A 72,089-nucleotide genomic window follows, 5' to 3' on the forward strand; every position below is an offset into this window, starting at 1 on the left:
TATGCATACACACACACACACATTTTTTCTTGTTGCAAAGTCATTGTTTCCTTGAACCTAACAGCCATAAAAGCACACATGCCACAGATACACACAGTGATATTCTGGAGGTTTGAGGATGAGCAACCAACTCGATTTTTCAAGATATTTTCTTATTTTGAAGTGCCCTTTCTTGTCAATGCCATTCGTCTTTGCACAATCTCCCCCTTCAATCACTGGTGGAAAATACGAGCCCTTTGGGAACTTAAAACCCCTATTTGGAGGGCAGTTTTCTTTGTGTGCTTTGTCTTCTGACCATAGTCTCTGTTTATAACACTGTCAGTTGATAGCAATCAGTATTTCGGATAGAGTAACAGCATGGCAGAACCAATAATTTATTATTTTTTTTTTCTTTAGCCCTTGAATTGGAATTTCATGCTTTTAATTGTGTTTTCAGAGATAATTTGAGGTTTTGTGTTTTGGTGGTTTCGTTTGTTCCTTAAAAGAAGAGAGTGGATCTTTTAGAACAAGAGTTAACTTTTGTTTTCACAAAAGACTTAAATCTTATTTTATTGCTTTGTTTTTCCCCCAGGAGTCAGGTTAAAGGTTATCTCCCTAAAAACTTCGGACTGGCCATTTGGCTCTGTGCTACGTAAACAACTTTGTTCTGAGCTCTTAACCGATGTTTTGGTAAACCCAGCAGCAATTAGGGCTGTGGTGTTTTCATTTGCATAAAGTCAGAAGAAGTTAATGCATAATAGCATATTGCTAGAATCTGTGGAAAATCTGAGTTTTTATTTCTCTAGATGCACAATCTGCTTGTTGGGCCATTTAGCCGAAAAAAACATCAGCAGTGCTCAAAATAGAAATACACATATCTAATTATGTGCATAAACAATAAGCCAAGATGACAACATCTGGTTCTTCTGTGCAATCTTGAATACCTGGCTTTAGGCTTCCCAGCATGGGGGATTGTTTTGGTCAAGGGCACGGTGACACTTCCAGGGTTCAGATAACAGAAATGTGAAAGGTGGTTCCAATAGGCCTGTTTGCTCCAGCCATCGAGGACTCCAGAGGCTGATTTTCTAGTTCACATGTTTTTCCCTATCTTTAGTACATTAGTCATTGCTTTCCTTTCTAAACCAACTTGGTATTGAGGGGGTAATGTAGTGACCCTTTCATATTATAATTCGTTGTTTTTTGGAGTTATGTTTCTTGTTAATGTTTTCCTCCTTCTAATTATTCCTTTGCAGGATCATGCATTAATAAGGCTGGACAGGAATTTGAGGGGCCACCGTGGGAAAACATGTGGTGAGCAGCTATCACGAGCTGGGCTCATTTACCTGCTCTCTGAGTGGACTCCTGGCCCTCATGTCTTTGGACTTGGACAATCTGTAGCTATGAAGAGACACAGCCACAGTCCAACCCATTCTTCAGTTATATTCAAGAGACCAGGCGAGGTGAACTTTCTATACCTTCTTTGCGGGTGCTGAGTGGGGGTGGAGCATGCAACAAAAACTAAAATCATCATAAGAAAAATAAAAACAAACTGTTCCTCTGAGAGAACAAATGCTTTTGTAATAGCAGACACACTTCTTTAGCTGCCGTATAAGACAAATGCCATTTTTCCTCTCCGTGGACAACTGACGCTTGTTTTCACATACATGTCCAGGTATGATGTCTCCTCAGTTACCCACATAGAATCTGCCACAGGGCTGTGTTCCCACACTCCAACACACACAGCCCAGTGTGCTCGGTATTAGAATTCTCTGAACTGTGGGCTAAGGACGCTGTTTGGAATGACCGGTGTTCTGCCCACTGCACGAGGCTGCTCGGAGACAGTGTGGGAGGTGACCGGAATACCAGACAGTGTGAAAGCCACTCACGTCGGGCCTCTGCCTGGTGAGCCAGAGGAAGCTGCCTAAGTGAGTGGGAAGAAATAATGAACTGCTTGCAGGAACGCATGTGAGAATCTACTGAATAAGACTTGGTGCTAATCAACACAAGGACCCTGGCACTGTTTTAAAACAGATGCTTCCAGACTCCTGGAGGCAGGAGGGAGGACAGAATGTCTTGTCAAATTTCTTTCGAGCCCTTCTGTTTTTTAAACAATGAAAAAAAAATGTAGGTAAAATAGCTTCCACCCATATGATACCACAGACATAGCAATGCTATATAAACTCCCTTCTACTATAAATTGTTTACAATTTTGACATCATTTTTTTCTAAATTATCCATAAAATGTCTATTTCTCGTAATTCAAGATTCAACTTTTCTAGAAGAATTTCTCCAACATTTCAAGTTGTCTTTGACCTCAATTTCCTATTCACGCTTTCATAAATATACTGTCATTTAAAGAAATGCCTTTTTTTCTTATCTCTGTCTATTCACTCTCAATCCTCCTAAATAAATACATTGTACTTATTTATTTTATTTTATTTTTTTTAGTTTTCTTTTAGTGCTGCTGAAATGGGTTAAATCTGGCTTCTCTTATTGCACTTTCGTTTTTAAATACGTTAGAGATCTGAGATCTGTGTTTCTATTTCTCTCTACAATTAGGTTGTGATAACCTTGAGCACAGATGCCTCAACGGACTTTGGTCCCCTGCATTTCTGTACCCAAAGGCTGCACGCAGCGCCTCTGTGCAATATCACGGCAGCGTATGTTGCAGACCAGATGAGGTCTCGGTTAATTAAATATTTTCATGTGCCTGACTCATCTTTTCAGTGAGATCATAAACTCTGCAAGAGCCGTGCGCTTGACTCCCTCTGGTACTTGACAAATGGTAGGTATTTAAATTAAACATGAATCAGTTGAAATAAGACAAGAGACAATCACAAGTGGGTGAGAATCTGTGTTGAACATACGCTACCTCCTGCTATTCCCACATATTAGTACCACGTACTACAGCTCGATGCTGTCTCCAGGCATTACCTGATTTATTTCTCCCATCCTATGATAAAGGTATAATGACTATTCCTCTTGAGAAGCAACAAAATTAAGGCCCAGTAAGGTAAGTAGTTTACCCAAGTTCATACTACTCAGAACTAATAGAACAGGTATCTCATCCAAGTTTTCTTTCTCTAAGATGAAGCCATTATCCAGTCAGGGGTCCCCAACCCTGGACTGGTAAGGGCCTGTTAGGAACAGGGCCGCCCAGCTGGAGGTGACTGGTGGGCAAGGGAGTGAAGCTTCATTGTATTTACAGCCACTCCCCATTGCTCACATTACGGCCTGAGCTCTGCCTTCCGTACGATCAGTGGCAGCATTAGATTCTCATAGGAACGTGAACCCTACTGAGAACTGCGCATGTGAGGGATCTAGGTTGTGTGCTCCTTAGGAGAACCTAATGACTGATGATCTGTCACCATCTCCTGTCACCCTCAGATGGGACCATCCAGTTGCAGGACAATAAGCTCAGGGCTCTCACTGATTCTACATTGTGGTGAGTTGTATAATTATTTAATTACATATTACAATTTAATAAAAATAGAAATAAAGTGTACAATAAATGTAATATGCTCCAATCATCCTGAAACCATCCCCACCCCTGGATGGAAAACTTGTCTTCCATGAAACCAGTCCCTGACGCCAAAACGTTTGGGGACAGCTATTCTAAGTAATTTATATTACTTGATAAGAAATTTTTATTTTTTCATTAAGTTAAAATCTACAGACAAAAATTCTTCCTCTTTAGGACATAGTTTTGTGAGTTTGGACAAATGCATGCAGTCATGTGATCATCAAAAAATGGACATAAACAGTAGTTTCTCAACAAATAAAATCCCCCATGAAGCTTTAAAGTCAACTCTTCCCTGGCAACCACTAGTCTTTTCTCTATACTTATGTTTTTGCATATTTCAAAACTGAATTATATAATATGTGGTCTTTTGAATCTGACATACTTCACTTAACAGTAATCACAGTAATCACTTCAAGATTCATCCATATTATGGCTTGTATCAATAGTTTATTTCTTTCCTTGCTGAATTCCATTGTATGGATGTATCACAGCTTATCTACTCACCAGCTGATACGTGACTGAGTTGTTACCAGTTTTTGTCAAGTCCGAATAAAGCCACTTTAAACATTAGCATACAGGTATTTGTGTAAACATAAGTTTTTATTTTAATTGGAATAATACCTAGGAGTAAGGTTTCTGGGTCATATGATAATTATATCTTTAGCTTTCTGAGAACTTTCCAATTATTTTCTGAAGTTGCTGTACCATTTTGCATTTTTACCAGAAATATATGTCTTCAATGTCTCCAAATCCTAACTGGTATTTGGTACTGTCATTTTTTTTAAGTTTATCCTTTTACTGATTAAAGAGGATAAACTAAAACTAAAATCGAATTAGATTAATTAGATAAGCTAATAAATCTAAAATTTTATAGTTTTAGATTTTCCATTTAAATCTATGATTCACTTTGGATTTTTTAAATTTAAAAATGCAATGCATCAATCAAAGCATTTTGTTGTTTTGCATATGAATTTTCAATTGTTCCAGCCTTGTTTGTTAAAAAGATTGTATTTTCTCCATTTAATAGTCTTACCTTTGTCAAAGTCAATTGACCATACATGATGAGTGTTTTTCTGTACAAGCTTTTTTTTTTTTCTTTTTGTAAAAGTTCCAGAAAACAAATAATTTAGGCTTTGTGGACCACATAATGTTTGTCGTAACTACTTAATTCTCTTTAGCACAACAGTAGCCATAGGCAGTACGTAATTAAATAAGTGCAGCTGTGTTGCTAGGCTGAAGTTGGCCCCAGGAGCTATGGTTTGCTGATCCCTGCTCTATTATATTCCATGTATTTATGTCCGCTCTTATGCCAATACCATGCTGCCTTGATTGACGTAGTTTTGTAATAAGTCTTGAGATTCGGTAGAACAAATCCTTTAATTTTGTTATAAATTTTTTTTGACTATTTGCCTTTCTACATAAATTTTACACACAGCTTGTTGATTTCTATAACAAATCATGCTGGGATTTTAATTGTAATTGTGTTGAATCTATAAATCAATGTAGAGGCAATTTATATCTCAGCAAGTTTGAACTCAAATTCTTTCAACGCTGAGCATGGAATACCTCTTTTTTAAATTTTTTTTTCCTCTTCATTGATTTCTTAGTGTTTTATGGTTTTCAGCACATATACTTTGAACATCTTAGATTTATACTTAATAGCTTTTTTGTAATTTAAAAATTTCCATTTTCGATTGATTTAGATTTGCATATTGACATATTCATGTGACCTGGTAAGTTTACACAGTAGTTCTCATAGTTGTTTATAGATTTTTAAAGAATGTTCTACATAATTATGTCATCTGAAAATTGTTTTAATTTTACTTATTTATTCTATATTCATTTTATTAGTTTTTTTATTACACTGGTTAAGACCTTCAATATGATATGAATGGGAGTAGTAAGACTGGACATTAAGACCTTCAATATGATATGAATGGGAGTAGTAAGACTGGACAGTTTTGTCTTCTTAGTCTTAAGGAGAAAGAATTCAGTCTTCCACCATTATGTATGATGTTAGCTCGAATTTTTCTGCAGATTCTTTTCTTTTTGAGGAAGTATTCTATTTCCAGATTGTTAAGAGTTTTTATCATGGAAGATGCTGTACTTTGTTAAATATTTTTCTGTATCTCTGTGGATGCTCACATTCATTATGTTGTATGTTGATAAGATGCATTAATTTTTAAATGTTGAACTAGTCTTTTACTCCCTGGATAAGCCCCCAGCTTGGAATAACGTATTATCCTTTTTCATGGTCCTGAGTTTGACAAACTAGGATTTTGTTGAGGATTTTTGTTGATTGTCTAAATCTCATTTCATTGGCCTAGTCAGATAGAAAGGTTTATTTCGCATCCTCCCTTGCTGTTATTTGGGACCGTGTGATTCATTCTGGCCAATTAGACAGAGGGATGAGTACTCTTTCAAAGTTGAAGCATGAGTGAGTTTTCTTTCTCTCTTCCATCTTCTGCCAGAGTGATTATGTTGATATCACGAAGCCTGAAGAGGGAAGCAGACTCAATTCTTGAGTCACGACTCAGAAGACAGCTTCTCTGGAGAATCCTCAAACCTGCAACACTGTTGGGGGTGAACGGATCAGAGATCTTGTTTATTAGGTCACTGAGATGTTGGAATTAATTTGTTAACATGGATTAAATTAGTTAAATTAATTAAATTATACTATTCTATTAAATATAGAAGATTTCAATACATTATGAAAAAAACTAAAAAAGCTTAAAGATGATTTATTACTTGAAGTTAAGTAACTCAGTTCAGGGCTACACATTTGTTATTCAGAATTGGGGCCAAATTCAAAGTAAAATTAAATGTTTTGAAAAAGAAATCCTAATGAATCACTACCTTCCAAGAATTAGTCAAGCATAAAAGTAACTACTCGGTCATTTTAAACTGAATTTTTTTCTGCAATAACAACTCCTAGAGAAGTTGGTTCTTTTCCAAGTCATAGGAATCCAGAATTAGAATTTCCAGCGTGAGTATTTTCAGTAGAGAGTTTCGGCTAGCTAACTCTTGCCAGATCTAGAAACAACCAGTGAGCACCTCTGATATCAGGCAAGGCCAGATAAGCAAAATGAAATCTCTCAAAACAATTTACCTATGAGTTAGTTACTGATCATACTTTAACAGCTAGAAGGAACAATCAGCCGTTGCACTGTAATGGCTTTATATATCTGCTTGAAGTCATTTTTTTTTTTTTTTTTACTGAAACCAATCACATTTAGCCACTGAATGCTTTAGAAAAGGAGCAGATACATCAGTAAGTTGAATAGTGCCAATAGTCTTAAGTCATAGATTATTTTACATTAAGAAAATGAGAACTGGCTGAGTGCAGTGGCTCACATCTGTGATCCTACTTCGATCCCACACCGACCGAGGTGGGTGGATCACTTGAGGTTGGGGGTTTGAGACAGCCTGGCCAACACAGTGAAACCCCGTCTCTACTAAATACACAAAAATTAGCTGGGCAGGGTGGCACACACCTGTAATCCCAGCTACTTGGGAGGCTGAGGCAAGAGAATCACTTGAACCCGGGAGCCAGAGGTTGCAGTCAGCAGAGATCATGCCACTGCACTCCAGCTTGGGCAACAGAGTGAGACTCAAATAAAACAAAAAGAAAGAAAAGAAAAAGAAAAAAAAAGGAAAATAAAAGAAGAGAAAGAAAAAGGAGGGCTAATTTTTTAAAAATAGTTACATGCATTAAATTACAGAAAATAAATGAACAGGGAAATGTCCCAGTTGGCTAGTGAATATTTTTCTTAGTATACTTTTTTAAATGTAGGTATAACATAGAAATGACAAAAATCCTAAAATGTACCATTTCATATAACATATGAAATTTATGTTGGCATACAATATTTCCTCATCAATGTATCTTACCAAATTCCTAAACAATAAATTGAGTTGTTATTCTTCTATCTAAAGTATTTTCTAGTAACCACTAAAACATTAATACAAGGAAAATTTTTGACAGTACTCTTCATTTTATTTCATCCTTCAACAGATGGGGCTTCTACGTGTAATCACATTGGCCCTTGGGGCCTAACAATGAACAGAAATTTTTAAATGGACTTAGAGGTTGTCATGTAGGACTTGCTCCAACAGCTGTTCCATTTGGGTGTCGAGAATATAAAAGTATTTGCAGGAATGGGCCGCGGGTGGTGGCCTCACGCCTATAATTCTAGCCCTTTCGGAGGACAAGATGGGAGGACAACCTGAGGTCAGGAGTTTGAGACCAGCCTGACCAACCTGAAGAAACCCATCTCTACTAAAAATTCAAAAAAATAAAATAAAATAAAATTTAGCTGAGTGTGGTGGCGCATGCCTGTAATCCCAGCTACTTAGGAGGCTTGAGGCAGAAGAATTGCTTGAACCTGGGAGGCAGAGGCTGTGGTGAGCTGAGATTGTGACATTGCATTGTGCCTGAACAACAAGAGCAAAACTCCATCTCACACACACATACACACACTCACTCACACACACACACACACACACACACAAATGTATTTGCAGGAATGGACCATGCAGTTTCTAAGGTAATCAGGGTCATAAGCACTGTTCTTAGCTGCATGCACCATTTGGGAATATATAAGCAGATGTTGAACTTGTATTGCTTCAAGGCTGTAAATCTCAGTAGCAGGATTCAAGCTCAGTCCCCAGAAAGAGTGGGCCTGTGATTATACATTTTCCAGATGTTTCCCCTTGTCTGCCATTATCACCTGATCCTGCCAGATTATATTTCTTTTTACTATTTTTTTTTTTTTAGTTTCTTTTAATTAGAAAAACTGTCACCTCAAGTTTAGGCATTTAGAAATTCTCTTTAAACGATTCTTCTTATAAAACAGGATCTAAAATGCAAAGTTACACCAAGCCTAAAGGGCTGGTGAGATTTCGATTGCAGAGAAAGATGCCTGTTCTCCCCTTCCCTTCCTTTGCACCCAAGGGGAAAATTTCACAGAATCCTGTGTATTTGAGATTGCTATGGATATCAAAAAGGAGCATGGATGGAAGCCCATTATAAAATGCTTTTCTAGAAGTTCCTAAGATTAAAAGGGAGTGACCAGGGTTCTGTCAGGCTTTTGTTAGTGCTTGTCTCCTTGTCTTTGCATTTTGGCCTTCTCCTCCCACTCCCTTCTTTCTTTTCATGCCATAAGCCTCTTGGTGAAATCATAGTTTGAGCATTAATTTTGATCTCCATTCTGATTATGAAATCAAATAGACAGAAGCCTGAACAGCTGACACATGTTTTACACAAGCCCTGGAGTTAGCGGCACTGACTTGTTTAGGTAAAGAGAATTCCAAATGCTAGGCCAGCTAAGAATCACTGCAATTGAACCAATGCAGTGTAATACCCAGCTATAATACCCATAGAACACTCTTGATCTATCTATGGCCAAATTTCTCAAAACTTTGATTTGTTCAAAATCACTTTTATCTGAAATTAATAGCCTTCTGTCATTCATTAGTGTCAAATATCTTTTTGTTGCATTTGACCCTTTATATAATTCCTTTTTTAATAGCCTCTTGACATCAACAGTTCTCTAATTCTTGAATTCCTCTTACTTTTCCTTCTCCTCCAACTTCAGCTACATTCTCTGCATCCTATTTCTCCAGAATTATGGCCTCAATTCTTTTCTCTCCTCCCTAGACACTCTAATTTTGAAGAACAGGCTTTATGTATGTCACTATCCCATTTATGATCATGATAAACCTTTATGTACATTTTTATTCTTGAACTTTTACTTTAATTTCTCTCCATTATTTCCAGGTCACTTAACATGATTAAATATTTGCTAAACATCTGCTGTAATTGCTGGAGCTACAGAAGAAATAAAAAACCACATCTTGGCTTCTGGGAACTTACCTTTCTTTTCTTACAGAGTTATAAAGAGCAGGTACATTTTGTACTCACTTTAATAAGCGACTCTGTCCTAAAAAACAATACACACAAAAAACAAACGTCATCTCCCTAGATTCATTAACGTTTTCATTCCCCATGAAGTCCACTAAACTCTCTCGAGAATTTTCTGATGACTAATTCCTGTTTGAACTGTCATAGGCAATCAACGTATGTGTTCTGCTGATAATTATTTTGAAGCATGCTCAGATTCAATGCTTTATTTCGACATAAGCTGCTCTTCTCACATTTGATTCTGGACAGAACTTCCTGATCACTCCCCCAACTTTCTCATCCTCCTCTTCCAAACCAGCCTGTTAACAGATACTGTTAATTTTCTTGAAGACTTCTCAAATGCCAAGAGTACATCCCTTATGAAATTATTATGCTTTCTTATTTTGTTAAATTATCTTCTCATGCCAGAATCTATTTTTTCAATATCACCTTATTTACTACCTTGGTTTTATTCCAAGTCTATATTTTTAAGAGATGGATCAAGATATAACTTTTCCATGAAGCATTACCAGGTGGATTGCGGACCACAATGGTTTAGGTTTGGTCCCAAATGGTAAGTTATTAATGTTGACCTATACAAAGCTGTCTTATACCTCAATCTCCATTGTAAGGTCCCAGAGACTACACTGTCTTTTCATTGCCATAAAATGGGCATATTTTTCTGTTTCTAGTCTTTTTATCCTTCCTTATTAAATATTTAAAATTTTAAAATTGATAATAAATGTTAAAAGACAACAAATAATCCTTTTGTAAGCTTACCAATTCACCATAAATTGTTACCCAAGTTGCCCTACTTCACTCTGATCTTGCATGCTACAAAAGTCATCCTATAAGAAGTTTCAATTTTTACAGGGTGTAAGGCATTTTTAACACTAAGAAAACTCAGATTAGACTAGCAATCAGATTCACTTATGAAAATCATTATTCGCATTCACGATGTGTTGTGGAAACAGAAAGCACATCTGCTAAAATTGGCACTCCCATCTCAACTGACTCATGGACAGGGAGTGACAAACTATGATTTGCCAACAGGTTCACGTACCAGTTTGTGGCTCGGGTTGACATCACATGATCTTTCTATTGCAATCTCTGGCACATGCTTCTCATATAGAATGCCAGCCATAGTTCCGTGGACATTTCTCAGAAAGGGACACAGTGTCAGAGAGAAGCTTGCCACTTCTCAAAATGTGTTAACATAGAACATGGTAAGAATTAATGAATGGGTTACACTGGTTAAATTCATCTTTAGCTTATAAATGTCTTTCCTTCTTTTTTGCTGTTAGTCAAGATGGGAGTCTTAATTTTTGTTTCAGCAAATTTACATCATTGCTACACAGAAAAATAATTGTTGTTGTATTGACATGCAACATCATGAACAGCGGTGTTAATAAATTAATTCATGATCATGCTTTTATATCAAATATAAAATAAAAATATTTTAAAATAGGAAAATAAAAATGTATTTATATTCAAATAGGGACCTACACTTATTATATTTTTATAATCTAAAATATTCCTTAATGTAAAAATTAATGGTGAACATATTGTCTAGAAAAATAAAATCCTTATATTTGAGCCTTAAAACCTGTGTTTTCATTTCCAAATTAAGGCAATTTATAAGTAGGTGTCAAAGCACCCCATTTTCTTTTAATTATATAGTAAATCATGTACCATGAAAAATTTCTAGGAGATTATTGAGAAACGATGTTCTTGGCACAGAGACAGTGACATGAAAAATTGATTAGGGTCTTCAGCATGGCAAAACAGAAACAAACATGGACTGATAATTTAATTATGATAACTGGGTGTCGTGGCTAAGTGCCTATCACAGTCACTATTAGAAACTTGTCACCTATTGGTCGATTAATTTGTAGAGATCTCCAGGGAGACACTGGAATATATTGAGCTCTGGGACCTGACTACCTGGTATGTATGGTGACTCTGCTGCTTTCTGCCTATGTGACCAAGGGCAGCCTCCTTAATCTCATTCTGCATCAGTTCCCTCATCTGTAACATGGGAATAATAACCATGCCTTCTCTGTGGACTTGTGATGAGAATTAAGTGAGTTTATGTCAAACACTATAAAAAGTTCCCGGAATACAGTGAACATCCAAATGTGTGCTCTTATGAATGTTACTGGTTGCAAAGGCCAGGGACCAGTACCAGTCTGTGGTTTGTTAGGAATCAGGAGGTGAACAGCAGGAGGTGAGCAGCAGGCCACAGAGCAATGCTTCACCTGTTATTTACAGCCACTCCCCATCACTTGCATTGCTGCCTGAGCTCTGCCTCCTGTCAGATCAGTGGTGGCATTAGATTTTCATAGGAGCACCGATCTTATTGTGAACTGTGTATGTGAGGGATCTAGGTTGCATGCTCCTTATGAGAATCTAATGCCTGATGATCTGTCACTGTCTCCAGTCACTCCCTGATAGGACCATCTAATTACTAGAAAACAAGCTCAGGGCTCCCACAAATTCTACATTATGATGAGCTGTATAATTATTTAATCACGTTATAATGTAATAATAATAGAAACAAGTTGTACAGTAAATGTAATGTGCTTGACTCATCTTGAAACCACCACCCACTGGATGGAGAAATTGCCTGCCACCAAGTCAGTCCCTGATGCCAAAAAGGTTGGGGACTGCTATTGTAGAGCATTGAATTGAATATTAGAGAAACTTTTGCCATAGTGTGATCATTCAATTCTGACCTCTACAAACAAATGCATCCATGGGAGAAATTCATCATCAGATTTTGAAATAGACACTTATTTGTTATAACCAGATCCCTTAAACATAATACTGGGTAATGGATGTAATCAAAACAAGGAGTTCACGTGGATTGAGAAAGTCTTTTTCATAATCTCCTTGGCTATTGGTTTTGTCCTATTTAATATTTATTTCAACACCACTTTTAACATATGAAGATATTGAAAGTCAATTTCAAATATCAACAATCTTATTGGATCCCTTCTTAATGATAATATATTGGCACTGCTTGGTTTCATGCCCTCTTTGCTTACAATTGCAGTTGATCTCCTCAGATTCCTTAACGCAATCCTGAACGGCAAGATTGCCTCACAGGAAAATGTCTGCAGTTGGTAAAGCTGGGAATAGGCATCTTGCCACTTCTTATTTCAGTCATACATACAAATGCAAAAGTCAGATTTCAACATGCTCTTCCTGCTCTATGCCCTCACTACTGGGGCTTTATTTTACTCCGTTTATAGAAATGGTTTTATAGTCTTCATTTAGTAAATGACATCAAATTCTACAAATGTTAGGGTTGTGAAGTTTGTTTATTACATGAAGCTGTCTCTGTGCTGCAAAATCCACTGTACGTTGATAGCTAATGATTTGCAAAGCACCCTGCTTGTCCATAGTTACATGCGCCCACTGCAAGATCCTAAAATCAGCAGCAACATGTTGTTTAGATGTGTCTTTGGAAGAAGGACAACATGGAACTGTCAAAGTCACTGTGTATATACACATGGCTGGTGAGAAGATGAAGTGCTCGTAAATCCCAGAAAGCTTTGTTAAGTTGTAACTGGAAGAGTTGGCAACATTTTACATTTTTAGGAATTAGATTTTCATACTTCTGTGTGTGAGGGCAGTAGAATCTAAATTGCTACTGTATCATCCATGAAGGGAGCTCTCTGTTAGCCGAATTTTTGGCAACCATGGTTTTGAAAGAAGTAATGTTCTGAACAGTGCTTATGAGATCTATGGAATTATTCTTCCATTTTCCCTCTGTAATCTTTAAGAAGGCTATCTTTAAATTAATGTGAAATGCATCAAGGATATCGAGCTGGAATCGAGTCGTGCTTTCACATGCCTGTGACATTTCAGGAGGTGATCATCAATTCATCGTGGTCGTGTAAGGGGTTATCAAAATATGTAAGTTTAAATGGGGCAGAGGATTGACTGTGGGCAAGGTGTATTATGCAACTCAACCAATAAGCAATTTTGACAATTCTGAAAAATAGCTGAAGTATGAAATAGCTTTGAGATTAAAAATGAACAAATTCTGACTAGTGTAAAACAGAAAAACAACCACAGACAAATAGCTTGCTTTGAAACAATCCCAGGTGGATTTAGTATAATTTTGCCTGGCAGAAGGAACAGTGTCAGTGATTTCCAAGGTCTCTTTGAACCTTCCTGTTTGATCACTCTGAGTTTCTTCTTTCAAGGGCATCACATGTATTTTGAATGCCACGTCTGTGCGATGCACTTCCCATCGATGCGTTCACTTTTCTTTCTCTGACGCAGCTCGGTGACACAGGGGCCATGCGCTCTGGAGCTGGCATGCTGCTCGCTCTTTGCTCCAGTCCACAGTGCGTGAGGACGTTTGGAAAAGTACTGAAGTTGGTAAAGTCACAGCAAAGGGAAGGGGGCCTCAGTAAGCGTGTTTGTTTTTCAACTAAGCAGCATTATGTTTCGATAAAAGTCCTAACTCACAGGTTAGTGCCATTCTGTAGTAATATTTATTTTTAAATTTTATGGATGCATTCGTATCATTTGTCCTGATGTTCATTTCTCAGCCAAATTTTTAAAAACTGATTAAAACACTGCTTATACAGTCTTTTGTGTGTTGTGTGTGTCTGTGTGTGTGTGTGTGTGTGTGTGTGTGTGAGAGAAAGAGAGAGAGAGAGAGAGATGGAGTCTCACTCTGTCACCAGGCTAGAGTGCAGTGGCTCAGTCTCGACTCGCTGCAACCTCCGCCTTCCTGGTTCAAGCAATTCTCCAGCCTCAGCCTCCTGAGTAGCGGGGACTACAGACACGCACCACCACGCCCAGCTAATTTTTGTATTTTTAGTAGAGGCAGGGTTTCACCGTGCTAGCTAGGATGGTATCGATCTCTTGATCTTGTGATCCACCCACCTCGGCCTCCCAAAATGCTGGGCCACTGTGCCTGGCCACTCATACAGTCTTTCTTGATGTTCGTGTACATTTTTTCCAACAAATTTTGAAAAATTGAACATTGCCATTAAAGTAAAATTGATGTAACTATTAAACACAAAAGTTGTCAGAGAACAGTTTCTCTAATTAATTTTTGTTAACTTTTCTCAATGTATTTACCCAAGAAAGTTGAGAAAAGTAAAAGTTGTTGTCCTTCTAAAACGAATGTGTGGCTGTTTCACCCAGCAAACACATGACTTTTGAAACATTAAAAGAAACAAGAACTTGATTTAATTAGTACAAGGTAAAAACTTGGCTAGATTAGGTACTTCTATTGCCCTCATGTATAAAATGGGTACAATACTTCCACTCCTGCCAGTCTATCTCCTGGCACTGTTTAACTACTAAATGAAATAATGAACCTAAAAATTACTTTGAGATGTATTAAGACCATTTGGATGTAAGATAACATGGTTGTTATTTTTTTCCAAAATTTATCTTTTTATAAACTGTATCTCCTGAGGAAATGCACGGGAAAGTACAAACAGCATGGATTTTGAATTCAGCTCCATTATTCAGTAGCCTGGAAAATGATTTTGAAGTCATTTTATGTTTTTGATCTTTGTTTTCCCAGACATAAAAGTTCAATGATAATTGCTTATGAAGATTTCTGCGACCGTTGATTAGACAGGGTCAGTAACAGAACCAGGACATATCCATTTTCATCTTTCTTCCATTTCAATAAGGTCTAAGAAAGATAGGTTACTAAATTTAGTGTATTGACATTTTAGAAATATATAATGATAGTTTCTAAAGCAATAATATTCATTGGAGAAATAAGGCTGAGAGTTTGTCTCACTCACCTTTGTTGGGAGCGTAGTAAACATTATAAATAGTCAGGACCCAAAGAGCAAATGCTTAAAATGGTCAAGATAAATGTTTTTTTGAAAACTTTCTGGTACAACAGTGCACATACAAAATAAAATACTGTACCATAAAACAGACCCCAAAAAATTGATTACAAATATAATTAATTATACATTTTCTTCTCACTTTGAATTTATTAGGCCTTCAGGGAAGACCTGAATTAATGTGTCAAAGAAAATTAACCAAACATATATTTCTTTTTGATGAGTTTTTAAATCATTCTTTTCAATGTAAGCAAAAGATGATGGAATAAAAATGAATCCAAGACCTACCTCCCTCTAAATCCAGTAAAATAAACCACTGCCATGACCACAAACAAAACCCATATAAAACAAATGAGCAATTGAACTTAAGGGCTGAGCAGGAAGGTTGGGAAAAGTCAGATAAACTGGGAATGAGAAATCGTACATCCCACCTAGGAATCTCAGCATCAGCAGGAAAACTTTCCACAGCTTGCCATATGCTAGGCCTGTCGGATAGATTAGGGGCAAGAAATTGATTTAGGTATTTCAAGCAAAGAAGAGTAAATACAAGGAATGCAAGATTTTTGCAGAGCTAGAATGGGAGGAGTCAGGTCTAATAATGACTCTTTTTTGTTTAGAAACTATTGTCGTAGCTTCAATCTAAGAACCTGGAAGACACTACCACAGCTATCTCCTCTTCTAAACCAATTCAAAACCCCCTCACAGCTCTTGTGACCAGAAAGTGAATCCGCAAGGCTGCCTCCACAGCTCTTATCAACACTCACGTCCCTGAGACCTTGCTTGCCTGCAGAAACCTCAGCAAGATATGGGCTTTCAATTCAGAGATGAGTTGCAGGTATAGCATGAATACATCTAATTTGCATCCATGACCCTGTCTGCAAAGGAGTCTGGGAAAGAGGCTTTTAGTTTTCCAGCCTCTACCATGCCATCAGGCACATAAAAGGAGGCAGGAATGGATGTTGATGGCCAGTGAACATATTCAGAGCTCCAAGGTAGGGTGGTAATTGGAAAATAAGTGCAAATGACTGCAGTGTGATATTCCCTTGGTTCCATGGAGTGACACTTCATGCAGGGTATTTGAAGAAATCTCCATAGACAAAAAAGAGTCGGCCTCCTTAGCAATTTTGCCTTCACCCCACCAGACTCTGTCCTGTACACTTACACAAACCAAGCCAGAAGAAACACAATTCAATCCTATATACCAAGGCTGCAGAAAAGCCAGGGGGAAAGAGTGAGAAAATTGAAGATGAAAAACATACATCTTAAATATTTATAACTAAACCACATATGCACAAATGAAAATAGCTTCTTTGGCTGAAATAACAGCAGGACAAATGTAATTCTACTGGGCTCAAAGAATTTAAGTGCTGCCTAAGTATCTGGCATAGTACACAGGAGTGACTTTGGGATAAAGATTATATTTAATCTCCACTTTTAATCATCTTAATTCAAGAAACTGAGCAACACAAAACTCAAGGTTTTTCCTATTTAAAAGAATGTGCTTAAATAGCATTAGTTGACATAGTTACTTCAATAGATAAAATATCCTTTTTAAATAATGCCAGAGTCTTCACTCTTCCCACCCGCCAACCAAGTCTCCATTATCCTGTAGAGTAACTCACTATCCTCATTCGCTTTGGGGAAAAATGACTCATAGTCCAGGTGCTAAGGAAGCTGTTCATTCCATTGCATATATGTATATGGAATTACTAATTAAGCCAAGTCTTTGTACATGAATTTGGAAACTTAATTAATAGAGTTGATTTTCAAAACAACTTATTTCTTCAAATCACCTAGTCCATAATAATACTTGTCTCCATGAGCTACAATTTGAAGAATTTTAATCATAATCTCCTTTTCAAAGTAAGAATCTCTCTCAAGTCTTTTTTTATTAAGCAAACGATTTATGTGAAATACTTGGCAAGCCAGAACGAATCCCACATTCTGCTTAGCCAACAACAACAACAACAACAACAAAATCCCTTTAAACACATAGTTAATGCTTCCTAACACTTGTAAATCCAAATTTCATGCTTGGTGTATACGTGCGTGTTTCCAAATTTAAAGGCTGAAACTTGATGTGCTGTTAATTGAAAAAATTTCAGGTCAGAAAGAAAGTAGGAAAAAAACTAGAAACCAATGGAAGGTGGGTAAATATTTTCAATTTAAAATTTCTCTTCCCGCTACAGTTTTTTTTTTAAATCATCTATAATGTGGTTGAAAGCAGGAGAGCTTAGACAAAGATCTCCCCCTGTCTCAGGCACTCACTGGACACATGTCCTTGGTTACATACAGGATGTTATCCAGGTCTGTATTGCCCCAGGTACACCACATTAAGAGTTTGAATAATACAATTTCTCAGTTTCTAGAGTTCTATGAGTTTCAGGTGCTCACTGTTTTCTGCATTGTGAACATGATTTTATCTATCAAAATGGCTTTATCTCAGATAATAATGCTTTATGCAGACGAATACGGTAGTAATGTCTATAAAGAAACTGAATTGCTCATTCATTCTTTGATTCCGGCCATTGTCTTATGACTTGCAGGTTTGGGGCATTGCCCCCATATGCCTGGTTACCCTCTTCTTCCTGCACACATAGGAACCAGCCTTTCCTGCCCCCTTACACACAGGCAGAGTCAGTGAGAAGCCTTTCCTTTCCCTGCACCCTGACAGGTGCTGTGTTGTGACAATAAAATCACAAGATTTTGAAGAAGCCCGCACCTCTGCAATCTCTGCATTGAACTGCATGAAGCACTGTCTGTGGTTACCAGGCCTACTGTGGGCTGACTCTACATGAACATGCACACCAGAGATTCATTTTCCCTGCCCCTGGGTCGATGGAGTTATAAAGAAGGAAGGAATTAAGCATCTTATTACTGGACGATCAAAAGGAGAAATGTCACTTTGTGAGTGACCTTTAGCAAGTCATGAAGCTACATGAGAAGGGTTTTCCATGGAGAAGAATGAGGGGTCGGGGCAGAAGACTCCAAGACCATAAAGAGATGAGGAAGTAATGAAAGGGAATTGAGTGAACCCAGTAGACCAGTGACTGAGGACACTGTTGACTGGCTGCCACTGTTTCTCGTCTGATAACGAGAACCATCACATTCAAAATGTAACATATCATCTTCCTAATTTAGATTCCTTTACTCAAAATGCTGCTTAAAATACCTTTGTTCATAAGGTCACAGGTTATTAAATATACACTGCTTTGACCTACACAAAGATGAAAATGGAAAATTAAGCCAGTAACATAAATGGTTAGTACAGAAGTTACCGATTTAGAATAAGCTATTTTTTCATCAACGTGTTTATTTTAAATTTTCATTGGGTTGGTTTGGGGTCATCAGAACGTTTTGAAGGTATATACAGCTTTCCCATGGTGTCCATGAAGGACTGGTTGCAGAAGTAGCCTAAGATACCAACATTCGCAGTTGCTCAAGTCCCTGATATCAAACGGCATTGTAGTTGCATATAATCTATGCACATTCTCCTGTTACTTTAAATCGTTTCTAGGTTACTTATGATGCCTAATGCAATGTAAATGTTATGTAAATGCATAGTTGTTCTCTTGTATTGTTTAGAAAATAATGACACAAAAAAAAATCTGTCTATGTTCAGAACAGACACAATTTTTAAAAATAGTTTTGATCCACAATTGGTTGAATCCACAGAGGTGGAATCTGCAGGTACAAAGGGCCGACTATATATAGAACTAGAAACTCAGAATTTAAATTTTAGCTTTATTGTTATTCAAAAGTTAATTAATAGCATTAACATTATTGGCCACCTTGGTGACACTAACCTTTCCCTTGGTCATTTTGTTCTGCCTAACTACCTCAAAACAAAGGACAACCATTTCATTTCATCCCAATGCTTGTCAGGAATTCAGGCAGGTCTCCCCTGGATGATTCTTCCATTCCAGGTGGCATCATCTCGGTTGGCTCCGTGGTAGTCAGCCACTAGCTGGACTGGTGTGGAGGGCTCACGAGGGATTCAGGCACATGCTGGTCCCTTGACCAAGGCACCTGGAAACCTGGGTTTTGCTGAGTCCCTTTATGTATTTCCAGAGCCTTGCAATGGCGTCAACGGAGTAGTCAATATTTACAAGCTACTCGGACACTCTGAAACTCCAAGGTGGAAAGGGTCAGTCTCCTTACAGCCCAGGCCTGGAACTGGTACGGCACTGTGACCACAGAAGCCATCAATCATATATTATAGAATATGCCCCTGCCTCTCTTGATGGGAAAGCTGATGGGAAAGAATCTGTGGTCATCTTTAATCTACCGAAGCCTGAGACCAAGGGACCACACATAGACATGAAAAGTAGAAGCCCAACTCAAACTTGGAAAGCCTGGAGCCTGGTTTAATTCTAACAATAATATATTACCAAAATAAACTAATCCTGTATTAAGGCAGTGCTGAAATAAAAGATCTCTGCATTCCACTCAAGAAATTTAACTGTCATGAACAAATGCAACATGAATATTTAATGCTTTGTTTTTAGAAATAACAAATGAATTCAATCTTTGAATCCTCTTGTCCTTCAATATTTATCTTACTATTCCTTTCTGCTTTTAGAAATAATTTACAAGAGTTCTGTGTATGATCATCTATTTCCATAAAAGAAGAAAGTATCAGTATCCAACATGTCCAAAGCTATGATAAATTCTGATGTCAAATAAAGGACTAACATACAAAAAAACAGTAATGTCAAACGGTACCAATCAAAAGAAATAAGGAGGAAGAAAATCTAGAGGTGTCTACAACATCAGAGACTCATATTAATTCATGAATTAATGCAAAGGAGTTTTCATCACACCTGTGTCATATTGCTCTGCAGTTTCTAACCTTGTCGCATGTTTTGCTGAAGCTCAGAGGAGCTAATGCTCTATTAAAAACAAGAAGGGAGACTTGAATTTAGAAACAAAAAATAGGATCTTTAATAAGAAATTTACAGATATAACAAAATATGTACATATCCACCCGTATGTCAAATAAATGAATTCAGGGTCATCATCATTCTATGCTTTATAATCAATTTTGTTTTTCTCCGGGAAAGTTAATCTCTCATTTTTATTCTACAATATATGATTGATGGCTCATGTTTTATTCCTTAAAACCATGTTGCTTATATGATATAATAAAGGGAACTCTGGGACAATAAAAGCTCTATTTTCTGAGAAACAAAATAAAAAGGATGTTGAAATTCAAGCTGTGGATAATAAATATTGTTGAATATTTGAAAAGTCAGCTTGGTTATTTTTGTTGCCTTACTGAAACTCTGGAGCATTGAATCATCGGTTTGATTAAACCTCTGTAAAATTTGATTTCACCTCCTCAGTAAAATGAACAGGTGAAACGATACATAACAAACATGGCTGCATAAGCAAGCAAGCAGTTAGTTACAGGTTATTTTCAAATACATTTTTTAAATGCCAATCTTGATATGGTACCTCACATCAATGTATATATATAAATATTACAGCTTCAAACTAAGCACCACTTCCGGTTTGCCGTAGAAAACACTTCATGAGTCTACAAATAATGCTTTTGATGGAATGTATTTAATAAAATCTACTCATTAATTTTATGCATTACATATTTATATACTTATATGCAAAGTATATTTTTATTTTTTTCAGTGTGAACATTTTTAATATTGATTTCTGTTGTTTTAAACTTTCAGTCTTTTAACATAATAAAATAGCTGCACGCATTAAATTTTTTGTTAATAAAACACAAACTTAAAAGTGTTCATGATAATTGGTCTTGGTGGTTCCTAATAATAAGACCTGTCTTCTTTTTTTTAACATAGAAAAAATTATATTTTTATGCAGGATTGCGTTAAAATTCAGTCATTCTTAAACAATGTTACTAAATAACGATGTAACTCCCAATTGCCTCAAAGGCAAGCAATCTTCATGGTGCAGTTTTACCTCATGGAAGTTGAAGTTGCTCCTTTTCGGTATTTTTTCCACTTCAGTGTGAAGTATATCGTTAGGATTTCATTAGGTGGCTTTTGTTGTTGTTGTTGTTTTGATGAAGTTTCACTCTTGTTGCCCAGGCTGGAGTTCAACAGAAGCCTTTCCTTTCCCTGCACCCTGACAGGTGCTGTGTTGTGACAATAAAATCACAAGATTTTGAAGAAGCCTGCACCTCTGCAATCTCTGCATTGAACTGCATGAAGCACGGTCTGTGGTTACCAGGCCTACTGTGGGCTGACTCTACATGAACATGCACACCAGAGATTCATTTTCCCTGCCCCTGGGTCGATGGAGTTATAAAGAAGGAAGGAATTAAGCATCTTATTACTGGACGATCAAAAGGAGAAATGTCACTTTGTGAGTGACCTTTAGCAAGTCATGAAGCTACATGAGAAGGGTTTTCCATGGAGAAGAATGAGGGGTCCGGGCAGAAGACTCCAAGACCATAAAGAGATGAGGAAGTAATGAAAGGGAATTGAGTGATCCGACAGACAATGAGTATGAGCCCACTGCCTTCTTTGGTCATAAAGTGAGTGCCTTGATCAGAGGCAATGCTGTGTGAAATACAATCATGGTGGATAAGGCATTCTGTGAGTCCACAGATGGTAGTCTTTGCAGAAGCGTTGTGTGCAGGATAGGCAAACTTTGAGCAGTGCACCTGGTTGTGCACTTTGCATGGAAGGAGAAATGACCACATGTGCAATTATATACCAATTTGTGGGCTGGATGGTCAGGGACTTGGAAGAAATATGATTGGAAAATTGATGACAAAGAAATTTGGGGAAGAGGTATGTTGATGGACCTCTCTGAGAGGTCAAAATCTATAAAGATATTCATATCCCATGTGAGTGCTCACCAATGCATGACCTCAGCAGAGGAGAATTTTAATAATCAAGTGGATAGGATGACCCATTCTGTGGACACCATTCAGCCTCTTTCCCCAGCCATGTCTGCCATTACTCAATGGGGTCCATGAACAAAATGGCCATGGTGGCAGGGATGGACATTATGCCTGGGCTCAGCAACATAGACTGTCATTCACCAAGGCTGACCTGGCTGTGGCCACTGCTAAGTGCCTAGTTTGCCAGCAGCCAAGACCGACTCTGAGCCCTTGATATGCCACCACTCTTAGGGGTGATCAGCCAGCTCCCTGGTGGCAGGTTGATTATACTGGACCTCTTCCCTCATGGAAAGGGCAGAGATTTATCCTTACTGGAATAGACGTTTACTCCAGATATTTGTTTGGCTATCCTGCACACAATGCTTCTGCAAAGATTACCATCTATGGACTCACAGAATGCCTTCTCCACCATCATAGTATTTCACACAGCATTGCCTCTGACCAAGGCACTCACTTTATGACCAAAGAAGTGTGGCAGTGGACTCATACTCATGGATTCATTGGTCTAACCATCTTCCCCATCATCTTGAAACAGCTGGATTAATAGAATGGTGGAATGCCCTTTTGAAGTCCCAGTTATAATTCCAACTCCAATTAGGTGACAGTACTTTGCAGGGTTGGGGCAAAGTTCTTCAGAAGGCCATGTATGCTCTAAATCAGTGGCCAATATGTGGTAGTGTTTTCTCCCATGGCCAGGATTCACAGTTCCAGAAATCAAGGGGTGGAAGTGGAAATGGCACCACCAACCATCACCCCTAGCGATACACTAGCAAAATGTTTGTTTCCTGTTCCCGAGAGATTATGTTCTGCTGACCTAAAAGCCTGAGTTCCAGAAAGAAGAACACTGACACCAGGAAACACAATAACAATTTCATTAAACTGGAAGTTAAAATTACCACCTAGACACTTTGGGCTCCTCCTATCTATAAGTCAACAGGCTAAGACGGGAGTTACAGTGCAGGCTGGGGTGATTGACATGGACTATCAAGATGAAATCAGTCTAGTACTCCACAATGGAGGTAAGGAAGAGGATGCGTGGAATACAGGAGATCCATCAGGGCGTCTCTTAGTATTACCATGCCCTGTGATTAAGGTCAATGGGAAACTATAGCCCAATCCAGGCAGGACTACAAAGGACCCAGATCCTTCAGGAATGAAGGTTTGGGTAACTCCACCAGGAAGAAATCTACAACCTGCTGAGATGCTTGCTGAAGGCAAAGGGAATACAGAATGGGTAGTAAAAGGTAGTCATCAATACCAGCTTCAACGTGGCTAGCTGCAGAAATGAAGACTATAATTGTCATGAGTATTTTCTCCTTCTTTTGTTAAAAACATGTTTGTGCATGTACACACTGGTACTAAGGAAGTATCTTCATTTTATTTCTTTCTCCTTCATCATGTGATGTAAGATTTATTGACATCACATGAGCATTTAAGTATTGTTAACTTTATGTAATAGTATTTGGGTTGGGGATCCATGCATTTCTGATTGTATGAAGGATAGTGTTATGTTAGGTGTAATTATGATCCTATTATTGTCTTTATTTGAAGACTTTGTATGATCTCAGGAGATGTGTATGGGTTCAGGTTGACAAGGGGTGGACTTGTGATCATTAATACAGAGTGTCAACTTGATTGGATTGAAGGATGCAAAGTATTGATCCTGGGTGTGTGTGTCTGTGAAGGTGCTGTCAAAAGAGATTAACATTTGAGCCAGTGGGCTGGGAAAGGCAGACCCACCCTTAATCTGGGTGGGCACAATCTAATCATCTGCCAGCATAGCTAGAATATAAGCAGGCAGAAAAATGTGAAAACAAAGACTGGCCCAGCTTCCCAGCCTACATCATCCTCCTGTGCTGGGTGCTTCCTGCCCTCAAACACTGGACTCCAGTGTCTTCAGTGTTGGAACTCGGACTGGGTCTCCTTGCTCCTCAGCCTGCAGACAGCCCATTGTGGGACCTGGTGATCATGTGAGGTAGGACTTCATAAACTCCCATATATATTCCATTAGTTCTGTCCCTCTAGAGAACCTGACTAATACAATATTCTTCAAATTTGCTTAGAAGTATTAACTTTACCAGAGGCAACAAGTCTACACAGCAGCCAAGTGAGATATATTGTTTTTCTTCAAGTAAACTACTGGTGGGCAGAGGAAGGCAATCTATCACAATGCCAAGACCTTCTATCCTCAATAAATAAGGTACATATTCATTTATACATCTCTTTCTACAGAAAATTAAGGCTACATTGCACCTCAAATTTCTGCTGAACAAAACTTGGGCCATTGTTTCATGGTCCTGAGAAAACTCAGAAAAAAACAAAACAAAACAAAACAAAAAAACACACTCTATTTTGATAATGGGCTTTCAGAACCAGAATCACTAGAGTTAATCAAATATGTTCAACGATCATGGTGTCATTTTTCAGGCAGGTGGCCTGTCCACGCCAGTTCAATTTCTTTATTTGCCATGTCACAGCCCCCTCTTCTATGGGACTGCTTTTTTTCTGTAAGAAGAATTTGGAAAGGGATGATGAACTTTCTGCCTGTCATAGATCATTTTATAAAGTTTATCTGGGCTTTTCACAGCTTGTCCAACTGTTCTCTTTATGTAAGCCATCAACCGTTTTGGAGATTTCTTAACTTTATGTTCTTATTAGTGAAATTACTTTTTTTTCTAGAAAGGGCAATAAAATGATCCTCAATATTATTACAAAAGTTTCATTTTTTTTTTTAACATTGTGGGTCTCAGGTGCAATAATCTCCCAAATACTGGTGTTTCACGGTACTTGCTGCCTGAGCCCAGGCTGGGCGCTAAAGAACTGGGCTGGACAGACAGTCTAGAGTGTCCCTAGCCTCCTGGGTGCAGTTCCACTCAGGGCCATTCAAACTCAGCAACCCACATATTTTTATATGATTACATATGTACAAGTGTTAAATGTGTGTTTCTGAAGTATTCTATTTAATATCACTCTAGGCTCACTTACCACTTAGGATTATTAGAAGTCATAAATGTGCGAAGTTTACATGAACAAGTGTTTGTTTGTTTGCTTGCTTGAGATGGATTCTCACTCTGTTGCCCAGACTGGAGTGAAATGGTGTGATCTTGGCTCACTCCAACCTCCACTTCATGGGTTTGAGTGATTCCTCTTATACCATTAATAAGCATAGAGTGTCTACAAAGTTAAATAAAATTCTGCTACACACCTATAACACAGTTTTGAACCTCTCTTCTAGAAATATATCAACCACCACGACACAGACCTAGAGAGTCTCTTTGGGGAGCAATGTTGCTTTTAGGAAAGATGTAAGAACTGGGAGAGGGGAGAACCCAAGGGGAGGTAGTTGTCTGTCGTGTGGAGGTTTCCATTTGCTGTGTGAAGCTCTTAGGGATAGAGTCAAGTTCAAAGTCCAAGAATGAGGCTGTGGCTTTCTTTAATGTAGGGTTATCACCATAGCAGAAATGAGAATGGAGAGGTTCACATAACAACTGTGACTTAACTAGAGGCCCATGCAGAGGAGCAGTGCAGTCACCCTGCAGGGCAGGCCCATTATTTTTCTACTGTATCACTTGGAAGAAGTAGTCAAGCAGGATGTGAAATATACTCCCCTGGGCGCAAAACCCAGGGTCCTGGTCAGTACCAGAATCACGATGTACTTTTTTTCAAGTCACTTACTTTCTCAAGATCGTTTCATCATCAGAATATTATACTCACCTTGCCCTGCTTTCTTCATTTGTATGTTGTTGAAACAGAATAATAACATGTGCAAGTGCTGGAAAAATAATATGATCTCCAATATTTAATCTATTTTATAATTTATTTGTCTTTTATTATAAAATATTAATCCACAAATATATGTTATATGACACAATACTTGACTTAAAATAGCTAATATTTATTCAGGTATTACTGTATTCCAGGTGTTATTTTAAGACTTTACATTAATTAACTCATTTTATTTCAATGAAAACCTTGAAATAGAAATAGTTGCTATTATTTGCCATTTTATAGAGCACAGAGTAACTTGACCAAGGTCACATAGCTAGGAATTCCGAAAACTGGGATATGACGTTAAAACCAGAATATATAGTTTTAAGTGTTGTATAATAGATAAGAAAAGGCACAAGTTCCTGGTACATTTCTTTATATGGTACATGTGATCAAATATCTGCTCACCTTCCATTAAATTAGGATGATAAATGTGTTATAATGCTTCCGTAACATTGACTATTAACATTGTTTATTACAACATTTAATCTGAATCACATGGGCAGGGCAGGAGACATGGTAAACTTCTTCCTTTATTAAAACCAAATCTCATCATTACAAAAAAAGAACATTATAAAATATATGTGTAAAACTACATTACTTTAAAATAATAAAAAAGTATATTTAATAACAGTAAAAGATGTCATCTTTGAAGTTATTTTTTGTTTTATTTCTTTATTTAGTTTTAGAGACAGAGCCTCCCCTACTCTGTCACCCAGGCTGGAGTGCATGGTGTGATCTTGGCTCACTACAACCTCCACTTCCTGGGTTCAAGCAATTCTCCTGCCTCAGTTTCCCAAGTAGCTGAGACTAAAGGTGCATGCTGTCATGCCCTGCTAATTTTTTGTGTGTTTTAGTAGAGACAAGATTTCACCATGTTACCCAGGCTGGTCTCGAACTCCTGAGCTCAGGCAATTCACCTTCCTCGGCCTCCCAAAGTGCTCAGATTACATGCATGAACCACCACGCCCGGCCCTTGAATTTTTTTTTAACATCACACTACATATTCTAAAAACTATTTATTTTTAGAATATTTTTTCCCTGGGCATGGAAGTCAAGATTTTGTTTAGTTTTAGCAAATTTTTATTGAATGTTGATGGTACCAAGAATATTTCTAAGTATTGCTGGTCAAGAGGCGATTAAGATAAATTCTCCCTTCTAATAGATCTAGTCTAGTCTAGTCAGAGAATCAAGAACAAGTCATTTAATACCATGTTGTTATTGCTGAATGGAAGCAGGCCACATATGTCGAAAGCTTATTCATTCAGCTTTTAATGTGTGATATTAGCTCTATTATAAGAGACAAAAACAACTAGAGAAAAATTTTATTATCTGTAGGCAAAAGCCAGAAAGTCTCTCTAAATGTGACTAAGGTAATTTATTTTGTTTATTTGTTCCTTATGTCCTTCTTGAGGAAGAGAAAGAATCCCAGATGAAAAGTTTTAGATGCAGTAAGTTCTGAAGAAAAAAACTGGTAAATATGTAGGTAAATCTAAATAAGCATTATTTATATCACTGACAATAAAGAGTTGTGAGATTAATAAACAAGCAAAAGGGAAGTAAAATAAGTAATGAAAGTAAAATAAAGTTGGGAAGAGATAAAAGAATTTAACTGCTCAAAATTCAACTGTTGGTTCAAGAAGATATTAAAAGTATTGCAATCAAACATTAACACGTAAGGATTGGAAATTTTCTGATAACTTGTATTTTAAAAAGCCAAACTTATGGATATGAATTTAAAAATTCAAATGATTAAAAATAACACAATTCAAAAATAAAGAAGAGAAAATTAAAATTGAACAGGTATGAAGAATGAAAAGCACAAAAATGTTGAATTAAGCTAAATATATCAGTAATTGCAAAACATAAATAGATACAATCCTCTAGTTAAAGGACAAATATAATTTGCCATTTAAAAAAAACTTACTATCTTCTGTCTTATCTAAATCATAAGGAAGTAGGATAGTTAACAAAAATTTTTCAAAAGAAAATAACAGCACTTAAATATAACAAAAATAAATCTGGTATAATTTTATTAACAGACAAAATAGACTTTAAGCAAAAAAAAACCCTTTAGACATAACATGGGACATTTTTTAGAGATAAGAGTGTCTTAGAAAAATATTTAAAAGTTTATGTACCTCAAAACATAGTCTCAAGATATTTAAATCAAAATTGATATAAGGAAAATGGGTAAAATAACCAAAGTAAAACATTTCAGCACATTTCTATTGGTAGTTGTGAAAACAAACAGGAGATCAGTAGAGGAAATGTAAAGAGCACAACTAGTAAGTAACACCTAAAAGATGTAACAGATGAGAATAACAGAATTCTGTATTCAAGAACTACAGAATACACGTTCTTTTCAAATATGCATTTAAAAATTACAATAACTGATCATTTTCTGGAGCATAAATCAACTCTACAAATTTCAAATTAAAATATAGTAACATAGAACATATTCTAAGAATGCAATTAAATTAAGCTTGAAATCAATTACCAAAAAATACAAAAACAAAACTAGAAACCCTCTTATAAGGAGATTGAAGATTAAGAAACGTAGTTCTGTTGAAGATCTGTTGGCTGTAAGTATTTGGTTATATCTCTGGGTTCTCTGTTCTGTTCCACTGGTCTACATGCCTATTTTTATACCAGTATTATGCTGTTTTGGTCACTATAGCCTTGTAAGTTTGAAGTCAGGTAATGTGATGCCTAACAATTTGTTCTATTTGCTTAGTATTGCTTTGGCTATGTTGGCTCTTTTCTGGTTCCATATGAAATTTAGTGGTTTTTTCCTAGTTCTGTGAAAAACAACGATAGTATTTTGATGGGAATTGCATTGAACTTGTAAATTTCTTTTGGCGTTATGGTCATTATCACAATATTGATTCTACCAATCCATGAGCATTGTATGTGTTGCCATTAGTTGATGTCATCTATGATTTCTTTCAGCAATTTCTTGTTTTCCTTGTGGAGAACTTTCACCTCCTTGGTTAAGTATATTCCTAAGTATTTTATTTATTTTATTTTTTTGCAGCTATTGCAAATGGGATAGAGTTCCTCATTTGATTCTCAGATTAGTCGTTGTTGGTGTCATTAGTCATTAGTCATGCTACTGTTTGTGTATACCAATTCTGTATTCTGAAACTTTACTGAATTCATTTATCAGATCTAGGAGCTTTCTGGATAAGACCATACGGTTTTCTAGGTGTATGATCACATCACCAATAAATAACTTATTCATGTACCCCAAAACCAACTGTTCCCCAAAAACTATTAAAATAAAATAAAAAAGAAACATAGTTCTAAAAATTCATTGATTCAAAAAGAAGTAATGGTAAAAATGACAATAATTTGAACTGAATAATAAAGAAAATGCATGTCCATGGTTGGGAGATGCAGCCAAAACAGTAATTTAAAGAAAGATTATGGGCTTAGTTATGTATATACTAAACTATAATGAAGAATTAATAAAATGTTTTTCTAAGACATTTAAAAAATAACAAAAAGATGAGCAAATTAAATTCAGTAAAAGTAGAAGAAAGGAAATATTAAGGGTAAGAATAAAAATTAAGGAACTTGAAAATACACAATAGAAAATGTCAGAAAAGACAAGAGAGTGTTTTGAAAAGATTAAGAAATTTGAAATATCTCTGATAGTATTTCTCAAAGAAAATCAGTAAAGGCAAAATAATTAATGTTAGAAATATTGAAGACACTGAATAATAAAATGATATCGAGAAAAGTTTTATGCCAACATTTCAATTTAGATAAAATGGGAATATTCCTCCAAGTAAAACATACGCAATTTAACAGAACTGACCCAAGAGAAAGTAGATTGCTTGATAATGCCAGAAACCATTAAGTTTGACTTACTATTCAGAAAACATCCCTCAGAAGGAGTTTTCAGAAAACTCTTAGACCAGTTGATTTTACTAGAGTTTTTACAAACAATATAAGCTAAAATAAATCCAATCAAGCACAGTGTCCAAGAGAAAATAAAAAGGGGAAACATTCTGCAGCTCATTTCCTGAGAATAGCATAACTCTAGAAACCACAATGCAACAAGGATAAAAGGGAAACAAAATTAATTCCTTGTCATTCATGAAAATAAATGTAAAAAAGCTTACATTAAATGTTAACAAACTTAACCTAGCAATATTTTATAAAGAAATATTATATCATGACCAAGTCAGTTATCCTAGGAATGTAGAATTTTTTATATTAAAAAAGATCTAATTATCATATTAAGAGTAGAAAGAGAAAAATCCTAAAATTAACTCAATAGATACAGAAAACCTTAGAGTAAAACTCAAAATTCGTCCATGGTGAAAACAAAAACCTCACAGTAAACAAATACTTGGAATGAACTTTCTTCTTCCCATAGAACTTATCTATAAAAGCCTTAACAGCTAACACTCTACCTATCACTAAACTATTGACAGTGTTCTTTATGGGATAGAATTAAGACAAGGATGCCTAATCTCATCATTTTAACACAATAGTTTATTGCAGATATTAATCATTCCAATAACTTCCCTTTCCTTCAAGCATAAAAAAAAACAGAATGATAAAGCAAAAATGTATGTAAGAGGATCTGTAGAGGAATATTATTATTATGAACGAAGTAGGATTATAAATTAGAATTATTTAAATATTAAATCTCTGGAAGTACAAATTATTAATTTTAGCAAGTTTACTGGAAAGTAAATTATTAAGCCAAAATCATTTGTATTTCTCCATATCAGCAAATACCAAAGTGATACAGATTATAGAACTTTTACAAAAGCAAGAAATATTCTCTGCATGAAAGAATGCAAAATGTCATTAAGGGGCATCAAATAAGACCCACAAATATTGAGGGAGAAACCATACTCACAGATTAGAAGTCTCTAAACTATTAAATTGTTGATTTTCTCAAAAATGAGGTATAGATTGAAAGCAAGTACATTGAAAGTATCAGTAGGTTTTCCCCATTTTGCTTTTACTTTTAAATGAAACTTGACCAGCTTATTTGAAGATTTTTAAGGACATCCAAAGGGCCATGAATAGTTAATCTGCTCTCCGGAAGAAAACCTAAGATGGGAGGAATGTCTTTTCACATGTATAGTCTTACTGTACTTACACAGCCAGGTATTTAAGAAAGTGTAGATTTGCTTCAGGGGAAGAGAAACTGAATAGAATAAGGAATTTGCATGTGAAATCTATACCCCTCTCTGGTACCAGAGACTTAACTATCTCTGTATATTTCAGTATTTCCAGTCAGTGGCCCAATGAGAAACTAAAATTTCATATGTCCAATATCGGATTTCTGATCATTCTCCCAAACACAAACCCAGCCTCACAGTTACTAATCTCTTTCTTTCATTTGCCATATCAATCTGGTTATATATTCTGTTGACTCTACCTTTAAAATACACAGCATTGACCTCTTCTTTCCTACCGCAATCATACCCACCGTGTACTTCTGCAGCCGCCTCCTAATTGATCTCCTTGCTTTCCTTCTTACACCCCAGACCCCGTCTTTTCTTCAACCAGCAGCCAGAAGATTCTTTGAAACATAAATCTGATTGCTCAACCTTGCAATGGCTTTAATGTCCTTATGATGCCCTAGAATCTAGCATAACCTGTCCCCTCACTTTGTGGCCTTCACACCTACAATTACCACTGGTCTTTTTGCTGTCTCATTGATCTACCTGGTCTGCAGCTGCCTCTGGGTCTAGTCACTGGGAATGCTTTTCCCCTGGACACTCACACTGCTATAGTAACTTCCTTATCTTCTTTACTCTTTGATGATCACTTTTCAATGCACTTATCTCTGATCATCCAATATAAATTGAAACCCATGTAACCCCTCTGTTCCTTCCCAGGACTACTTTTTCTCTTTTTGCATAGTACTTATCATCCTATCATATTTAAACAGAGGCTAGGCATGGTGGTCCCTGTTTTAGTCCCAGCTACTTGGGAGGCTGAGGCAAAAGGATATCTGAGCCCAGGAGTTGGAGACGAGCCTGGGCAACACGGCAAGACCCTGTCTTAAAATACATACATATATATATACGTGTGTGTGTGTGTGTGTGTGTGTGTATTTGAACAACTTATTTATTTACTATATCCATGGTTTGCTATCTGATTCTTCCTATAAAGGCATGTGTTCCATGAGGGCAGAAAGTCATTCCGCATGTTCTGCATTGTTTATTCGTGAATAGTCCTTCACACACAGAACACTCTAACTGTATTGAAGTGACTAACTAGCAAGTCCTAAACAGAGAATATAATACATAACATGAAGTCAGAATTGGGAAAATGGACTCTTGAATAAGTAGTGCTGATAACTGAATACCCATTTGGGAAAAGATACAGTATCTCGCCCCATCCAAATAAAGCAATTGCAGAGATGTATTATATACTAAAAGTTTCACTGTTTTTCACTTCATGTTGAATAGAAGATTCTAATTTTAATGTCCCAAATCTATAAAATGTGTTTTCTATAATTAGTGATTTCATGTTGAAAGACAAAACAGTGAAAATTTTACTAAGTAGTATAAGAGAGTATGATCATTCCCTGGTACTGCACAGAAAGCACTAGTTATGATATGCAAAGTGGATAGATTTGGGACATTAAAATTAGAATCTTCTATTCATCAAAAGTCATCATTAAGAGAGTAAAAAGGCAAAAACATCAATTCAGAAAAGACGTTTGTTTTATGTAAAACTGACAATGGATAGTTTTCAGTATCTATAAGTAACTTCTATAAACAAAAAGAAAGATAGGTAACCCCATACAAAATTGTACAAAAACTTGAATAGGCAATTTTTATGAAAGACTCAAATTATATGCACTTATGCATGTGAAAAAATATATATATAAATATATATACACATATATGCTACACACAATTACATACACATATATGTACAAAAATATGACACATAATAAAATTATTAATAATCATCAAAATACGAATTAAAGTCCTATAATACAAAATTATGGACAACAAAAATGCTGGCCAGGATGTACAGTGACTCTCATTCATTGTCTGTGAAACTTTAAGCAGATACAACTGCCTTGGAAAACTGTTATTATTTAGTAATCTGAAGATACATGAGTTAGCAATTGCACTCTTGGGAATATAACCTGGATGGACCCTTGGAGGATGCACATCATGAATAACATGAAATAATGTTCATAGCAGCATTTTTCACAAGAGCCCAAAGTGGGAAGCAGTCTGAAAGCTCTCTAATGCTGTGATGGATAAAATATTAAGTGATAGTCACACAGTGGAATGCTGTACAAAAACAGAGGAAAACTGCTGTCGAATACCCACAACAGAGGTGAATGTCACAGACATAAAGTCAATCAGAGGAAGCACCACGTAGTGCAATATACATAGCACATTTCCATTCAGATGGAATTTCAAAAGAAAGAAACTAAAATACACTGTTTAATGATACACACACAGGCACTGGAACTATAAAGTCAAACAAAAAGATAATTATTGTGACATCAGAAAAGTGGTTGTCTCCAGGGAACATGGAGGAGGTAGTGATGAGTAGGACACAGGCAGATTCTGGGATGTTTGTCATGTTCTGATTGTTTTGATCTAGTTAAAGTGTTTTTAAAGAATCTTTCCCATTACTTTTATTGATTACAGTGTATATATATATATATATATATATATATATATATATATATATATAAAATTTATATATTTTTTCCTGTACGAATGTTATTTTCCAAAATTGAAACAAGCCCACAGCTCTGAAGACCTTATCTTATAGTTAAATTTCCATATAACAACAGTGTTCTCCTCTCAGAAAATGTAAAGCTTAAGGTCCCTTAATTCTGCCAGCAAATATTTGCTGAATATCCACCTTGTCCCAGGTGTCTTTCTAAGCACTGAGATGATCACAAAGAATAAAATATATGATATTTATAAGGCTGTCATCAAAATAATGCACCCTGCAATTTCAGGAAATCAGTCCTGTGGCTTGATTCAAATCTCTGGCTTACCCTTTGCAACCGTTCAACTCAGTCTTCCCATATGAAATAAGACACTGTAGAGTAATATAGTAATATAAAAACTAAATTTCAATCCCATTCCTCTCTTCCTAATTGCATCACCAAAGAGCTTTCAGTCTAGAGTCCTCATCTCTATAGAGGGACCCTACTTCCTGCTCTACTGAGCCCACAGGTCTTCCGTGGGGAAAAACATTACATATCAATGCACATTTAAAATCATTATAGTAATGTGATTTATTCAGCTATTTAGATAATGTATTTGTATTGAAGGTTTTTTAACAGTGGAAGTGGATCTTCTACAGTCTTGCTCTAAATTTTTAATAATATTCTTGACAGAGCAAAGAGAAGGCGGCCTTCCTTATCAAATGTGTGTGAGTGCTGCTTGCTGCCTGGTGGAGGATACTGAACAGAGAGATGTTGTAACTGAAGATTCCCAAGGGTGACATTGGTATACAAATGGCAATGAAGAAACTTTGCTTTTGGTGCAGCTACCAAATTTATGTGTGTATATATGGCAAAAACATACCACATTCAAGGACGACGCATTTACCGTTTTAGCCATTTTAAGTGTGCAGTAGAGTAGCATTAAGCACGTCTGCACCATAATCCAATCATCACTACCATTCATCTTCAGAATTTTTTTCTTCTCAAACTGAAACTCTGTACACATTAAACAATAGCTCCCCATTCCCCTTCCCTCCAGAGGGCTGTACATTTGGAAAACTGTTATGATTCAGTTTTCCAATCTCCATTCTACTTTTTGTCTCCAGAAATGTGATTATGCTAGGCGTAATACTTCCCATAAACGGAATGAATCATACAACAGATTTTCTTTTTTGTGTTTGGCTTGTGTCACTCAGCATGCTGTCTTCAAGGTTCTTTCATGTAGCTTATATCAGAATCTCCTTCCCTTTTAAGGCTGAATAATATTTCAATATACCTATGTACCATACTTTCTTTATCCATGCATCTATCAATGAGTGTTTGAATTGTTTTTGGTACTGTAAGTAATGCTGCTATTAACATGGGCATACAGATATCTTTCCAAGTCTCTGCTTTCAATTTTTTGAGGCACATGCCCAGCAGTGGCATTTCCAAGTCTTGTGATAATTCTATATTTAGTGTTTGAGGGACAGCCATACTGTGTCCCACAGCAGCTGCACCATTTCACATTCCACCAGCTATGCAGAGGCTTCACATTTCTCCAAACTGCACCAATATTTATTTTCTGTTTTATTTTGTTTGTTTGTTGGCTTGGTTGTTAGCTTTTTAATCGCAGCCATGCTAATGCTAACGGAAGTGGTATCTCATTGTTCTTCTGACTTGCATTTCCCTAATACCAATTTGTTTCTGAGCCAGGACAATTTTCAGCCCCCTCCCTACCACTACTTTCCAGATTCCTGCACCCTCACTTCCTGCCTTTTTTTTTTTTTTTTTTTTTTTTTTTTTTTTGAGACAGAGTCATGCTCTGTTGCCAAGGCTGCAGTGCAGTGGTGCAATCTTGGCTCACTGCAACCCTCCACCTCCCGGTTTAAGCAATTCTCCTCTCTCAGCCTCCTGAGTAGCTGGGATTACAGGTGCACACCACTATGCCCAACTAATTTTTGTATTTTTAGTAGAGACAGGGTTTCACCATATGCCAGGCTGGTCTCGAACTCCTGACCTCAGGTGATCCACCTGTCTCAGCCTCCCAAAGTGCTGGGATTGCAGGCATAAGCCACTGTGCCCAACCTTCGTTCCTCTTTTAAGCAAGCGGTAGGTGAAAGAGTCTAGAATCTTGAGTAGATTTCCCCACTAGTCTCTCATACTTCACAAAAAAGTCATTGCATGGCCACTCGAAGAAAATTTTGATTATTCATTTAATATCACAGTGCCTGGGACACCTCTGCTTGGCCCCTTTTCCTGAGATGTGACATGCCATCTGTCGAAGTGAGAACAGGAACTCCCACACACAGAAAAAGTGAGATACTGGAAAACCTCTGTTGGATTCTAAAGTTCCTTTGACCTTAGCTTGAAAATAAAAAAGAATCAGGAAATATTTTCTTGCTGGGTTAAAGCCAATGATTCTTGGCCAGAAATAACTGTAGAGTTCCTCTTGGATGGAGCCACGAGGCCAGGCCTTCCGAGGAGGTCCTGGAGTAGGGAAACATGGCGAGTCCAGCACCTCTCATTGTGTGCACCCACTTGGAGCAGGCCTGGGGGAGGCTGTCACCTTGAACTGAATCCAGCCTAGAGAAGAGGACCAAGCTTGGGGACAACTTCCTCTCCAAGCCCAGTGGGTAAGGCTTAGGAGCTGTCGCCTTCCTATCAGTTTATCAGAAAACCCGATAGCAGTCAGCACATTTTTAAAAACACTTCTTAAGTCCGTTGTTTTCTTTTAGATGGGGGAGAAAGTGCTAAAGAATGTTAAGCTCTTCTAGAAGCACTCTTACTCATAGCCAGATTAAATTTCTCTTTCCTCCATAGATTCCCCGAGGCGTCATTATAATGAAAAAGTAGGCAGCAGAAAAACACTTACCCGGTTGTGTCTGGAGAAAAAGTCACTTCGGGGATCACCCGTGTTAAAATCTCTACACATTTTATTCTAATAACAGCTCTGCCAGCCATTCTCAGCTCCAATGGATACTAGTGAACTTCTGCCCCCTGAAGGTCAAGACCTTGGGCAGCAGTCAGGGTTTGCCATCAAAAGGAGACTAAAATAACACGGATTGCGGCTTTCACGAGGTCTGAGAATGAGAACTGGAGTTCTCTGCAGTGCCCCTACGTGGACTTACTCACCAGCTTACACACTTGACTTTCTCTACCATTTAGCCTTAGGTTTTGCCAGCCTCTCCCTTTTTGGCCTTTTTATTTCTCATTCATTCCAGACTGTTCTCTTTTTTCTTTCTTCCTGTCTCAGCCAGCACAGGAGATAGAGGTTAACAGGGTTTTGAGTGTGACCTGTGCAGGAAAACGCTATCGTTTAATTCTAGTTCCTTGGCTGCCTCCCTCAACAGATTTTCATCTTCAGTGGAATTAGGATTGTCACGCTTGCAGTGCTTCCCTTGAGCCAGGACCAGTGTTTGGCCTGTATTAGGCTGCTGTTAAATGATTAAGTAAATTACTTCTCTAAAAAACAAAATGTCCTTGTTTTCTTGAACTTGCCATGGAGTTATTTGCTTACCTTTCATTCTGTTAAATCCTCATAGCATGTTACTCATTTTTCTTAGTTTTCATACAATGCCCTTTAGTTCAAATGACTGCTTGTTTTGATGTTTCTTAGCCTACCTGATTTTTGCATTTCCTAAGAGTCTTCCTGTGGCAGGACATTTCATAGCCACTATTTGATTTGTAAATTGATCTTTGTGGACCATCTTCCACTCCCTGATGATTACATGAGCAAGTAGCTTGGTAGTAGGTTTGCTCTGTAGAATACATTACTGTGGATGCAGATCAGAATTGAACTGAGATGAAGACTTTTTTAACATAACGCCCTCTGGGAAAGGACCAGCATCCGTGGGAATCAACTTTGACACATGCAATGAGGTTTTGGGGGACATCACTATGACTCATAATATGGTCACATAGTTGCTGGACCGTGACATAGTTTAGAACACTTTTAATTTTTCAATGAACTTCCTTTTAGACTTAGAGTTTGGATTTTAGATCAACTCTGTGGTAGCTCCAATAGATCCAAACATTCTCATTTCCTAGATAAAGATACTGAATAAAACATACAAATGCACCTCCTTTATATGGGCACCTGTTAGACTGTCTCACACATAGTTATGGGTTTATTCATTTATCAATAAACATCAGTTTCGTTTCTATTGCCATACCAGGTACATTGCTAGGTGTTGGGCACAACAAGAACAATACAGAAAACAACAAAAAAAAATCACCTACTCTGAAGTGATCAGTCTATTAGAAAATTAATAGTAATAATGGTATCATAAGAATGTGTTTCAAACTGTGAATCACATTGGTAGTGGAATAATGTGTCTGTTTGGCAAAATCCTAAAGGTTTTGTTGTTAGGTAACAACTCATAGCAAGACCCATGTGTAACTCTGAAAGAATGGCAGGCAGAATTATTTGATTTGCTTTGTATAAGTTTCAAAGACCTATGAAACTGATTATTTAAACAAATTCTAAAAGAGCATGGTCTGAAAGCCTGAAATACTTGTTAGAATGAATTATTCTTTCTCCTTCTAATAGACAAAGCAGGTCTTAAACAGGAGAATGCTAGTGCTCTATTGTCTCAGGTCCCTGTGAGGGTGCCCAGTTATACACAGCACTCCCTCCACATACGAAAGATGCATTTAGTTCTTATGTCAGAGCCCCCACTCTCCTGCCCGCTATCCAGACTGTCCTGCATGCTTACATCCGTTTGTCATTCATCTCGTATATTTCTAACAGTGAATTTTTAAGTGGGGAATGGAGTCCAGGAAGAACACCATGAACCTCAACAAGGGAAGAAGAGTGTCTGGCTGATATCATAATTAACACGATCTTCCTCAGTGTACCATACAGCTCCTGCTGAGGCTTCTAGAATATTCTGTCACCTCAGCTTGTTAGTCCACGTGATATAGAGATACCACTCACTGTCCCAATGGTCACCCCTAATGGTAAGCTGAGCCATAAAGAAGGGACATTGCCCACAGGGATAAAGAAGGTACATGCAGGAAAAATCATCTTTATTTTCACCATATTCCATGTTGCTCTATTTTGTTGGAGTGGTTTTTCGTTTTATCTGTGCTCCAAAAATTATCAGGTCTCTCATCGACCCAAAGTGGCCTAGATTTGTTCTTATTTCTTTGACTGAATATCTCACAAAGTGATCTGACCTTTTACAAAACCTTTTGTCACTTGTTTGAGAAAATCAAGAGAGCTAGCTCCATCTCCTGATAAAATGCCATGCTACAATTATTTCATTGCCTGGGAAGGTGGTTGAATCCCATAATAGAAGAAATAGCATCCACTTTTTAAAGAACTGGGCTGATGTTTTGAAAAGGTCAATTCTCTTCTGTGGAAAACTGCAAAAAAATATCCAAATTCAATCTCACTTCACCTAGAGTCAGAACGTCTCTGCCATAAAAACCCAGACTGCAGACATCCAAGTGAAAGCGGGCTCAGAACCAGGAAAAATGTTTCAGCCCTGCCATGAAGCCACGGTGAGCACGATTTCTATGAGTCATTAAACCAAATAATCATAATAGAACCTTCTGTAGACATTGTCTAGTAGAACGTTTTTCAATTTTCAGTTCATTTCTATGTAAGTTTCTAACTTCTTTTCAGATCTATTGTTTGAAGTAAGTAGAATAGAGCCGGGGATAGCAAACTGTCAGGCAAGGAAACTGCTCTGATTTGCAGAAAATTCGATGTTCATCAGCTCATAGCAGAGCTAGGACCACTGCTTTTTTTCCAGGCTCTGTGTGTGTGTGTGTGTGTGTGTGTGTGTGTGTGTGTGTGTGTGTCTGTGTTTTCTATTTAGACCATCTGGAGCCAGGAAGCTGACATATGCCAAACTGCTGTCCCTTTTGGTGACCATTCAAAGTTGTCTTGGCTTTGTGTTCTAAAATCTTCAACAAATATTTCTATGTTTTTCTACTTGAAACTAGAATTGCCAGCAAATAATTCAAAATGTATTCAAAAATTCAGATATACTGATTTTTGATATTTAATACTTACCCTTTCCAATTATACAATTAATGCGTCAGGAGGAAGAATTGCCGTGTCTGAATTCCTGAAGTCATATGATATATTTAGACATCCCGGTGACCTTCTACTTTTGGAATGCAGGACTGGTCCATAAATTTAATTTTGAAAGAACTCAACATAGGAAAATACGTTGCTTTGTAAAGGCGTTCTCTCACTCTGAAAATACATCAAATAGCTATTCTATCATTCGGGTTTGTTTGTGACTTCCAATTTTTAAATTTTGCTGGAATAATAATGATTTTATAATTTTTTATTCCTAATTGCAGAGGAAACTGAGAAAGGATGGAATGTCTTTATTGATTGATTAAGACTGTTTTAAGACATCAAATATGTACCAAAATGATGAAATTTTCTTCACCTAAAAAGTCATCACTTTCAAAGCAAATATCCAGCCTCTCCTTCCTCTCTCTAATTGCCAGCTGCAACCTCCTCCCCTATATCCTATTTTCCCTGATAATAGAAAAAGAGTGAAACCATTAAAGAGCATTTTAAACTATATCACTGCTGTCTACCTAGGCTGCCTTCTGACCCTCCTCAGCAGAAAAATTATTCCCCGCTCACACTCTACGCCTCAGCAAAACATTCTCTCTTATTTGCCGGTTCTGTCACTGTCCAAGCACATTAGAGTTGGATGTCTGGCACTCTAAGCTTGGAATAGAAATTCTCATAGAGGATGATTTTTCACTTCCGGCACCTGCCTGTAGGCATTTCGTACCACGCCTGCGTAGAAGAACTACTCAAAGGGAAGGATATGTATGGTGTGCGTATGTTGTATTTTCACTCCTTAATGCCATGGATGAAAAGAAAAGGATTTGCAGTCTATTAGCCCTGTTGGCGTCCAGATGGCTGCTATAAAAATAAAGACACGGCTGAGAATCCGCAGAAAGCTTCCATCCCACCAAGACGTCAACACTACCAGCACTGTCTGTGCTACTGAGCGCCTGCTGCAGCCACACCTACCAGCAGCCAGCATGCTTTCTATGACAAGATGAGAAGTTGTGCCTGGGATTTTTGAGTAGTCAGCTAGCTGATGATGGATTTAATGAGTCAAGGCAAACAATTCACTTTGGATTTTAATACGTATTGCTTTCAGCTTACATCTTTTTGAGATATTATTGGTCTCTGCCTACTAAGGACCACCTAAAAGAGATTCCAGTGGCCACAAAATCCATCTTTTTTCATATTTTCACTGCTAGAGTTGAGTCTCCACTCTCAGTTCATTAACACAGGCCCTTTTGTTTCAAATAATTCCCTCTCTTTTTTCTTCTTGCCTACCTTGTTCCAGGTTAGGGCCTTCACGGGTCTAATATGGGGTGGTATATGAGAGCAGGAGCCCCTGTATTCTGCGGATTTTCACGATGGCCCTAGTGGGAAAGCTTCATAGGCTAATTTGTGTGGTTTGCTTTGAATGGAAATTTCATAAACTTAATTGTATACATTGTTGGAGATTCATTAAAATATATTCATATCAAAGGATTTCATTTGATGCTAAAATGCTTTTGGAGGAAAATAGGAAAAGCGTTATTTCCATTTAAGGACAGGAAGACTAAGGTTTAGAGAATTCATGATCTTTTTCTTGAATTTTAGACTCCAAGACCTAACTCAATTTTCCCACCTATTCACATGATTTGACCCTATGTGTGTGTAATCTTGCAAAGCCTACTGTTTGACTTGCTCCTTCCTAAAAGCAAGGGTGAGAGGATGAAGGTGGGCCATAGGATAAGGAAAAGGAAGTGGAGGCAGTTAGTCTCAAGTGTCTCTTAGTTACTATCAGGGAAACAACACAATTACAAAACAGTTATCTTCAGGGAGAATATAACAGAAGGTCATATTGCCACATCATGTTCCACAGTGGGTAAGGGGGAGAATGCATCTAATATTTATTGAGTTTCTCCCAGGTGTCATGTTAGGCTCTGCTACAGTATTTCATTTACTTCTCACCAGAACTTTGTGAGTAGATTATAAGCTTCAAGCTTCAGGGTGTTTTTGTTTGTTGTTGTTTTTTTTTGTTTGTTTGTTTTTAATGGAATCTCACTCTGTCACCCAGGCTGGATGACTCTGATCTCGGCTCACAGCAATCTCTGTCTCCCAGGTGCAAGTGATTCTCCTGCCTCAGCCTCCTGAGTAGCTGGGATTACAGGAGTGTACCACAATGCTCAGCTAATTTTTGTATTTTTAGTAGAGACGGGGCTTCGCCATGTTGGCCAGGCTGGTCTTGAACTCCTGACTTCAGGTGATCCACCTGCTTTCACCTCCCAAAGTTCTGGGATTATAGGGATAAGCCACTCTGCCAGGCTAAAGATGCATTTGCAGCACAATCTTTGCAGCACAATCTGAATTATAGAATGAAGTTAGAGGAGAAAGGAGGTATTCTGATAGCATGAACTACAAATTTTAGGAAAACTTGATGAAATATTCAGCGTTGGAAGAAAGATTATGTAGAAGATGTAGGAGACCTTGGTATCTCTGATTTCTGTGAAATCAGTGAAGTATTTAATTAAGCTATTTAATAAAAACAAAATAAAAATCTCTCAATTATACTAAAATCTCTCGTTTAGGAATGTTGTTCCAACAATTTTTAGACTAAAATATTTTCCAACAATTTCTTCTGTAATATTCCAATAGCTTCTCACATAAATCATGAGCTCTGCACCCACCCAGAAATAATAACAGAAAAAGGAACAAAAGTTCATATTACTGAGAGAAAAATAAATGGAATCTGTTTTTCCATGAAAAATCTCCAGCCAGTTTATGTCTCTGTGGAAAATATTTCCTTAAACATATTTTGTAACCTCAATTGCAATATAAAGTATTTAAATTTTGAAGTGCCAATGATTGATTAATTGTCTAAATATTTATGCTGTGCAATACACTCACAGAATTATTTTACTAAATTGAGAATCTTAACAATGATTCATTGTAGGGCTTTCAGAAATTGCTCAGGATTATCTTTGTGGAACCCACATTTAGCCCCCAGGACTTTGCTGGCATCGGATTCAACCATCACCTTCAAATAACCGGTCACAGACAAGCTTTTGAAGAATACATTGCCCGAGTATATATGGGCTTCCAACAATTTATGTTCTAAGATATCAATTTGAAGTTGAATTTCTTAGTATAAAAACTAGTGCATTCTGAAACCTTCTAAGCTTTCAAGATGAAATATGCTTGTGGATGCTTTAAGTTATTTGATAAAACTAGCAATTAACATTTATTGTTCCTGTGCCCAGCTCCATGTAAATTATACATATACACCCTATATGGTAGAGATCATCATTATTCCTCTTCTACCTATGAGGATACTTGATCTTAAAGGTGTTTAGCAAAGTTACCTAAGGTACGAGGTAGAACCAGGATTTCAGCAAATGGTATTCTGACCCCACAGACCAAGTTCTTGTACATTTCTTCTTTTTTTTCTTTTTGAGATGAAGTCACACTCTGTCACCCATGCTTGAGTACAGCAGGATGATCTCAGCTCACTGCAAACTCCACCTTCTGGGTTCAAGCAGTTTCCTTCCTTAGCCTCCTGAGTAGCTGGGATTACTGCTAGCCACCATGCCTGGTTAATTTTTGTATTTTTAGTATTTTTTGTATTTTCACCATCTTGGCCAGAACGGTCTTGAACTCCTGACCTCATGATGTACCCACCTCAGCCTCCCAAAATGCTGGAATTACAGGCATGAGCCATGACCCCCGGTTTTGTACATTTCAGTATACCCTCAGAAGAAAAAAGATATACTGTACTTTTTGGATAAGGGCCAGGTTGAGAAAACATGAAAGCACTCATACGGAGCACCATCTCTGACTGCCCCCTCTATTAAATTGGCCTCACTTTGTGATGTACATAGTGTCTCTGGTGGGGTTTCCCTAATCTAAGATGAGGTTTTGGATGCCCACAGGTTCTACGGGAAGTACTCCCTGAACTGGAATGAGAGTGAGAAAGCAGGAGAGAGAAGGAAGGATCTGAAAGGCATTAGTACTGAGGACAACTGGGGTTCCAGCCTGCTGGAATCTTTAAGAAATGTAGAACAGCTGTTTCTCCCAGGGAGCCAAAACTGGGGGCTATTTAAACACTCTCTCCTGATGCTCATTGGTAGAGTTCAGCTTCCTGGAAAGCTAACTTCCTGACCTTTCTGGAGTGCACACTCCTGCCCTAATAGGTTTGGGGGGCCTAAGAAACCCTTCAGGCAGGCCAGGTGCGGTGGCTCACGCCTGTAATCCCAGCACTTTGGGAGGCCAAGGTGGGTGCATCACCTGAGGTTAGGAGTTCAAGACCAGCCTGGCCAACATGGCGAAACCCCGTCTCTACTAAAAATACAAAAACTAGCCAGTCGTGGTGGCAGGCGTCTGCAGTCCCAGTTACTTGGGAGGCTGAGGCACGAGAATCGCTTCAACCTGGGAGGCTGATGTTGCAGTGAGCCAAGATCCCACCACTGCCCTCAAGCCTGGGCAACAGGGTAACTCAGTCTCAAAAAAAACCCTTCAGGCAGATACTCACAGGTACTCACGATTGGAATGTGTTGAAATTGCTAGCGCTAAGGGAAATTTCCAGTGATCTATCTACTACTAATAATCAATTTAACTTATATAATTTTCTAATAATTACAGAGAGACATTTGCATACTCAGGTGGATTTCAAATAACCAAAAATCCATAGAACCATGACCAAATTTTTTTCTTTCATATATTTCTCCATGAAGTTGTTTTTCCATGGATTTTAAAACCTTTAGAGTAGGAGCTTGGAATTTTTTTTTATGTCCATGTAAGTAGACTGTAATAGAAACTTTGTAAATATGTGTTGATTTCAAGTAAATGCATTCAGTAGATATTTGTTAAATATCCACTGAGTGCATGACATTTGTTGCATCATGGGGTACACACAATATTTCTTCACAGTTCTTGCATGTACAATGTGTATACTTAAATTGAAAAGCCAGGAGAGTCATGTATAAACTAAGTACAACCAGTGTTCCTAGGTATGAGGAACAAGTCAGCCAACTCCACTGCAAATGCACAAGGGGATTGGTGATGTTAGAAAAGATACCACAGAAAAACAGGGTTGTCCGAAAAACGGATAGAGTCTATGTGGATGGAAAGAGCAGGGGAGCACCTCTGGCTCCGAGGTGGGGCACTGGCCTTTGACAAGACTGTATGATGGAAACTGAACAGACACAGATCAAGCTGTGGCTGCTGACAGCTGATCAGTTCTATAGGATAGCTACTGAAGAGTCTTTAAAAAGATATTGAATTTAGTGGTGCTACCTTTAAACTAGTAATTTAAGAAGATAATTTAGCAGAAATAGTCAAGGTAGTTTATAGGAGTAAAATATTCACGTTGAAAGTCCATGCAAAGGGCTGGCCTATTCCAAGCGATGGAAGTAATTGGGAAAGAATGGTGGTAAAATCTTTTTCCTTTTGGTGATGTAAAATGTGCTAAGTGGCGGGCATGGGGGCTCATGCCTGTAATCTCAGCACTTTGGGAGGTCAAGGCAGGTAGATTATCTGAGGTCAGGAGTTTGAGACCAGTCTGACCAATATGGTGAAACCCTATCTCTACTAAAAATACAAAAATTAGCCTGGCATGGTGGCAGGCACCTATATTCCTAGCTACTCAGGAGGCTGAGGCAGGAGAATTGCTTGAACCCAGGACAGGGAGGTTACAGTGAGCCAAGATGGTGCCACTGCAATCCAGCCTGGGCCACAAAGTGAGACTCTGTCTCAAAAAAAAAAAAAAAAAAAAAAGTGAGACGTACTTGTCTCTGCTAAGAAATGGGACTAAGTTATGGTGCTAAAGCATGTGGAGTTTAGAATGGTGATGGACCATCCAGATAGCAAAAAGGTGAATGAGTGACTGGTAGAAAGGAAACATGAATTGCAGATACAGGTTTTGTGTCAAATAAGTGGAAATGAGTCATGAAGTCAAAAACTACTAATCTGTATTTAATACTAAGAATATGAGAAGGAATAAGGTAGGAGCAGACAGTTGGGGCCTAAATCTTCAGGAACTACTTATAATTTATAAATTGGAAGGTTGTGAAAAAAATCCAGGAAAAGAAAGACGAAAAGCAAAAATAACTGGCAGGAGAATCTGGAATATAAAGTGCTTCAGTTATCAAATGAGATCAGTTTTAAAAAATGAAATACAAGGTGGCTTTGTGTAGTTAATACTACAAAAAGATTTGCTTTCTATGATTTTTAAAACATTAATAAAATATTTGAAATTGACAGGAAATACAAAGACTCAAAGTTCTATTTTTAGATTTGATACCAATCCACATTTTTAACACATTAGCTTGCATTTTCAGTAATACATCACTCCCCTCATACTCTGTGTGTTTATATTTGGCAAATTTATTAAGTTAGGGTTGACTTCTAGTCCTGTAGTTCTTCTGCTGGGAAATAAAAGGCCTTCTAAGCGAAAATCTTGTATCTCCTTTAAATCCTATGTTAGCTATGTCTGCTGCAGGTTCATTCTGCACTGCAATAGCATTGATCTTTTGACAAGACCTTTGTTTACTTAGACACTAAAGTAAACAAGAAATAGCTTGTAAGAGAATGTTATCATTTTTGATAACATTATGTTAATAAAATACCATAAAACTGAGGAATTTAGTTGATTATTATTATTATTTTGCAGGTTCCAAGAAGGATTAAAAGCCACCTGGAAGAGAATCTCTCACATTCCCAGTTGAATCAGAAGTGTTATTCGGAAGTATTTTCCTTTTAGGGAAAACAAAAAATCCTTCAGTCAGTGCGTTTAGAACTTTGTTAAGCTTGAAGTTATGATTCTATTGTAGTCATGTGTCCTTTTTCTCTTAAGGATAATGAAGAAACGACCTCTAAAAGCAGTGAATCGTACAGGTTTTGAAGGCAAGTGTTGTACCCTTGTAGAACGGTCTTCTCTCTCTCTCTCTCTCTCTCTTTTTTTTTTTTTTTTTGAGATGGAGTTTCCCTCCTGTTTCCCAGGCTGGCACAATCTTGACCCACTGCAACCTCCACCTCCCGGGTTCAAGTGATTCTCCTACCTCAACTTCTGGAGTAAGTGAGATTACAGGCTTGTACCACCATACCCGGCTAATTGTTTCTTTCAGGGCAGAGTTTCTTTCCTGTTGCCCAAGAGGGAGTGCAATGGTGCCATCTCAGCTCACTGCAACTTCTGTCTCCCAGGTTCAAGTGATCCTCCTGCCTCAGCCTCCTGAGTAGCTGGGATTACAGGCACGCACCACCATGCCAGGCTAATTTTTGTATTTTTAGTAGAAATGGGCTTTCACCATGTTGGAGGCTGGTCTTAAACTCCTGACCTCAGTTGATCCACCTGCCTTGGCCTCCCAAAGGGATTACACGCATGAGCCACTGTGCCCGGTCTAATTTTGTATTTTTAGTAGAGACAGGGTTTCACAATGTTGGCCAGGCTGGTCTCAATGTCCTGACCTCAGGTGATCCACCCTCCTCAGCCTCCCAAAGTGCTGGGATTACAGGAGTGAGCCACCATGCCTGGCTGTAGAAGGGTCTTCTAATAATTTTGTTATAGACTCAATAATAATTTAAAAATTAAAATTTCAACAAGCATGAAATAATCCTCAACATCATGAATCATGATAGGAATGCAAATTAAAACCACAATGAGATACCACCTTCTACCAGTCAGAATGGTTATTATTAAAAAGTTAAAAAACAACAGATATTGGAGAGGTTGTGGAGAAAAGGGAACACTTATACACTGCTGGTGGAAATGTAAATTTATACAGCCTTTCTACGGAGAACAGGATGGGAGGTTTCTCAAAGAATAAAATGTAGAACTATCATTTGATCCAGCAATCCCACTGCTGGATGTCTACCCAAAAGAAAATAAGTAATTAGAACAAAAAGATAACTGCAATCATCTGTTTCTCACAGCGATATTTACAACAGCATCATGAAGTCAACTTCCGTGTCCATGAATGGATGATACTGGACAAAGAAGATGTGGTATCTCTATCTGCAGACATATATCTACATACATACCAGGAATACTACTCAGCCATAACATCTTATTTTCCCTTATTGTGCACAAGACTCAGTTCCATTGTCTACCCACAATTGTCTCTATAAAACAGTGAAGCGTTGATTGCTTCTGTTAATGCTGTAAGACAGTGGGCGGCATCTGGCTCACACTGGCTCAAGAGAGCCGGCTGTTAAATATTCAGGAATATTGCCATCTGAATGTTTACACTGCTCATAAATAGCTCGAAATAGGCCATAATGGGAGAATGGACACTCTGAAAATTAATCACATTCTTCTCCCCGTTCAGCCTGTTTCCTAGCGCACCAACCAATGGGGATGTCCTGGGGGAGCAGCTGAATATGCACGTGGCCTGAAACTTGGAAAAGTTGAAGCAGAAGATTATGTCACAGTTGCAAAGGCTGCGGGACCAAATGCTGCCCCATGCCACCCGGGTGAGCAGCAGCATTTCACTTGTCACAACCTCCTAGCATAAAGCCTAGTAATCCTGAGTCTCTAAGTTCAGGAAAACCTACTCTTTTCTGTTTCTTGGCTTGAACTGTTTCTTTTATTTTAAAGTACACTTTATCAACCCCTTCCCCAGACACATACACAAACACACACACACACACAGACACACACACACACACACAGTCTGTGCACACACTGTGAGGAATCATATGGCCTTTAAATATTGCATCTTAATTTAGGAAACATTAGGAGACACCGGAGTTCATTGAGTATTAGCCATATGACACCCACCTTTGACTAGAGAAGCTTTAGTTAGTGGGGACTGAGGACCCCCTGAGAATGCTTTTCCACCACCCCTGGTTGCTCTCTATGACCTACAGTGATTCAGACACTAGGGAAGAAGGAAGATGGGTGAGGATATGGACTCAGCAAATCGCTGAACAGATTAGAAAAGAACATTCACTTGGTTTTCTTTATCAGACTCACACACAGAGACCTTTTCATATCAGGCCTTATTCCCTGGGGTCAAAGGGAATTTTATAAAAACAACCACCCTTTACACCAAACTTGTTAATTTGCCAGAGTGGTTTGCTGTATTTTCTTAAAAGAACACAGGGAATTCGTAGCAGAATCAAGACGAAGAATTTCTGAGTCTCTAATCTTTCCTTAAAACATCTCACCAAAGTAGGACTTCATGTCCAACATTTGTGGGTTTACTGAAGCATCTGTAAGAATTATGGGGAGAAGGGGTGCCTGGACTCTGCTGCCCTGGGTGATTTCACTGCTGTGATTCTTGTGCCCTGCCTTGAAAAGCACTATTCTCAGCTTTTTATCAGAATAATTTCATACCAGATAAGCTAGTCTTAAGTGACTTTGGCAGTAATGAACATAAAGCAAAGTATCTCTGATGATGGAATTTCAGGCACCACTATGAACTATGAACTAGAGAGGAAACATTTATTGACTTCAGGGGATTTTCTGTTACTGTGAAACTGCACAGTTGAATAGATGGTCATGCAATCCTCCTATATCCCATCTATATAAGTACAAATAAATGACTTATGTGTGTGGCAAGGTCACATAATGACTGATAAAAATAAATAATTTAGAGAAAATAAGGAGGGGAGAAATTTTAAAGGATAAACTCTCCACTAACACCAGGATAATCACTGAAACACGTCACGCTAAGCAAAGTAATGAGTGCTTAAAATCATGTATCAGATTATTCACAAATTATCCAAGAAATAACGACTCCATAGAAAGTTTCTGACACCAAAGAAATAAGGATATAATCTACTGAGTAATCCTCAGAAGCACACCCCAAAGTTGCCTTTTCTGGTGTCCTGTAGTTCTTTTATTACCCAAACAGTATCACAGAGCTTGGCACTACAGTATTTCCCCTGCTTGTAAGTGAGTTTGTTTCTGAAAACCCATTTATAAAATTAGATGTGTTGAACTTCTAATCAATTTTCCAATAGAAAACATGTTAAATGGTAGTGAAGTCCTCAGATGGACTCATTAAAAAATAATAACTCATAAAACATCCAAAAGAAAGAGAAAAAAAAAACACATAGCACTTGGAGAATACTATTAACATCCGGATGAGTGCTCTTACTGTTTTTCTGTGCTACCTTGGGGATCTAGTGAGTTCTGGTCCTTTTATATTTTGACCCAGGATTGAATAAGCCCGAGAAAGATAAATTGCTTACAGTTGCAAAAACTGCTGACCTGACACCACGTAGCAGATCTGTCTCTGTAGGCAAAGAACGGTCTTCCTGCCACAGCCTCAGTTAGTGCTCACATATCCGATACTTTTCATTGCTCTCATCCTTAACTACCAGTGAGAAAGTAAATTCCAGGAATACATTCTCCTCCATTTTCTTCCTCTGACTCTGCATAGGTTGTATGTTCCCCTAACCTCATTCTGTCTCTGCAAACCTTCAGACCAAGCCATCGCCTGCCTGCCCTTCCCACTCTAATCACATTGCTGTGTTCTCTCTCACTTTTCCTTACATCTTCCAATCCTTTCCTAGTCCTGGTTGAAACCTCGCGGTTCTACGGAAAAACATTCTTTCCAGCAGCCAGCCCCCTCCCATGTAGGTTACTTACTAACCTACCTTCGAAACAATGCAAGACCAAGAACCAGGTGCAAGGATATCACTTTTCTTGCTTCTGTTTACTACTGCTAGGTGGTTTACCAGGCTGCTTGGACAAAATACAAAGAAATAACAAGAGCAAATTAAATAATTCTTTGGAGTTTCTGTCTGGCATAACATAATCTTCTTGTCATCTCCTTGCTTGCTGGCATTCCTCCTTTTATGCATCAATTCTTTTGGCTCCTGACTCAAGGATGGTTCTCTCCAGCTGTGGTATCACTCCCAGGGCAATTTCTGTAACCCTGAAAGACATCCATGTGAACGACTCTTTCTAGCACTGCAGTGTAACAATCCATTCGACGGACTTCACTGCAACCTGGAGTTTCTCCACCACTGATATCTCAAACTTTCATTCTCACCGTGTTACCTTGCCTACAACTCATTCATTTTCTTCTCCTCAAAAGCACTCTGCATTTGCTCCCAAAACTGCTAAGACCCAACAAAGAGAAAACAAACAAAGTTCTCAAACTCCCTGTCTGTCAACACTGTCAGTGTCACTGTGTCTTTGTTCTGTCCGTGCTAACCTACCTTCAGGGTCCATTACTTACTCATCTTCTCCTCGTTGACCTGACATTCTGATTTTTTCTGTCCAATATTTCTTACAAAATATAACCCAGTATGAGTCTAGCATTGTTTCTGCTCTCGTACCAAGGCTGCCGTACTGCTCGAGAAATACAGTCATGGAGACTGAGTCTTTTTTTTTTTAATTGCACTTTAGGTTCTGGGGTGCATGTGCAGATCATGCAGGGTTGTTGATAGGTACTTACACAGCAATGTGGTTTGCTGCCTCCATCCCCCGTCACCTATATCTGGCATTTCTCCCAATGTTAACCCTCCCCAACATCCCCACACCCTGCTGTCCCTTCCCTAGCCCCCCACAAGAGACACTAGTGTGTGATGCTCCCTCCCTGTGTCCCTGTGTTCTCATTGCTCAACACCTGTCTGTGAGTGAGAACATGCAGTGATTGATTTTCTGTTCTTGTGTCAGTTTGCTGAGAATGATGGTTTCCAGGTTCATCCATGTCCCTACAAAGGACACAAACTCATCATTTTTTATGGCTACATAGAATTCCATGGTGGATATGTGCCACATTTTCCTTGTCTGGTCTATCATTGATGGCTTTTGGGTTGGTTCTAAGTCAGTGCTGCAATGAACATTCATGTGCATGTGTCCTTATAATAGAAAGATTTATAATCCTCTGGGTATATACCCAGCAATGGGATTGCTGGGTCAAATGCAATTTGTATTTCTAGGTCCTTGAGGAATCGTCACACTGTCTTCCACAATGGTTGAATTAATTTACACTCCCACCAACAGTGTAAAAGTGTTCCTATTGCTCCACATCCTCTCCAACATCTGTTGTCTCCAGATTTTTTAATGTTCTCCATTCTAACTGGTGTGAGATGGTATCTCAATGTGGTTTTGATTTGCATTTTTCTAATAATCAGTGATGATGAGCATTTTTTCATATGTTTGTTGGCCTCATGTATGTCTTCTTTTGAAAATGTCTGTTCATATCCTTTGCCCACTTTTAAATGGGCTTGTTTGCTTTTCTCTTGTAAATCTGTTTTAGTTCTTTGTAGATTCTGGATATCAGCCCTTTGTCAGATGGGTAGACTGCAAACATTTTTTCCCATTCTGTTGCTTGCTGGTTCACTCTAATGATTGCTTCTTTTGCTGTAAGAAGCTGTGGAGTTTAATTAGATCCCATTTGTCTATTTTGGCTTTTGTTGCCTATGCGTTTGATGTTTTAGTCATGAAGTCCTTGCCTACACCTATGTCCTGAACGGTTTTCCCTGTGTTTTCTTCTAGGGTTTTTATAGTGTTATATCTTATGATTAAGTCTTTAATCCATCTGGAGTTAATTTTAGTGTAAGGTGTCAGGAAGGGGTGTACTTTCTGCTTTCTGCAGATAGCTAGCCAGTTTTCACAATGCCACTTATTAAACAGGGAATCCTTTCCCCATTGCTTCTTTTTATGAGATTTTTCAATGATCAGATGGTTGCAGATGTGTGGCATTGCCTCCAACACCTCTGTTCTTCCCATTAGTCTATATCTCTGTTTTGGTACCAGTACCATGCTATTTTAATTATGGTAGACTTGTAGTAGTTTGAAGTCAGGTAGCATGATGCCTCCAGCTTTGTTCTTTTTGCTTAGAATTGTCTTGGCTATGCAAGCTGTCTTTTGATTCCATATGAAGTTTAAGGAGATTTTTTCCAGTCCTGTGTAGAAAGTCATTGGTAGCTTGACGGGGATAGCATTGAATCTGTAAATTACTTTGGGCAGTATGGCCATTTTCACGATGTTGATTCTTCCTAACCATGAACATGGAATGTTTCTCCATCTGTTTGTGTCCTCTCTTATTTCGCTGAGCAGTGGCTTATAGTTCTCCTTGAAGAGGGCCTTTACGTTCCTTGTTAGTTGTATTCCTAGGTATTTTATTCTCTTTGTAGCAATTGTGAATGGGAATTCGCTCTTGATTTGGCTCTCTTTAAGTCTGTTGTTGGTGTATAGAAATGCTTGTGATTTTTGCACATTGATTTTGTATCCTGAGACTTTGCTGAAGTTGCTTATCAGTTTCAGGAGATTTGGAGCTGAGAGGATAGGTAAAAAGTCAAGACCCAACAGTGTGCTATATTCACACCCATCTCATGTGCAAGGACACACATAGGCTCAAAATGAAGGGGTGGAGGAAGATTTACCAAGCAAACGGAGAGAGAGAATAAAAGCAGGATGCAAAGTCTTACACTGGGGTCTTGACTGAATCTTGGCAAGCTCCTTTTTGCATTTCTAAATTTTGACTCAAATAAACTAGCTTTTTAGTCCATAATTCATCTAATTCTCTGCAAAATTTTGCATCCTCTGTTACTGAGAAAATTGAGAACACTGAACAGCAATTTTCTCAATTAATTGCCCCGATATCTACAAATAGGGCAACTTACTCATGAGGCAGTGTGGCTAGGGCCAACAACACATTTAAGAGTCTACCAAAATGTTTTGTTATTGTTTTTAATCAGAAGGAAATAAAAAGGAATTTTAGGTTGAAGAAAATGTTTTAATGTATAATATTCATATATATAATATATATATGTATATCCATCTTTACATCAAATATGATTTTTAACATATGTTATGGAGCCTAGGAAGGTAAAATTGCCAGGGCCTATGAAAGTCACAAAGCAGCTTAGCCTATAAACTCAGACCCACTTGCATGTATCTAAGCTGCAGTCCTCTGTCTCAGTGGAAGTGCTGAGAGGCGTGCTGGCCATGTCTTCACCTCCTGCCCGAGCTCTAGGCACGATCCTGCTTTGTCCCTTGGGGGACCTTGTTCTATCAATGACCTCATCTGGAGCCCTGGACCCCAGCACTCCCATTTCATTAGCCTTTGTCCTTTAGCATAGAGAGTTGGTTCTCATTAATCACAGTGGTTATGCTCTATAAAGTCACCACAGATGAGGAATTAGTGACTACTGGACCATTGCTCCTAGGAAGATACGGGATGAATTAGTTTCCTGCAAGGCTCTGCTCACGTTATGCCAGCGGATCAACATGTAATCTTGGGGGTTTGTGTGTTTCTGTTAAAGATGCATAATTTATAGCCTGGGCAACATAGTGAGATCCTGTCGCTACAAAAAATTAGCATGAAAAGATTAGCATGGTGTGAGGTGGTGTGCACCTACAGTCCCAGATACTTAGGAGGCTGAGGCAGCAAGATTACTTTAGCTGAGGAGTTTCAAGGCTGCAGTGAGCTACGATCATGCCACTGCAGTTTAGCCTCAATGACAGAATGGGACCATGTCTCTTAAAAAAGATATAAGCCAATATATATTGTTTATTTAACTTTGAACTCATGGCCAGTAGCCGTATAACTCATGTATGAATGAAGCTTATCGGGCACATGAATTTTCTCCATAAAGCACATCAGAATCTTCTTGCACTTAAAAACATGGGGCAGCACCTCAGCACTACCCTCAGGGGCCACTTCAAACAGTAAAATCACCTACTGGAAGCACAAAAAATGCAATAGTGTAGCTCTGCACAGACCTTAAAAAGGGCACTGGTTGACAGTCTGTGAGCTGGGACTCGAAAGCGGAGCATCGCCTTGTTAGTCTCAGCCTATAGCACAGGCGTGGTCAGGTCGCGTTTCCCTGCTGTGCGCATCTGCAAATGGTTCCTAAAGCACAGTGGGTGTTGGTTTTGGGGTTACAATCAAGTTTAGCAAGTAGGCAAATTCATCAGTACCGAATCTGTGAATAATTTGAATCAATTATGTGCCTGTCGTGGACTGAACTGTGCTCCCATGGAATTCATATGCTGAAGTCCTAACCCCCAGTGTCTCAGAGTGTGACTGTTTATGGAGACAGGGTCTGAAAGGAGGAAATTAAGTGAAAGTGAGGCTGTTAGGGTGGCCCCTAATTCAATCTGACTAATGCCCTTATAAGAAAAGGAGATTCAGACGCACAGATAGAACGAATACACCAGCACAGAGAAAATGTCCTGTGAGTCCCCAGCAAGAAGACGGCTGTCTGCAGGCCGAGGGGAGAGGCTTCAGGAGAATCCAACCCTGCTCTGATCTCAGACTTCCAACTTCTAGAGCTGTAAGGAAATACGTTTCTGTTGTTTACGCCACTTCCTCTGCTGTATTTTGTTAAGGCAGCCCTAAGCAGACTAATATTATAGGTGCAAGCCACTCCTAACACACTTTCAAAGCTGATGGACAATGTCATATGCTTATTTTATTTGACTTTTCTGTGGTATTTGACACAGTTGCCTGGCTTTTTTCATACTAAAATTCTCTCTTTTCCTGGCTATCATCTTCGTCTAGTTTTCCTTCTACAACATTAGCTCTTCCTTCCTATTTTTTTTATGTATGGAGCCTCGTGTTTTAGGGATTTTCTTTTCACTAAAATGTAACATGTTATTATAAGAATCTTTATAAAATACAGAATACAATACAATGGAAAAAAATAAAAAGTTATCTTTAATCCAAATACCAGGGATAATATACCTCTTCTGAGGCAGCCTCTTTATTCACCAGCCTCATAAACACTGCTACCTCCAAAGGAACTAAATTCATCTCTCTGCTCTTTGAATTACGTGCATTGAAACTCCTCACCATGGTTCACAAGCTCCACCAGATCTGCCGTCCTTCTGACTTGATGGCAGCACTCGACCCCTTGGTGTCCACACTGGAGCCACCCCATCAGGTGTCCTTCCAATTGGCTGTTCCCCTTGAAGGCCTCTTCACCCAAAGCAGCCACTCCAGGCATGGCTGACACTTCCAGGGATCTCAGCATCTCTTTCTTCAGCTGGATCCCCTTTATCCCATACTAAAATTTCCCCTTTTCTGTTCATTGAAGACCGGTCAAAGTTGTATTTAGCATTTACCTGTTGATTTACTATATAGCATTTACCACTCAAGAGGTAAATAAACCTCAAAAGAGGTAAATAAACCTCAAGAGAGGTTTATTTTTTTCTCAAACAAGCAATATTTTCCAAGTAAAGTTTTGAAATATTTCTCAAAAATATTTCAAATGCTCAAGAGTAAATTCTTCTCGAACATTAGGTCCATAGAAGGGAAAAATGTTTAAAATAATGGAACGATGATTTTCAGCTTGAGAAGCTCTATTTCAGAGGTACTTTCCACTGCCATTTGGAACATTAGATAGCATCAGTAACAATTCAAAAACTCAATATATGATGACTGTCAATGTAGCCTATTAAATACCATCACAAAGTCCATGCTAAAATTGCTAACTGGAAGCAAAACTGCATCGCACTACGTAGACATCTTAGTCGTGCATTTATTCATTCAACAAAAGCTTACCCATTTCCTACTTTCTACTCACTGTTGTAGGTGCTCGGGATACAGCATATCACCTCCTTTTCCTTGTGAGATGAAAAAGTTGTCCTTCAGAAAACAAATATATAGTGACCTCTTATAAAAGAGAATGCATTTTTAGTGCTGTAGTGAATTGATAGTCTGTGCTTTCTAACCATTGCACATACAATTATATTGGAATTTGGATTCTTTTAAAGAAATGTCAGAAAAGTTTAAACTGCAAGAAGCCAGCGTGCTTCGCTTCGCTTAAAGATGGAGATTTACTGTTGTTTCTTTTCTGTATGTCCCTGTGCATGTGTGTTTTCATGATTCTAGAATCACTGGTGTGGAAAGTCAGTTCTTGTATGTATTCTTTGGGAGCATATACACTGCGAAACGCCAAATTAAAAACATTTTTCCTTTGAGTGGATGTGGCTTAGTTAATGGTTATGTGCACACCAGTTCTATGGCCAGTAAATAAGTGAAACCTCTGATTTAAAGGGCAACATAAAAAAACAGCCATCGCTCCATTTCTTAGGAACACTACTGAACTGGAGAGACTGGTCTCTACTTTCCCGAATCAGAGTGAAGAAAGGGAAAAGGCCTTATACAAAGGATGTAATTGGGGCCTTATCAGCTGTTTCTGCTTTTTAGATACGCAATGAAAATTACACTTTTCATATTTAAATATTTATTCATACTTTGGTTTAGTTTTTCCTAAAACAAGTAATATTTTCCAAGTAAAGTCTTAAATCATTTCTTGAAAAACATTGCCCAATGGCAGATAAAATAATCAGATAAAAACTGTATAGATAATTTCATCTTCTGATGGGCTAATGTAAGTAATGAGCCAGGAAGTAGCTCGTTTTCCTTGAAAAGGGGCCGAGGGGCTGCCTTGACCCTCTTGTTTGCTTGTCTCTGCCCCCACTCAAGCAATAGGGGCCTGCGGTAGGAAGAGCCCCGGAGAGAGGGTCAGCAGGGAGCCTCGCCTGCACCTCCTCCCCGATAGCCCAATGGTGGGGCTAGCCTGGGGTTCACACCCCTTCCCAGTTATTTATGTCTTTAATTAAATATGTTAAAATAAAGTCATTATCAGGAGTCAAAAAAAAAAAAAAAGGGATGCTATGCCTCTATCATAAGACTGAAGGGTTCCATAAAACTGCAGGGTTCTTAGTTCTCAAAATCACTCCTTGTTGGCACGTATACAAGCATTATGTGAATATAGTCATATTAAAATGATATGCAAAGGTGTCTCCTCCCTGTGTTTTATTATTTTAATATTAATTTTATTATATTTGATTATAAAATAATATTGTTTTAATATTAATTTTCCCTTTCGGACAGAACACTCACACTGCTATTATGTGCTTTGGAGTGGAATACAAAGCTTTGAAAACTTTGAAACAATTTTGAGATGCTGATGGTGTTTTAGTAGCTACAGAATTGAGTTAAACAAGTAAATACTAGTAGATAAAAAAGATTTAATAAATCCTTCGTATAATTTATGTCATTAGTTGTAAAATTGTTCACCAATGCCATCAACTATTAAATGTTCTAAATAGCTTTAAAATGCCTTGTATTTACTGATTAAAGCTGAAATCAAGGTACAGTTTTGCTGTTTTCATACCAATATAGCCATCCTCCTATCATAATCTGAAATCTAACCACCAAGTGTTTTTAACTCATTTGGAAAAGAATCAGTGGAGTGCTCTCTCTCTCTCTCTCTCTCTCTCTCTCTCTGCTTAGCTACAGAATTTTTCCAGAATGTATGTTATAGAACAACTTGCAGGACGCTAAAACTCTCATGTTCACTTTTCAGCTGTGTAGTTATTTGTTATAATGCCTCTTGAATGATCCCATCCTACTGAAACTGTTGGAAATTGACATAAAAATGCTCAAATGATAGTTTCGGTGTTTTAAAATACAGAGCTCACACTGTGCTCTCTGCTCCGGAAAACAGTCATTATACAATGTGTTCTAATCTGTTCGTCTCCTTAAAAATGTGCTGCCTACCTCCCCGTGAAGTTTATGTACATTTCCTTAATAAATACATGTCGTCAGGAAACAGCTGCTCTCTTGAGGCATATCATCATGTCTTCAAACTCTGAGGAGAGAATGAAGAGTGCAGGTCAGTAAAACTATTTACTCCCTGCACATGAACAGCAGACACCTACAAATGCTTGCAAACACACTAGCTTAGTTATCACTCTCCCTGTGGAACTTTGTAAAACATAGTGGGTGCCAAGGATAATTTACTCTCGTGAACAAATGCTAATTTGAGACGCACAGAATTGTGATGCATTGCTATCAACAAAACCCACATTATTGTAGATCTCTTTTCAGTTTGGGCTTTGCTAAAGCTTGCATATATTGAAGGAAAGGAAAGGAATATGCTGAAAAATGGAAAAACAATAATCAGTGAATATTAGTTATTTCCACTATTTAAGAGCTCTTAACTCAGAAAACTTTACAACTAACTTTCAAAGCTGAAGAAAAAGTTCAAATAATATGAATTACTTTGTTAATCCTTTTCCCAGATTTCAGATTTTTATTTCATTATGTCTGGGAACTTCTTCAGTGAGAATCCTGCTTCTCATTTCTTTCCATGAATTTGAGCTTGCATTTTGATTTCTCTTGTAACTCTTGTCTTCTTTTTTTTTTTTATTTTTTATTTTTTTGCCATTTGCTTTAATCCTTGTTTAACCAATTTAAAAAAAAAAAAAAAGCCCTTGAGAAAACCTCCTTTAATGCATATCCTAGAACTTAACTAACTTTATATTTGTCTCAAGGACTGGTTTCAAGGTTGAGGAGGCAGTCTCTCTTTTGCTTACTGACATGATTTGCAATGCTTTGGGCTTAATTAAGTGACAGAATAAATTGACCACAGCGATCAGGAAATGTTTTGATCCAGATTATTGGAATGGAAATTCTACTTTGCTTTCCTAGTAAGTTAGAAGCCAGAATCTTTCACCATTAGATCTGACAACAGAAATTTACTCCATATCCCCTGATAGAGCCTGTAAGGAGCAACAGGCCAGCGTGTATGTGACCAGAGGTTATAACGTTCTGATTCATTATGCTCTAGTCATGAATCTGGCCCGTTACAGACAAGCTCCATCCATCCATTTATCTGTCATTCTGACCATGAATGTAATGCTATTATGGTGAGGGCCAACTCCACTGCTCATGCCAGATGTTGTTAGGAATTCAATCCATCCTATGTATGAACACTGGCTCCTTCAAACAACAAGATGTTGAGTGTATTATATATTGAGTGGTGAGTTTTCTTGGCATTTAATTATCCAGCTCAAAGAAACATACTTCCCTAATTGTTTCTGAGGTTACTGCCTAGACTGTAAGTAAAAGGGATCTTGTGAAGGAATGGTATGATATCGGCAGCTGTAAAAACATTTTAAGTTATTGTAATGTCTCTTTCTGGGATTTTTTTGGCTTATTTCTAATGTCTATACGTCAATAAAAATTAGGCATCTTTTATACTTGATGTTACTGTTACATGATATTGTAAGGGAGAAAAGATTCGCCATATCCTAAAATAAATCTGTTTTAAATTGTGTGAATTATATTATGATGCTTGTTCACACACTAAGATATTATAACACGGCTGCAAAGATAGAAGGAAATAGTTCTTAAAAAGAAAATTCACAGTTCTTTCTTAAAAAGACACATAACTGAATTATTATTAAGATAACTAAGTAATGGGGGTTTATCAGAGTCACTCAGATAACAATTAACAAACACTTCAGCTCATCTAAAATGACGCCATTTAATATGATATATAGTTAATCTTTGAACAACATGGGGGTTAGAGCTACCAACTCCCTACACAGTCAAAACTCCATATATAAATTTTGACTCCCCCACAACTTGACTACTAATAGTTTACTGTTGACCAGGAGTTTCACCAATAAAATAAACAGTTTGTTAACACATACTTTGTATTTTATATAAATTATATGCTATTCTTGCAATACAATAAGCTAGAGAGAAGAAAATGTTATAAAAGAAATCACAAGAAAGAGAAAATGCATTTACTGTTCATAAATGGAAGTGATTCATCACAAAGGTCTTCATCGTCATCATCTTTTGGTTGAGTAGGCTGAGGAGAAGGAGGAAGAGGAAGAGTTGGTCTTGCTGTTTCAAGAACGTCAGAAGCAGAAGAAAACCCATTGTCTGCTGTAGGGACAGTTTCACTTTTATGTCATGACAGTTCAAAATGGGTTGGCAAAGTTATCTTTTACCAATCTAAAATTCCATCAAAATTATATCTTTATTAAAAAATAAAAATGCCAACGGGGTGTGATGGTCCACCCTTCTAATCCCAGCACTTTGGGAGGCCGAGGTCAGGAATTTGAGATCAGCCTGGGCAATGTGGTGAAACTCCATCTCTACTAAAAATACAAAAATTAGCCAGGTGTGGTAGCGGGCACCTGTAATCCCAGCTACTTTGGAGACTGAGGCAGGAGAATCGCTTGAAGTTGGGAGACTGAGGTTGCAGTGAGCCAAGGCTGAGCCACTGCACTCCAGCCGGGTAACAAGAGTGAGACTCTATCTCAGAAAATAAATAAATAAAATACTTGTGTAATTTGAAAAAAAAAAAGATTGATGGATCTTCAAAATATTTTCTTCCTCATATTATATTTATCAGCAATTTCAGAAACAGTTCCATGCTTAGTGATTTTTTAACCTATAAGGTCTTTTTAAAATAAACTTTCTACGTCAATTTTGTATATTTGGTACCAGAACTGCCAGAGGGAAAAACAAAACCTATTTGTCTTCTCTGGGAGTGCATTTGTGATTGACAATTCTTAGAGGCAATTTACTCTAATACCTAGAAATCTCATGAACCTTGGAGGTGAACTACTGGGTAGATTTCTGACTCAATGCAAACAACAGAAAAAGACGATCATGCCCCTCAACTTGTTAATATTTAGTAACATACTGCATGCTTTATTTTTTTTAAATGGAGTCTCTCTCTGTTGTCCAGGCTGGAGTGCAGTGGTGCAATCTTGGCTCACTGCAATCTCTGCCTCCCAGGTTCAAGTGATTCTCCTGCCTCAGCCTCTCAAATAGCTGGGACTACAGGTGCCTGCAGCCATGCCTAGCTAATTTTTGCATTTTTAGTAGAGACAGTGTTTCAACATATTGGCCAGGCTGGTCTCGAACTCCTGACCTTGTGATCCGTCCACATGGGCCTCCCAAAGTGCTGGGATTACAGGTGTGAGCCACCACACCCGGCCATGTCCTGCATTCTAATAAGGGACTAAGGGGAATTTTACAAGGTAGAACTTTACTAGGTTACTTCCAGTTTCAGCTTCAAAATGAAAATATGCTGAACGTAATTTTTTATTAGAAAATTGAAATAAAATGCAATAAAATGTGGCCTTAAAAACAGCAATGAGAAAACACTGCATAATGATTTAAAGAACCACAGCAAACTAAAACAAAACATCAAAAAATAAAAACCCAAAAATGCCGATTTCTGGCGGGTAAGTGTAGAAACAGGAACTAGCATTTGCTGCTATGAGAATGCTTAATGGCACCACCACTGTGGAAGACCGTTTGGCAGTTTCTTATAATGCTGAACATAGTCTTACCACGTGTTTTATAAATCCCATTTCTAGGTGTTTACCAAAATGAGATGAAAGCTTATGTCCACACGATAACCTATGCATATGTACCTATAGCAACTGAAAGCAGCCATGATGTATTTTAAAGGAACTAACAGATCAATAAACTGTGGTGTATCCATACAATGAACAGAATGTGGAATGTGACAGAATAATCTAATTTGATCACAAATATCAGAAACAATCTCACAGAAAGTAGTATGAGAATACTGTGCTGACCTAAGTAATTCTGGAAAAAAGAGTGAATTATGTAAAACTAAGACCAAAAGGAACCGTACATAAGCACTGTAATTTAATTGATGAAGTTCTCCTCTGCAGGGTTCCACGTTAATGATTCTGAAATTGTTATACGTGCTGTGATCAGTAACTTTAGGTGTTACGTCGGCCTAGACAGTTGGTAAAACATTATTTTTGAGCATGTCTGTGAAGGTGTTTCTGGAAGAGATTAGCACTTCAATGAGTAGACTGAGAGAAGATTTGCCTTTACCAACTTGAGCAGGCATTATCCAATCCATGGAGGGTCCAGATAGAACAAAAAAGCAAAAGTAAAGTGAATTTGTTTTCTCTTCTTCTGGAGCTGGAATATCCGTCTTCTCCTGGCCATGGGCATGAGAGTTCCAGGTTCTTATGCCTTTGGACTCCAGGACTTACATGAATCACCTCCTACTTCCCCACCCACCTTTGTGGTTCTCAGACCTTTGGTCTGGGATTGGAGCTACACTGTTGGTTCCCCTCGTTCTCAGTCCTACAAAGGTGGCCTGAAATTATACCACCAGCATTCCTGGTTCTCCAGCCTGCAGACAGCATAGTGTAGAATTTCTTAGCCTCCATAAGTCAACTTTCATTAAAAAAAATTCCATCTTATGTATCTACATATATATTCTACTGGTTCTGTTTCTCTAGAGAACTTAATGCACATGTCTACTGAAACTTTAAATGATTGATGATTTAAAAAAAAAAACATTTCTCAGTGTTGCAGTTGAGGGTTATAGATGAGCAACAGTAGGAAGCTAGAATGCCCCATGGATAATGAATTAGAGTGGAGATGTCAGTATGAACTCATGTTCAGGTTAACGTAGACATAGATGGTTACATATAATATAAGATATGTGTATATATACAGGTTGATATGCACACATCTAATTCCTTGCTATGTCAATAAGAGGCCCAGAATCAATGACATTGCAGTAGCAGAGTCCACCTAGCACTCAGATCTTGTTTTCTAACGCCATTCTCTAAAAAAGTAACCAGGTATCCTTGGTAGCTGGCTTCTCCTGGGGAGGTAATGTGAAAGCTAAGCCTAGAGCATCCTGCGGTGCTAGAAAGTGCAAAGTGCTCAAAAGAAGGAACAGACACGGGATCCACCCAAAAGGTCTCTTAATGGCCAAAGCTAGAACAACTTGACTAATACAGTAGTATTGGATTATGACTCAAAGAATAAAATAAATATCCCGAAATCATTATTGATATAAATAAATCATTGAATACATTTTAAAATCAGGGAGAATAAATGAATCTCCAATGCAGAAGAGTGATAAATAATTTGTGTAGACCCCCTGCCTTTAAGGAGGTGGAGGAGAACTTTCCACTCCTTACATGTGGATTGTGCACGATGACTTTTTCTTAAAGATCACAGAACTGAAAGAGAGTAGAGACTGATTTTAAAGTGGAGAAACCTCACAAACACTACCTTAGAACAGGGGATTAAGGTCGACATGAACAGTGATAAATAATATGTGTAGTATGCACCCTTAATGTGATAAGAATAGCACCTCACCCCGATGGCCGTATCCTCAAAACCCATAACTTCAGTCTAATCAGGAAAAGGATACTAAAAGTGCAAAATGAGAATGTGCTGCAAAATACTTCATTAGTAATTCTCAGAAATGTCAAGATCATCCCAAATAGGTAAAGTCTGAGAAACTGTCACGGTCCAAATAAACCTAAAAAGACATGACGAGTGTAATGTGGTATTCTAAGTGCGATCTCAGAACTGAAAACAGACATTAGAAAAAAAAAAAACTGAGTGCATCTGAATAAAGTATGGACTTGAGTTAATAACGGTGTGCCAATATTGGTCCATTAATCACAACAAATGTTTATGAAAAATCTCCTTATAATATTTGCAATAATTCTGTAAGCTGTTATGAAGTAAAACTGTTCTAAATCGTACAAGTTACTAAAAATAAATCGTTATAGCTACTTAATATAACAATTTATTTTAAGCTTCTACTATGTAAGATTTTGATGAAAATCTAAAAAAACACATTTTCTAAGCTATTGAACTGTAATAAAACAGAAAAAGCAAAGTTTGTTTCTAAGTTGTAGCATTGGCTCATCATTTGCCCCCCAAACCAGAACATAATCTAAATTTATTAAAGACTGTACTCATGGTATTCCCGTTCCAGTCGCTGGACTGTGAATAAAAATAAAAGCTAATTTGATGTAACGCATCCTCACAAGTACCTTTCATGAAATAAATAATAGGTTACCACAAGGTTTTATGAATTTTGAGCATGAACATAGTGACTGCACACTTTGATCAGAATTAATAGAATACTTATAATAAAACAACATTGACATTCATTCATTAATCAGAGTTTACAGTCTATTATTTGAACTAACAGAATTAATTCAAGTTAGAAGAACTAACCTGAACTGCTGAGGTGAATAAAAACCCTGGAATATTTATGTCCTTCTGATAACCTCATTATGCAGAACAACTTTGTTGGACTGAAACTTTTAAAAGAGCTCTTAAGTAAATATCCAAACCAGCTAATAAATAAACAATCTCTTCTGCTCTTGCAATGGATATTTAAATGGCCACAGATAAGAACAGACATGATTACAATGAAAACATCTGATTTTAGACGCATTTGAAAATGTGATTCCAGTCTTGAAATTCGGAAAGACTTGTATTTGATGATTTTACAGGTATATGTGTTGTTTTTCCTTGCTTCTTTCTCATTCTTTCCTTCTTTTCTGTATAACATTTCCCTAGAGATCCCAGTTTCCCACAGGTGGTGTTCATATTGAGTTGACAGCCCTGTATCTTAGTATGGAGTTTTAATCATACTCTAGGTTTTATTGGCAGTCACTGTAGGCTGCAGAGTTGATACTGTTCTCCAACTTTGTCCATTTTGGTTACTAAGTTAGCAGCCACTTCATGCTTCCGTGTCAGTGACAATTTCAGCTGATCAATCTTCGATGGAACTTCAGATCAAAAAATGACAAAGATAAATGGAGACATGAGAATCCCCCCCACTCCCCATATCTTAGCTCCCTTACTAGAGAATGGCAAATCTGTTTGGATAAGATAATACCCTGGGGGGTCTACTGCCTGCAATAACTGTCTTCAAGGATCGATTCCCAACTGAACTCTGTTGTCTGACCCTCACACTATCCTCCCAACCCCAGCTCACTCTGTCTCTGGTCACTCCCAGTGAGCCCGTACTACCATTTTACATTAGTCATGCTGCCATGACATCGGCTGTTTTCTCTTGGTTGAGCACTGTTGCCTCCTGTTGCTTCATGAGGACAGTTAGGAGACGGAAGGGTGAGGAGAGGATTTGGGCCCCAGCGATGTATATCTGCATCCTGTGTGATCGGTACTCTTATTCGACTCTACTGTGCAAAAATTTTGATGACAAAAAGTTAAGTAGCTTACCCACGGTGAAAAACTTTTGTCCGTTCTTTTCCTATCATGATAAATATAGGCTGATTTTATTATCTCTTGTACAGCTCATGGATGTCACCTACGAACATTTCAATAAATATTTTTTCACCTCCAGCAGACGGGTTAACATTTCAGACAATCGGTAGATAGGAAACAAAAAAATAAAAAGCAAAACTCTCCGCTCTTGTTGACTACATTCTACTTGTCTAACAAGCAAATTTATATTTTAAAAAAATGCAAAAGGACCTCAACTCTTCATTTGTATGTTTTATATTTAGAAAAACTCATCATAAGAAATTACTTTAAATAATTATCAGCACATTTATTTTAAATCAAATGGCTCTGCTACACCAATCCTGTATCTCTGTCACGTGAAATTAAAAAACCCAAGTCAAGGATCACTACCGGGTTTCTGGCTTGAGCAACTGGTTAGAAAATGATACAATATTGGAAAGGGAAGGAAGTGAAGAGCTCGTTCTTTTCCAAAATTTCTGATTTTGGCTCCTCGACTCAATTTTAATGTACTTAGTGAGATTAGGTAAAGTGCTCCTTTGTATTTCAACAATTGGATTTCCATGGAAACAAATCAGATTAATACATGATTCTGACTTTTCAAGTCCAGATCATTTTTATAGAAGATCTCTGCTTGTTTTATTTAAATATGGACTTTAAAAATGTTATTTCTAACAATGGTTCTATTTATTTTGTTGAAAATATATACAAAAAATGATTTGACTTCCAACTTGCATCTCAAAATACTCTGTATAGTTGATCTCATTCTGACCCTAAGCTGATACTTGCAGCTGCATCTCCACATATTTCAATTCTCAAACCAAATATAACTTCCTCGAGTTACTGGCCGCATAACCTGCCAGGAAGAAAAAGAAAAGAGAAGTGGAGCAGGGGAAACTAGTCCTAGGAGATTATTGACTCCAGATGTTCCAATTACTCCTTTTGGGGACTTTATTGACTTAAGTTATACAAATCCTCCTCTATAAATCCTTACTCAGTCATGTTTGGCAAAGACTGTATTCTGTTTCTCCCAAAACACCTTTATAAACTCATAGTAGAGTTCACACCTAATAGAGGAAGAAGCAAAAATGTCATAGTCACATTAAATCTTATGGAGTTTTAAAAAGACACAGTTAGCTGATTTAATCTTCATCTACTGAGAGTTGAGGTATGTCAATACAGCACAGCATTCTAAGGCATCTCATGTTTTTTTAAAAATTTTTTCATAGAGCAATAAACCATCTGTGAATTATATGTGATTGGAATGATGATTCCTAATTATGTTTCTTACTTAAAAATGTTTACCCTTTACCTCAAAATTATAGCCTCCTCAATACTTTCCTTGATTAAATTTTATTAGAAACTTTAAAAAGCAGAACATGCACATTTTAAATGATTATCAGCGCATTTATTTTAAATCAAATGACTCTGCTACATCGATCCTGTATCTCTGTCATGTGAAATTACATAGGAAGCAATAGTGTCTTAATTCTACCTTTTTGACACTTTTCATCTATGAAACACTGATGAAATGGATGTTATTTTCTTTTCATAATGTAATGCCATTAATACAAATTTTGAGAAAATCTTTCTTTCTTTCCTTCTTTCTTTTTCTTTCTTTTTCTTTGAGATGGAATCTCACTGTCACCCAGGTTGGAGTGCATGGCATGATCTCGGCTCACTGCAACCTCTGCCTCCAGGGTTCAAGCTATTCTCCTGCCTCAGCCTACCGAGTAAATGGGACTACAGGCTTGTGCCACCATGCCCGGCTAATTTTTCTATGTTCAGTAGAGACGTGGTTTCACCATGTTGGTCAGGCTGGTCTCAAACTCCTGACCTCAGGTGATGTAAAAGAAGGGTCATCATTGCCAATCCCATAAACATTAAAAAGATAATAAAGGAATGTTGTTAACAGCTTTATGCCCACAAGTTAATAACATAAGTGTAATGGACCAATTCCTTGAAAGGTAAAATTTGCCAAAACACACACACACACAAAATAGCCAGAGGGTATTAAAGAATTTGGTCATAATTAATAACTTTTTGAAACAGAAATCACCATGCATAGATGTATTCCTTGATAAATTATACCAAACATTTAAGGAATAAATTATACCAATTATATATATATTCTCTTCCAGAAGATAGAGGCAGAAGAGATACTTCCAGAAGATAGAAGCAGAAGAAATACTTCTTAACTCATTCTATATGGTCAACATTGCCCTAATACCAAAACTAGACAAAAATGTTACAAAACAAATGGACTATACACCACTATCTCTTAATGAAAACAGATGTAAAAGTCTTAATAAAATAAAATAAAAAATGATAAAATATTAGCAAATAAATCTGATAGTATATAAAAATCATTATATAGCATGACCAAATGGGATTTGTTCCAGGTATGCAAGACTTGTTTAACATTCAAAAATTAATTAATGTAATCAATCACATCAACAGATTAAAGAAGAAAAATCACATGGTTACATCAATAAACACACACACAAAATAAAATTCAACACCCATTTTATTTTCTACAAACTCTCAGCAAACTAAGAGTAGAAGGACCTTTTCCTAACTTAATGAAGACAACTACTAAAAACCTACAGCTAATATCATACTTAATGGTGAGAAACTGAACTATCTTCTGCAAAGATATTTCCTCTTACCACTGCTTTTCAACATTGTACTGGTAGTCCTAGCTAATGCAATAAGATAATAAAATGAAATAATGGGAATACTGATTGGAAAGGAAGAAGTAAAACTGACTTTATTTATAGATTATGATCTCTGAAGAAAATCCAACAGTAGTGACCAAAAAGCTCCTTGAGCCAATAAGTATAGCATTTCTTTATACTAGTAATAAACATATAATTTAACATTTAAAACACCGTGTTATTACTTTAGCACTTAAAAATACTTAAGTATAACTCTAATACCTATGTAAAACATGGTACAAATTATGGAAAAAAATGAGGAAAACTATAAAACTCTGATGAATTAAATCAAAGGTAAGCTAAAACAATGGAGAGATATTTCATGTTTATGGAAAGAAAGAAAATATTGCCAAGTTCTTCCCAACCTGATTTATAGGTTCAGTGTAATCTCAAACAAAATTCTACAAAGATTTTTTTTCAATATTGATTAACAAATTGATTCTAAAATTAATATGGAAAAGCAAAAGGCCTAAAATAACCAAAACAATATTGAAGGAAAACAGTCATTATACATTTGCCAGAATCAACAGAACGTATTAACACTAAAAGTAAACCTTAATGTAAATGATGATATGTCAGTGGGGTGATGATGTTATGTAAATTTATCAACTGTAACAAATGCACCACCCTAGTGTGGGATTCTGACAATAAGAAGAGCTGTGTGTATGGGGCACATGAAGTAAATGGAAATCTGTATCTTCTGCTCAATTTTGCCATGAACCTAAAACTGCTCTAAAAAATTAAAAACAAAGTTGGAAAACTGCCTTTTTTTTTTGAGACAGGGTTTTGCTTTGTCACACACAATGAAGTGCTGTGGCATGATCCCAGCTCACTGTAGCCTAAACTTCCTGGGCTCAAGCAATTCTCTGGCCTCAGCCTCCCAAGTAGCTGAGACTACAGGCATGCTAAATTTTGTATTTTTTGCAGGGTCTCGCTTTGTTATCCTGGTTAAGCTCCGACTCCTGGGCTCAAGCAATTCCCACCTCCGCCTCCGAAAGTGTTGGGATTGCAGGTATGAGCCACTGTATGCAGCCAAGTCAGAGAACTTTTAAAAAAGTCTACCATTTGAGTTTTGCTCTAGCACAAAGTGTGCAAAGGAAACAGTGAAAAATACATTTAGAAAGTTATACATAATCCACATTATGACTGTCTTAAGGAATTTTAAATTTTATTCTGTAAGCAGTGAAGAACCATTGAATAAACAATGTGGGGAACAGTCTTCTCTAAGATGACTAAAGTATTCAGAAGAGTGACCATGTATAAATTTATGTGTCCCACATTCATAGTTTAATTAATTTGCAAAGATATTTACTTTTAACAATATAGTTTAGAAATGAGTTATAAACTTTGGTTCATTAACAATTACTAATTATGATGCACAAATCAGCTGATGAAAAACGTATTGACTAATAAAAACTTAGATTACTTAGATTTTTACAAGGTTCAAAATTACCACAGATCTGGATAGAAATGAACAGTGTGTTTTCTTTATGTACTATTGGATTTATCTATTTACATTAGAGTCATGTATAGATTTAATAGAAGGAAAACAAATCTGAAAATAGCATCATTTATAGTTTTTTCCAGATAATTGTTAGGTATACATAAGCCATTAGATAAATTGAGTTTAAAATGTCTTTAGAAATCATACTACTTATTCACATAACAATTGGGAAGCTTATGGGAGCTTCAGAAAATTGAACTATTTTAAATGAATAATGCATATTATAGGTAGCCAATAAATAGCTGCTAATTATTTAATAATCAAGCGAATCTCTATTTTTAAATGCAAGGTGTTATTTTTATTACCTATCAGTGAAAGAAAAACATATAACCAACCAATTTCATATTATGAGTTATTTCATAATTGGTGGTTTATTTATTTTTAGAAATTTACCATTTTTTTCTTCTAAATTTATATCAGATTTAAACATGCCCCTTTCATCAACCTAATTGACATTAACAATTTATGCTAGAGCTGTTGGCTTTTTGTGGTTTTCCAAAAAAGAAAAAAAAATCCTGTTTGGTGTGCCTAGGTATGATGTCATTATTACCAAGTCACTTGTCACTTCATCAAGTCCCTCATAAAGTGCCAGCTAAGCTTTCCCAGAGCATAAGGATGGTGACTAAATATCCGTGTGGCAGAAACATCCAGTTTATAATGTTCTAGTACAGTGTACGTTGGCAATAAACCAGCAGAGCACAGGGGAAGAAAGAACACATTATGGGATGCAGAAAAATTAGCTGAAACGGTGTAACATGTGGAAGTGGTTCACACAGGGCCTGCTACAGACTAGATACCCAGTAAGTTTTTTAAAAATGTGTTTTCTTTCTCCTTTTTTCAAGGAATAGGAAATGAAAGTTCTTTTGAAAAAATTGTATGTTCATTGGCAGAGATTGGTCTCATTTTAAATAATTTGTTAATTAATAATGCTAAAATTATGCCTATGTGTGTCAAAATACGGAACAAACTAGGATATAAAAATTGATCATGTTTAGCTAATAAAAAGTAAAAAATATATAGATAAAGATTTTATTTTTATGCCACTGAATTACGATGTACAGAAAAAGTCAATTGTCGGCCAGGCACTGTGGCTCATGCCCGTAATCCCAGCACTTTGGGAGGCTGAGGCCGGTAGATCATCTGAGGTCAGGAGTTTGAGACCAGTCTGGCCAACATGGTGAAACCCCATCTCTACTACAGTACAGAAATTAGCCAGGCGTAGTGGCTCACACCTGTAATCCCAGCCACTCAGTGGGGCCGAGGGACGACAATCGATTGAATTCAGGAGGTGGAGGTTGCAGTGAACAGAGATCATGCCATTGCACTCCAGCCTGAGTAACAGAGTGAGACTCTGTCTCAAAAAAAAAAAAAAAAAAAACAAAACAAAACTCTATTGTGACATGGGGAACTATAGAAATGGTGACAATGTTGTCAATGTTGTCATCTCATATTAAGATCTATGAGAGGTTTGCTCTACTGGGAAACATTTAGTAACATACACACCCAATACATAAATTTACGGTATATTTTCAACCTAAGGGCCACTTAGCCCTAACTGGTCCCTCATTGGGGTCAGATGCAGATTTGATTGCTCTGATTGGCCATGGTGGGGATCTCCCTTATTCTTCACATTTTTAGGTTCCTTTTTCCTGACAAGAGCTTGAAGAAAGATAACCTTCAAAAGGTAGGGAAGAACTGCTTTGTGGTCAAGGACATTTACGTCTTAAGTCTCTGCTAAATATCATTAATCAAATTCTCAAGGTTTGTTTATAAGAAACTAGAGAATGTTAAGGGTCCAAGACTGAATCTTGATTTTTCTATTCTAAGCACCAGATTCCTCATAAAGGCCTTATTTAAAAATAAAATCTGTCTGCTGGAGAGAAAGTGGAGAAATAGAAATGCTTTTACACTGTTGGTGGGAGTGTAAATTAATTCAACCATTGTGGAAGACAGTGTGGCACTTCCTCAAGGATCTAGAACCAGAAATATCATTTGACCCAGCAATCCCATTACTGGGTATGTACCCAAAGAACTATAAATCTTTCTATTATAAAGGTACATACACATGTATGTTTATTGCAGCACTGTTCACAATAGCAAAGACTTGGAACCAACCCAATGCAGGTCAATGATAGACTGGATAAAGAAAATGTGGCACATATATACCATGGAATACTATGCAGCCATAACAAGGGATGACTTCATGTCCTTTGCAGGGACATGGATGAAGCTGGAAACCACCATTCTTAGCAAACTATACAAGAACAGAAACCCAAACACTGCATGTTCTCACCCATAACTGGGAGTTGAACAGTGAGAACGCATGGACTCAGGGAGGGGAACATCACACATCAGGGACTGTCGGGGGTAGGGGGCTGGGGAGGGAGAGCATCAGGACAAGATGACAGGGTAATGGATGCAGCAAACCACCATGGCATGTGTATACCTAAGTGTGAAACTTGTACGTTCTGCACGTGTACCCCAGA

At 37.5% G+C, this 72,089-nt stretch overlaps 1 pseudogene; it reads right to left on the minus strand.

Annotated features, from left to right (window-relative positions):
* Positions 1 to 24,148: 24,148 nt before the first annotated feature.
* On the minus strand, positions 24,149 to 34,546 carry LOC101050815 (KATNB1-like protein 1 pseudogene; annotated as a pseudogene).
* Positions 34,547 to 72,089: the final 37,543 nt, after the last annotated feature.

Source organism: Saimiri boliviensis, chromosome 8 (genome assembly GCF_048565385.1).
Source record: "Saimiri boliviensis isolate mSaiBol1 chromosome 8, mSaiBol1.pri, whole genome shotgun sequence".
Classification (NCBI taxonomy): domain Eukaryota; kingdom Metazoa; phylum Chordata; class Mammalia; order Primates; family Cebidae; genus Saimiri; species Saimiri boliviensis.